Here is a 72,089-nt window from a genome sequence, read left to right as displayed (position 1 = left end):
TGGATGTCCCAGCGCTTTCTTAAACTTAACATGTCTAAGATCGAGCTGATCATCTTCCCTCCCTCCCGCATAACCTCACCTCCTACAATCTCATTATCTATTGATGGCACTACTATCTCCTCTACCCCCCAAGTGCGCTGTCTTGGAGTAATCCTTGACTCCTCCCTCTCCTTCAAACCACACATTCAGCACCTCTTACAAACCTGCCGTTTTCATCTAAAAAATATTTCCAGGATCAGACCCTTTCTGACCCAGGATGCTACTAAGACTCTTATCCACTCACTGGTCATCTCCAGACTGGACTACTGTAATCTCCTCCTGACTGGCATTCCTGACAAATACCTCTCTCCACTCCAATATATCGTCAATGCTGCTGCCCGGCTCATTTTCCTCACCAAATGCACTACGTCCACCTCTTCTCTCTTACTAGTCCTTCCCTGGCTCCCCTTCCCTTTCAGAATCCATTTCAAGCTTCTCACACTTGCTTACAAAGCCCCTAACCACTCCTCTCCCATCTACATCTCTGATCTTATCTCGCTTTACACTCCCACCCGTCCTCTTCGCTCTGCTAATGCACGCCGACTCTCCTGCCTACGGATTACTTCCTCCCACTCCTACCTCCAAGATTTTTCACGTGCTGCACCACTTCTCTGGAATTCCCTACCTCTCCCCCTCAGACTCTCCACCTCTCTACAAAACTTCAAATGGGCTCTCAAGACCCACTTCTTCACCAAACCCAGCCAAATCTCATCCTAAACCTCTGTTCCACGCTCTCTATGTACCCCATCTGTCTCACCCCTGTCTGTCTACCCCTCCCCTTTAGAATGTAAGCTCTCACGAGCAGGGCCCTCTTCCCTCATGTGCTTACTCTTTTCTTACTTTAATAATCTTCAGCTGCACCAAATCCAGCAGTCTTCTGCCACCTGATACTTATTCCAGTGTCATCTGCTGATGTAGCTATGTTTATTTACCCTGTACTTGTCCTATATTGTCATCAACTGTAAGTTGCTGTTTTCCTGTTTGATTATTTGTTTATGTACTCTGTAATTGGGTGCTGCGGAACCCTTGTGGCGCCATATAAATAAAGGATAATAATAATAATAATAATAAATAATATAATATATAGCAGTACGGTACAGTAGGCCACTGCTCTACCTACCTCTGTGTCATCAAGTATACTATCCATCCATACCTGTGGTGCATTTTAGAAAAAAAACATATCTCGGCAGAGCAATCTATAAATCCATCATTTTTCAGACAGCAACAGTGGGTATTGTAATAGTCACCCAATCCATCACTTTTATAGGGTTACATGCATCCACATGCTACAGCCTGTCTCAATAATTTTACTGTCACGGTGTGTGTGTTTGTGTTTTTATTTGGGTATTTTTTTGTTGTTGTAGAACTACAGGTACCAGCGAGCCCGTTATTTCCCCGCCTGCTGGTACTTGAGGTTCTCCAAGTACCAGCAAGTGGGGGATGCTTGCTGGGCCTTGTACTTCCACAACAAAAAAACAATGTTCTTTTTTTACACTTATGGCTATCAGCCCGGCACCCACCACCCAGGGGTGCTGGGGACAGCCTCGGGCTTCACCCCTGGCCCTTGGGTGCCTCGAGGGGAGGAACCTCTTGATTTAAGGGGTCCCCACTCCTCCAGGGAACCCCGGCCAGGGGTGACTAGTTGGAGGGGTAATGCCAGGGCCGCAGGGACCTACATAAAAGTGTCCCCCGGCTGTGGCATTATCTCTCTGGCTAGTGGAGCCCGGTGCTGGTTTTAAAAATATGGGGGACCCCTACATCTTTTGTCCCACGTATTTTTGGAACCAGGACCCGTCTAAGAGCCCGGTGCTGGTTGTCTAAATACGGGGAACCTCTGTCCATTTTTCCCCCCAGTATTTAAATAACCAGGACCGGCTCAAAGAGGCTGGTTATACTAAGGAGGGGGGACCTCACACATTTTTTTTTAACCCATTCAGACCCTTCTCCTTTAAGTTAATGGAAGCCCTGGACAACAAAAGTGCATTCATGTCCTCCTCCCTCACCCTTCCCAGTCCCAAACACTCATTTTTTTTTTCTTTAAAAATTTATAATATATCACAAGAACAATGAGCAGGGCATTGGCGGCATCGGACTGAGATAGAAATTAGTGGTGGAGGGCAGGGTCAGTTGATTGTGGGAGAGTTTGTAAGCCATTGGCGGTGGCAGTGGGTATCGGCTCAGAGGCAGTAGCGGGCATTGGCTAAGGGTCATCGGCAGAATTCAGCGGACATTATGGCTGTAGTGCCTCACTAGCCACTGACCTCACCGCACGCCACTGTGGGACAGATGTAACATGCAGAGAGAGGTAGATTTTGGGAGAAGGAATGTCCTAGCATAACTGTTAATTGCAGTGTAATACTGTAATTCAACTGTGCAGCATTTGTGGCTAAATGTCAAAGAAGCCAGTATTTACCCTGCATGCAAAACAATAAATGTATTTGCACATACCTCCCAACTAACCCAATTTTTGCAGGACAGTCACTTTTTTGGGAATGTCCAGCTAACCCAAACAGCCCCCCCCCCCCCCCAGTGTCCCATAGTCATGGGGAAGGGGGGGGTGGAAGGCTCCCTGTAGCTTGTTGCTCTGCAAATATGCACATTGTGGGTAATTCAGACCTGATCGCTAGGGTGTGTTTTTTGCATCCCTGTGCTCAGGTAGTTGACGCCTACAGCGGAAGGGAAAATTTGCTGTGCAGGTGTGTGATCACATGTGCACAAGAGCTGCACAGCTCAGCACTTACTCAGCCATTGAGGTGACGTCACAAATCCTCCCACAAAACGCCGGGTCCCTCCAGTGTTTTTCCGGACACTCCCTAGAAACATTCAGTTGCCACCCACACAAACACCCTCTTCTTCTCAATCTTCTTGTGATCTCCGGACCGTCGCACCTACGCATTGTGGCGCATACGCATGTGCAGTGCAGACCTGATTGCCCGCTGGGTGAAAATAAATTGAAGCGATCTGGTCTGAATAAGCCACAATGTCTATTCACGGGAGACAGAGGGGCTGGGGCATGGTCAGCAGCTCACAGAGCACCTATAATGACAAAAATGGGAGACATGGCTCATGATCGCGATATACCTGCGAAGGTACGCCCTCTACTGATTGACAGGCAGAGGCATTCGCATTTTCTGCGGGGCACCCGGAGAAAATGTAGGCACATGCACAGGATGGACCCTGCGTATATGCCCCCATCCTCTTCATAGTTTTTGCGGTTGGAACGAGCAGTGTGAAAACATCAATCGATGGGGGTAATTCCAAGTTGATCGCAGCAGGAATTTTGTTAGCAGTTGGGCAAAACCATGTGTACTGCAGGGGAGGCAGATATAACATGTGCTGAAAGAGTTAGATTTGGGTGAGTTAATTTGTTTCTGTGCATGGTAAATACTGACTGCTTTATTTTTACACTGCAAATCAGATTGCAGATTGAACACACCACACCCAAATCTAACTCTGGTGGTCATTCCGAGTTGTTCGCTCGGTAATTTTCTTCGCATCGCAGCGATTTTCCGATTATTGCGCATGCGCAATGTTCGCACTGTGACTGCGCCAAGTAAATTTGCTATACAGTTAGGAATTTTACTCACGGCATTACGAGGTTTTTTCTTCGTTCTGGTGATCGGAGTGTGATTGACAGGAAGTGGGTGTTTCTGGGCGGAAACTGGTCATTTTATGGGCGTGTGGGAAAAAACGCTACCGTTTCTGGGAAAAACGCGGGAGTGGCTGGAGAAACGGAGGAGTGTCTGGGCGAACGCTGGGTGTGTTTGTGACGTCAAACCAGGAACGACAAGCACTGAACTGATCGCACTGGCAGAGTAAGTCTCGAGCTATTCAGAAACTGCACAGAGATGTCTTTTCGCAATATTGCGAATCTTTCTTTCGCAATTTTAAGATGCTAAGATTCACTCCCAGTAGGCGGCGGCTTAGCGTGTGCAATGATGCTAAAAGCAGCTTGCGAGCGATCAACTCGGAATGAGGGCCTCTCTCTGCACATGTTAAATCTGCCTTCCCTGCAGTGCACATGGGGGGTAATTCTGAGTTGATCGCAGCAGGATTTTTGTTAGCAGTTGGGCAAAACCATGTGCACTGCATTTACGAACAGATGATTTTTTATATAAATTTTAAAATGTTAGTAAATGTGTGTTTTTTTCAACCTGGAAGCCCAACATCGATTAAGATCGATCTTAAATAGACCCCTGGGTTTTAAGGATAACCATGGTTGAGTCCAATGGTTAATTCACATTGACCGAAGTTCTAATTAAGTAGTGATGTGCACCGGAAATTTTTCGGGTTTTGTGTTTTGGTTTTGGGTTCGGTTCCGCGGCCGTGTTTTGGGTTCGGACGCGTTTTGGCAAAACCTCACCGAAATTTTTTTGTCGGATTCGGGTGTGTTTTGGATTCGGGTGTTTTTTTCAAAAAACCCTAAAAAACAGCTTAAATCATAGAATTTGGGGGTCATTTTGATCCCATAGTATTATTAACCTCAATAACCATAATTTCCACTCATTTTCAGTCTTTTTTGAACACCTCACACCTCACAATATTATTTTAATTGGTATTTGGTACCGAGGACACAGTACCTCAATCAAGTCTATAGTTGGCTCTGAAATCAGCATTAAACTGGATCCACACTTAGATTATCTGTCCATTTATTTTTTCTAGTTGAAACAAAATTATGCTAATATGTGGCAGCAAATGACAATTGACCATTTGCTCCCAAACACTGGAAAACATCCAAAAATGGTCATTTAGATAAATTGGTTAAATCCATTTCATTTAGCTAATTTATCCAAACTACCTTTATTGTATCTTTGTGGGTGAATGATGTGTGGGTCAGTGTTGAGGGTGGTGGAGGAGATGGGTAATAGGCACAGCAGGGTGTGGACAGTCAAATAGTGTGCTTAGAGGTGCAGATAAATAGGGATATCTAATAATTCACCCACTATTCTATAGAATTATTAGATATCCCTATTTATCTGCATTACTCACCTAACACTCAGCATTTATCTACATGCTGATGCTATTCATAGCACTTAGCTTGCAAGTATTTTACCCATAAGGAGACACATTAGATGTTTCCTCTCTTTTCATTAAAGACGTCCCCAGCAACCATACTGTACTATACTATAACAGGAATAATTACTGTGGGGGATTATACCATTTGATCTGGAATAAAGGGAAAATATTGTGGAAAGAGTGCTGTAAGTGTATGATATGTAGAACTATTGCCAAGTTCTGACATTTGTCAAGTGAATTACTAATATACATTCAACTAATATTACATAGTGTCCAGTAATTCAGTATCAGACTAATTGATATAGTCAATTTGGATCAATAATAAAGACACAACACAGGTAGCGAACCTTGATATTAATAAATGTATTTCCATTTATTATATATGATAATTACATTATACAAACTTATTGTACTTTATTTCGTGTTTAGACAATTTTAACAAATTTATTAAAAGTTAATTTTTAAATCATCATTTGTGCGCCAGCAAAAGAGACATTCTTTTCTCTTCTCCTTTCCTGCATAACATTACTTGTCTCTGGTAGCACCCCCGAACGTCCTACAATTAATATTTAATATAACTGATGGACATTTATTGGGGCCTCTTCATACAAATATTTAGAATTTAATAGCTGGTGCAGAACACATCCCCTTCCCCCCATTACCTGTATATCTGGATTCACCAAGGAAATGCTGATGCTGACTCCAAGAAGAAAGGGAGTCTCTTCCCTATGAAGGTGAAGCCTTGTTTGGCGCCGGCCTAGTTAATTTGATCTCGGCAGCTCCCGCAGGTAAGTCAACCTTCTTGCACTATGTTCCCTCTCAACGGATAAAGACGCATCATTATCTGATGCAGTCATTTCGGCCCAATAGATATGCAAGAAGTTAAGATTCCCCTTTCTTTGCAGGTAGAGGAAGGAGAAGAGGGAAGAGGTCTGTAGCCTCTTCAAGATTGCAGGAGCAGAGATTGTCCTCTGCTTCTGCCAAATCCACTGCATGACGCTAGGGCTTTCTTGCAGGTGCCCGCACCAGTGGGGGCACGTCTAAAACTCTTCAGTCAGTTCTGGATTCATTCGGACCTGGACTCATGGGTTTTACAAATAGTGTCCCAAGGGTACAAACTGGGGTTTCAAGACGTTCCCCCTCACCGATTGTTCAAATCAGCCTTAGTCAGCAGGGAGAAGGTTTTTATTCAAGCCTCTTCGTGGTCCCGAAGCCGGACGGCTCAGTCAGACCAATCTGAAATCTGAAATCCCTCAATTTCTACCTAAAGAAATTCAATTTCAAGATGGAATCTCTCACGGTAGTGATCTCCAGTCCGGAGGAAGGAGATTTCATGGTTTTGGTAAACTTAAAGGATGCCTACTTACATGTTCCCATTTAGCCACTGCATCAAGCTACCTGAGGTTTGCAATTCAGGATTGTCATTACTAATTTCAGACGTTGCCATTTGGTCTGTCCACGGCTCCGAGGATTTTCACCAGGGTGATGGCGGAAATGATGGTTCTCCTTCGCAAACAAGGAGTCACAATTATCCCGTACTTGGATGTTCTCCTGATAAAGGCGAGATCCAGGGACCAGTTGGTGCAAAACATTGCACTCTCCCTGACAGTTCTTCAACAACATGGTTGGCTCCTAAACTTGCCAAAATCGCAGTTGGTCCCAATGACGCGGTTGTTGTTTTTGGGAGTGATACTGGACACAGAAGAGGTTTTCCTCCAGTGGAAAGGCTATGGAGATCCAGAGTCTGGTCAAACAAATTCTGAAACCAGCAAGAGTGTTAATCCATCAATGCATTCGGTTGCTGGGGAAGATGGTTGCGGCCTACGAGGCCATTCAGTTTGGCAGGTTCCATGCCAGAGTGTTCCAGTGGGACCTGTTGGACAAGTGGTCCGGATCCCACCTACACATGCACCGGAGGATAATCCTGTCTTCCAAGACCAGAATCTCACTCCATTGGTGGCTGCACAGTTCTCACCTCCTAGAGGGGCGATGGTTCGGGATCCAGGACTGGATCCTAGGGACCACGGATGCAACCCTTTCGAGGTGGGGAGCAGTCACACAGGGGGAAAACGTCCAAGGAAGATGGTCAAGTCAGGAAAGTTGTCTCCACATAAATATTCTGGAGTTAAGGGCCATTTAATAACAGCAGACACAGTACACACTGGGACGGGTGCCCAGCATCCTCTACGGACTAAGAGAAAAGGATTTACCGGTAGGTATTAAAATTCTAGTTTCTCTAATGTCCTAGAGTATGCTGGGGACTCCGTAAGGACCATGGGGATAGCAGGAGACATGGGCACTTTAAGAAAGACTCTAGTTCTGGGTGTGCACTGGCTCCTCCCTCTATGCCCCTCCTCCATACCTCAGTTTGATACTGTGCCCAGTGGAGACTGGGTGCTTTTCAGGAGCTCTCCTGAGCTTTCTGACAGAAAGTATTTTGTTAAGTTTTTAATTTTCAGGGAGCACTGCTGGCAACAGACTCCCTGCATCGAGGGACTGAGGGGAGAGAAGCAGCCCTACTCTCTGAGTTGCAAGGTCCTGCTTCTTAGGCTTCTGGACACCATTAGCTCCAGAGGGATTGGTACGCAGGATCTCACCCTCGCCGTCCATCCCAGAGCCGCGCCGCCGTCCCCCTCGCAGATTCAGAAGATAGAAGCCGGGTGAGTATGAGAAGAAAAGAAGACTTCAGAGGCGGCAGAAGAGTTCATGATCTTCACTGAGGTAATTCACAGCACTGCAGCTGTGCACCATTGATCCCATACACCTCACATACTCCGGTCACTGTAAGGGTGCAGGGCGCAGGGGGGGCGCCCTGGGCAGCAATATAAACCTCTTTTTGGCAAAAATATAACATATATACAGCTGGGCACTGTATATGTATGAGCCCCTGCCAATTTTACAGTTTAAGCGGGACAGAAGCCCGCAACCGAGGGGGCGGGGCTTCTCCCTCAGCACTCACCAGCGCCATTTTTTCTCCTCAGCACCGCTGAGAGGAAGCTGCCCGGACTCTCCCCTGCTTATACCACGGTAGACAAGAGGGTTGAAAAGAGAGGGGGGGCACATAATTAGGCGCAAATTACATACAGCAGCGCTACTGGACAAACATTAAGTTACTGTGTTATTCCTGGGTTATATAGCGCTGGGGTGTGTGCTGGCATACTCTCTCTCTCTGTCTCTCCAATGGGCCTTGTGGGGAAACTGTCTTCAGAAAAAGCATTCCCTGTGTGTGTGGTGTGTCGGTACACGTGTGTCGACATGTCTGAGGAAGAAGGCTATATTAGAGAGGAGCAGGAGCAAATGAATGTGGTGTCTCCGCCGACACCTGATTGGATGGATATGTGGAATGTTTTAAATGCTAGTGTAAACTCATTGCACAAAAGATTAGACAAGGCTGAAGCTTTGGGACAGTCAGGGTCTCAACCCATGCCTGATCCTATGTCGCAGGGACTGTCAGGGTCTCATAAGCGCCCACTATCCCAGATTGTTGACACAGATACCGACACGGATTCTGACTCCAGTGTCGATTACGTTGATGCAAAGTTACAGCCAAAATTGGCAAAATCCATTCGATATAGGATTATGGCAATAAAAGATGTTTTGCACATCACAGAGGAACCCCCTGTCCCTGACAAGAGGGTACATATGTACAAGGGAAAGAAGCCTGAGGTAACCTTTCCCCCCTCACACGAGCTGAACGAGTTATGTGAAAAAGCTTGGGAATCTCCAGATAAAAGACTGCAGATTTCCAAAAAGATTCTTATGGCGTATCCTTTCCCATCAACGGATAGGTTACGATGGGAATCCTCCCCTAGGATGGACAAAGCATTAACACGCACAGCTACAGCTGGAAAATCAATTTTTTTACCTTATGTTCCCTCACAGCATAAGAAAGCTCCGCATTATCAAATGCAGTCCTTTCGGTCACAAAGAAACAAGAAAGTGCGAGGTGCGTCCTTTCTTGCCAGAGGTAGGGGCAGAGGAAAAAAGCTGCACAACACAGCTAGTTCCCAGGAACAGAAGTCCTCCCCGGCCTCTACAAAATCTACTGCATGTTGCTGGGGCTCCACTGGCGGAGTCCGGCCCATGTGATGTCATGCAGCCGCTCTGACCACGCCTCCTGTTTCTCCGTTGCCGACCCAATATTGAAACCCTGCCCCCGCACCGCTCCATCTCCGACTTGGAAATGGAGTGTTGTTGACCCCCCTCGCCCCCCCCCCCCCCTGCACCGATTGACAGGCAGAGGCGATCGCATTATCTGCAGGCGGATGCGTATGCTCTTAGCAAATTTTGCAGTTGGATTGCTTATTGCGATTGCAATCCAACCTGAATCAGGCCCTATTACCTATCACAACGCACTGCGGGTAGTACAAAATGGGGTTAATATAGGAGAAAAACCCCCAGAGCCCTGCTCCTTAACTGTCCCTGGTGGCTAGTGGAGCAGCTGCCCAGTAATCAGTGTCCACGCCAGTGCGCACACGGCCCGCCCCCTACAGCCACGCTGGATCACGGTATAGTGTGGGCACAGAAGCCCCTTACCACCCTTTCATCAGCGGCCTCGTGATCCCGGAGGGCGGTGTGTGTGTGACTGACCTTAGGAAGAAACCGGAGCCTCCGCTGCAGTGACCCAGCAACCGGGGCACGGGAGTATACTGTGCCGCTGGGAGTGATGGAGCTGCTGTAAATATGTCTATTAGACCTAGCCTGCTGCAGCCCTTGTAGATTCTTATTAAAAAAGTTCTTATTTTCTTGTCAAAACTAATAGCTAAGAATAGGATGCCTGAGGCAGCCCCCTGTTAAGTGGCCTGCTACTGAAGGCACCAACTACAAACTGAGCTCCCTGTTCATGGAAGCGAGGTTATAGAGGAGGGGGCGCTGAGTATCTTGGGAACAGTCAAAAGCTTTGAGCTTGTTGGTGCCTCAGATCAAGATCCTACTCTACACCCCAATGTGAATCCTTGTGGAGTCCAGTGTACCCCACAGAAGAAAAAAATGTGTCACAACCATTGGCAGCAACATTAGAATAGCTGCTGATGGGCACAATTGAGAAAGGAAGGGGAGAAAACATTTGAATCCAGCACATATATGTAATTCGAATATGTAATTTGTACCTTCCTACTTTAAAATGTAATGGATGAACCTCACCCTGTGAGAACTATCTTCATGATCAAGAGATCTCATATGCAAGATAAGTATGTGTTGGGATAGGGCTGTGGAGGGCGGCTGCTCGGGCACACCCCCGTCAAGTTAAGGAGATTCAACTGAGGAAGCACAAGGGAACTCTCATCTGGGGACAACAACTGCAGGGAGAACACATTTTCAGATGAATGTGGGAGGGCAGAAGGCTGCCTAATACTGAAGCACCCCCAAACAACAAACCAAATGCAACAACTAGTGCAAGGAAGGCCTGCAGCAGATGGATCCAGTAACAGCTCCAGAGTTGCTCTACAAGACAAGTAAAAGGGTGTGAGCCCTGCAGCACCACCTGTACTTTGCATACACACATATATAGGACAGCATCTCTTATATGCCCCAGGGTCAATAAAATAGTATCCTTATCTAGGGTATCAATCCCCTCAGATAAGGTATCCGTCCATGCTGCTACAGCACTACACACCCAGGCCGACGCAATTGCCGGTCTGAGTAAGGTACCCGAATGTGTATAAATGGACTTCAGGGTTATCTCCTGTTTGCGGTCAGCAGACTCTTTGAGGGTAGCCGTATCCTGGGACGGGAGGGCTACCTTCTTGGATAAGCGTGTTAATGCTTTGTCCACCCTAGGGGAGGATTCCCATCTTAACCTATCCATTGATGGGAAAGGATACGCCATAAGAATCCTTTTGGAAATCTGCAGTCTTTTATCTGGAGATTCCCAAGCTTTTTCACATAACTCGTTCAGCTCGTGTGAGGGGGGAATGGTTACCTCAGGCTTCTTTCCCTTGTACATATGTACCCTCTTGTCAGGGACAGGGGGTTCCTCTGTGATGTGCAAAACATCTTTTATTGCCATAATCATATATCGAATGGATTTTGCCAATTTTGGCTGTAACTTTGCATCATCGTAATCGACACTGGAGTCAGAATCCGTGTCAGTATCTGTGTCAACAATCTGGGATAGTGGGCGCTTATGAGACCCTGACAGTCCCTGCGACATAGGATCAGGCATGGGTTGAGACCCTGACTGTCCCGAAGCTTCAGCCTTGTCTAATCTTTTGTGCAATGAGTTTACACTAGGGATGTGCACTTGAAATTTTTCAGATTTTGTGTTTTGGTTTTGGGTTCGGTTCCGCGGCCGTGTTTTGGGTTCGAACACGTTTTGGCAAAACCTCACCGAATTTTTTTTGTCGGATTCGGGTGTGTTTTGGATTCGGGTGTTTTTTTCAAAAAACCCTAAAAAACAGCTTAAATCATAGAATTTGGGGGTCATTTTGATCCCAAAGTATTATTAACCTCAAAAACCATAATTTCCACTCATTTTCAGTCTATTCTGAACACCTCACACCTCACAATATTATTTTTAGTCCTAAAATTTGCACCGAGGTCGCTGGATGACAAAGCTAAGCGACCCAAGTGGCCGACACAAACACCTGGCCCATCTAGGAGTGGCACTGCAGTGTCACGCAGGATGGCCCTTCCAAAAAACACTCCCCAAACAGCACATGACGCAAAGAAAAAAAGAGGCGCAATGAGGTAGCTGTGTGACTAAGCTCAATGACCCAAGTGGCCGACACAAACACCTGGCCCATCTAGGAGTGGCACTGCAGTGTCACGCAGGATGGCCCTTCCAAAAAACACCCCCCAAACAGCACATGACGCAAAGAAAAAAAGAGGCGCAATGAGGTAGCTGTGTGAGTAAGCTAAGCGACCCTAGTGGCCGACACAAACACCTGGCCCATCTAGGAGTGGCACTGCAGTGTCACGCAGGCTGGCCCTTCAAAAAACTACTCCCCAAACAGCACATGACGCAAAGAAAAAAAGAGGCGCAATGAGGTAGCTGCGTGAGTAAGCTAAGCGACCCTAGTGGCCGACAAAAACACCTGGCCCATCTAGGAGTGGCACTGCAGTGTCACGCAGGATGGCCCTTCAAAAAACACTCCCCAAACAGCACATGACGCAAAGAAGAAAAAAAAGAGGCGCAATGAGGTAGCTGTGTGAGTAAGCTAAGCGACCCTAGTGGCCGACACAAAAACCTGGCCCATCTAGGAGTGGCACTGCAGTGTCACGCAGGATGGCCCTTCAAAACAATACTCCCCAAACAGCACATGACGCAAAGAAAAATTAAAGAAAAAAGAGGTGCAAGATGGAATTGTCCTTGGGGCCCTCCCACCCACCCTTATGTTGTATAAACAGGACATGCACACTTTAACCAACCCATCATTTCAGTGACAGGGTCTGCCACACGACTGTGACTGAAATGACGGGTTGGTTTGGACCCCCACCAAAAAAGAAGCAATTAATCTCTCCTTGCACAAACTGGCTCTACAGAGGCAAGATGTCCACCTCATCATCATCCTCCGATATATCACCGTGTACATCCCCCTCCTCACAGATTATCAATTCGTCCCCACTGGAATCCACCATCTCAGCTCCCTGTGTACTTTGTGGAGGCAATTGCTGCTGGTCAATGTCTCCATGGAGGAATTGATTATAATTCATTTTAATGAACATCATCTTCTCCACATTTTCTAGATGTAACCTCGTACGCCGATTGCTGACAAGGTGAGCGGCGGCACTAAACACTCTTTCGGAGTACACACTTGTGGGAGGGCAACTTAGGTAGAATAAAGCCAGTTTGTGCAAGGGCCTCCAAATTGCCTCTTTTTCCTGCCAGTATAAGTACGGACCGTCTGACGTACCTACTTGGATGCGGTCACTCATATAATCCTCCACCATTCTTTCAATGGGGAGAGAATCATATGCAGTGCCAGTAGACGACATGTCCGTAATCGTTGGCAGGTCCTTCAGTCCGGACCAGATGTCAGCATCAGCAGTCGCTCCAGACTGCCCTGCATCACCGCCAGCAGGTGGGCTCGGAATTCTGAGCCTTTTCCTCGCACCCCCAGTTGCGGGAGAATGTGAAGGAGGAGATGTTGACAGGTCGCGTTCCGCTTGACTTGACAATTTTCTCACCAGCAGGTCTTTGAACCCCAGCAGACTTGTGTCTGCCGGAAAGAGAGATCCAAGGTAGGTTTTAAATCTAGGATCGAGCACGGTGGCCAAAATGTAGTGCTCTGATTTCAACAGATTGACCACCCGTGAATCCTTGTTAAGCGAATTAAGGGCTCCATCCACAAGTCCCACATGCCTAGTGGAATCGCTCTGTCTTAGCTCCTCCTTCAATGTCTCCAGCTTCTTCTGCAAAAGCCTGATGAGGGGAATGACCTGACTCAGGCTGGCAGTGTCTGAACTGACTTCACGTGTGGCAAGTTCAAAGGGCAGCAGAACCTTGCACAACGTTGAAATCATTCTCCACTGCGCTTGAGACAGGTGCATTCCACCTCCTATATCATGCTCAATTGTATAGGCTTGAATGGCCTTTTGCTGCTCCTCCAACCTCTGAAGCATATAGAGGGTTGAATTCCACCTCGTTACCACTTCTTGCTTCAGATGATGGCAGGGCAGGTTCAGGCGTTTTTGGTGGTGCTCCAGTCTTCTGTACGTGGTGCCTGTACGCCGAAAGTGTCCCGCAATTCTTCTGGCCACCGACAGCATCTCTTGCACGCCCCTGTCGTTTTTTAAATAATTCTGCACCACCAAATTCAAGGTATGTGCAAAACATGGGACGTGCTGGAATTTGCCCAGATTTAATGCACACACAATATTGCTGGCGTTGTCCGATGCCAAAAATCCACAGGAGAGTCCAATTGGGGTAAGCCATTCCGCGATGATCTTCCTCAGTTGCCGTAAGAGGTTTTCAGCTGTGTGCGTATTCTGGAAACCGGTGATACAAAGCGTAGCCTGCCTAGGAAAGAGTTGGCGTTTGCGAGATGCTGCTACTGGTGCCGCCGCTGCTGTTCTTGCGGCGGGAGTCCATACATCTACCCAGTGGGCTGTCACAGTCATATAGTCCTGACCCTGCCCTGCTCCACTTGTCCACATGTCCGTGGTTAAGTGGACATTGGGTACAGCTGCATTTTTTAGGACACTGGTGACTCTTTTTCTGAGGTCTGTGTACATTTTCGGTATCGCCTGCCTAGAGAAATGGAACCTAGATGGTATTTGGTACCGGGGACACAGTACCTCCAACAAGTCTCTAGTTGGCTCTGCAGTAATGATGGATACCGGAACCACGTTTCTCACCACCCAGGATGCCAAGGCCTCAGTTATCCGCTTTGCAGCAGGATGACTGCTGTGATATTTCATCTTCCTCGCAAAGGACTGTTGGACAGTCAATTGCTTGGTGGAAGTAGTAAAAGTGGTCTTACGACTTCCCCTCTGGGATGACCATCGACTCCCAGCAGCAACAACAGCAGCGCCAGCAGCAGTAGGCGTTACACGCAAGGATGCATCGGAGGAATCCCAGGCAGGAGAGGACTCGTCAGAATTGCCAGTGACATGGCCTGCAGGACTATTGGCATTCCTGGGGAAGGAGGAAATTGACACTGAGGGAGTTGGTGGGGTGGTTTGCGTGAGCTTGGTTACAAGAGGAAGGGATTTACTGGTCAGTGGACTGCTTCCGCTGTCGCCCAAAGTTTTTGAACTTGTCACTGACTTATTATGAATGCGCTGCAGGTGACGTATAAGGGAGGATGTTCCGAGGTGGTTAACGTCCTTACCCCTACTTATTACAGCTTGACAAAGGCAACACACGGCTTGACAAATGTTGTCCGCATTTCTGTTGAAATACTTCCACACCGAAGAGCTGATTTTTTGGGTATTTTCACCAGGCATGTCAATGGCCATATTCCTCCCATGGACAACAGGTGTCTCCCCTGGTGCCTGACTTAAACAAACCACCTCACCATCAGAATCCTCCTTGTCAATTTCCTCCCCAGCGCCAGCAACACCCATATCCTCCTCATCCTGGTGTACTTCAACACTGACATCTTCAATCTGACTATCAGGAACTGGACTGCGGGTGCTCCTTCCAGCACTTGCAGGGGGCGTGCAAATGGTGGAAGGCACATGCTCTTCACGTCCAGTGTTGGGAAGGTCAGGCATCGCAACCGACACAATTGGACTCTCCTTGTGGATTTGGGATTTCGAAGAACGCACAGTTCTTTGCTGTGCTTTTGCCAGCTTGAGTCTTTTAATTTTTCTAGCGAGAGGCTGAGTGCTTCCATCCTCATGTGAAGCTGAACCACTAGCCATGAACATAGGCCAGGGCCTCAGCCGTTCCTTGCCACTCCGTGTGGTAAATGGCATATTGGCAAGTTTACGCTTCTCCTCCGACAATTTTATTTTAGATTTTTGAGTCCTTTTTTTACTGATATTTGGTGTTTTGGATTTTACATGCTCTGTACTATGACATTGGGCATCGGCCTTGGCAGACGACGTCGATGGAATTTCATCGTCTCGGCCATGACTAGTGGCAGCAGCTTCAGCACGAGGTGGAAGTCGATCTTGATCTTTCCCTATTTTTGGAACCTCAACATTTTTGTTCTCCATATTTTAATAGGCACAACTAAAAGGCACCTCAGGTAAACAATGGAGATGGATGGATACTAGTATACTTATGGATGACGAGCGACTGCCGACACAGAGGTAGCTACAGCCGTGGACTACCGTACTGTGTCTGCTGCTAATATAGACTGGATGATAATGAGATAAAATTAAAATATATATATATATATCAGACTAGTACTGCAGCCGGACAGGTATATATTATGTAATGACGGACCTGCTGGACACTGTCTGTCAGCACTGCAGACTCCTAAAGTAAGCTACTAGTATCAAGAAGATAGGAAAAAAAAAAACCACGGGTAGGTGGTATACAATTATGGATGGACGAGCGACTGCCGACACAGAGGTAGCTACAGCCGTGGACTACCGTACTGTGTCTGCTGCTAATATAGACTGGATGATAATGAGATAAAATTAAAATATATATATATATATATCACACTAGTACTGCAGCCGGACAGGTATATATTATGTAATGACGGACCTGCTGGACACTGTCTGTCAGCACTGCAGACTCCTAAAGTAAGCTACTAGTATCAAGAAGATAGAAAAAAAAAACCACGGGTAGGTGGTATACAATTATGGATGGACGAGCGACTGCCGACACAGAGGTAGCTACAGCCGTGGACTACCGTACTGTGTCTGCTGCTAATATAGACTGGATGATAATGAGATAAAATTAATATATATATATATATATATCACACTAGTACTGCAGCCGGACAGGTATATATTATGTAATGACGGACCTGCTGGACACTGTCTGCAGAATGCGTTTATAAAAACACCACACGACGAGTGTTTAACTTTTTCAGGCAGACAATCACAATATACTGGTGGTCAGCAGACAATCACAATATACTGGTGGTCAGTGGTCACTGGTCAGTCACACTGGCAGTGGCACTCTGGCAGCAAAAGTGTGCACTGTACTTAAAATATGTACTCCTGCTATAACTTCTCGCCAGTCTCCCCCACAATTAAGCTGTGTGAGCAGTGAGCACTCAGCACAGTCAGATAATGATATACAGTATTACATATGATGCAGCACACTGGGCTGAGCACAGATATGGTATGTGACTGTGTCACACTGTGTATCGTTTTTTTTCAGGCAGAGAACGGATTAATTAAACTGGTGGTGGTCACTGGTCACTGGTCACACTATCAGCAAGTAGTACTCCGTCCTAAGCAGGCAATCACAATATACTGGTGGTCAGTGTGGTCACTGGTCAGTCACACTGGCAGTGTGGCACTCTGGCAGCAAAAGTGTGCACTGTACTTAAAATATATTATTTATGTACTCCTGCTCTAACTGCTCCCCAGTCTCCCCCACAATTAAGCTGTGTGAGCAGTGAGCACTCAGCACAGTCAGATATACAGTACAGGTTGAGTATCCCATATCCATATATTCCGAAATACGGAATATTCCGAAATACGGACTTTTTTGAGTGAGACTGAGATAGTGAAATCTTTGTTTTTTGATGGCTCAATGTACACAAACTTTGTTTAATACACAAAGTTATTAATAATATTGTATTAAATGACCTTCAGGCTGTGTATATAAGGTGTATATGAAACATAAATGAATTGTGTGTATGTACACACACTTTGTTTAATGCACAAAGTTATAAAAAATATTGGCTAAAATTACCTTCAGGCTGTTTGTATAAGGTGTATATGATACATAAATGCATTCTGTGCTTAGATTTAGGTCCCATCACCATGATATCTCATTATGGTATCTAATTATTCCAAAATACGGAAAAATCCGATATCCAAAATACCTCTGGTCCCAAGCATTTTGGATAAGGGATACTCAACCTGTATTACATATGATGATGCAGCACACTGAGGCTGAGCACAGATATGGTATGTGACTGTGTCACACTGTGTATCGTTTTTTTTCAGGCAGAGAACGGATTAATTAAACTGGTGGTCAATGGTCACTGGTCACACTATCAGCAAGTAGTAGTACTCCAGTCCTAATATGCTCCCCAAAATTAGTAAATACTAAATAGTGTCTCTAACTCTCTACTCTCTTCTCTATAAACGGAGAGGACGCCAGCCACGTCCTCTCCCTATCAATCTCAATGCACGTGAGAAAATGGCGGCGACGTGCGGCTCCTTATATAGAATCCGAGTCTCGCGATAGAATCCGAGGCTCGCGAGAATCCGACAGCGGGATGATGACGTTCGGGCGCGCTCGGGTTAACCGAGCAAGGCGGGAGGATCCGAGCCTGCTCGGCCCCGTGTAAAAAAAGCTGAAGTTCGGCGGGTTCGGATTCCGAGAAACCGAACCCGCTCATCACTAGTTTACACTAGCATTTAAAACATTCCACATATCCATCCAATCAGCTGTCGGCGGAGACACCACATTAATTTGCTCCCGCTCCTATCTAATATAGCCTTCTTCCTCAGACATGTCGACACACGTGTACCGACACACCACACACACAGGGAATGCTTTTTCTGAAGACAGTTTCCCCACAAGGCCCTTTGGAGAGACAGAGAGAGAGAGTATGCCAGCACATGAGCACACACCCCAGCGCTATATAACCCAGGAATAACACAGTAACTTAATGTTTGCTCAGTGGTGCTGCTGTATGTAATTTGCGCCGAATTATGTGCCCCCCCCCTCTTTTCAACCCTCTTGTCTACCGTGGTTTCAGCAGGGGAGAGTCTGGGGAGCTTCCTCAGCGGTACTGTGGAGAAAAAATGGCGCTGGTGAGTACTGAGGGAGAAGCCCCGCCCCCTCGGCGGCGGGCTTCTGTCCCGCTTAAACTGTAAAATTGGCGGGGGCTCATACATATATACAGTGCCCAGCTGTATATGTGTTATATTTTTGGCAAAAAGAGGTTTATATTGCTGCCCAGGGCGCCCCCCCTGCGCCCTGCACCCTTACAGTGACCAGAGTATATGAGGTGTATGGGAGCAATGGCGCACAGCTGCAGTGCTGTGCGTTACTTCAGTGAAGATCATGAAATCTTCTGCCGCCGCTGAAGTCTTTCTTTTCTTCTCATACTCACCCGGCTTCTATCTTCCGGCTCTGCGAGGGGGACGGCGGCGCGGCTCTGGGACGGACGGCGAGGGTGAGATCCTGCGTACCAATCCCTCTGGAGCTAATGGTGTCCAGTAGCCTAAGAAGCAGGACCTTGCAACTCAGAGAGTAGGGCTGCTTCTCTCCCCTCAGTCCCTTGATGCAGGGAGTCTGTTGCCAGCAGTGCTCCCTGAAAATTAAAAACCTAACAAAATACTTTCTGTCAGAAAGCTCAGGAGAGCTCCTGAAAAGCACCCAGTTTCCACTGGGCACAGTATCAAACTGAGGTATGGAGAAGGGGCATAGAGGGAGGAGCCACTGCACACCCAGAACTAAAGTCTTTCTTAAAGTGCCCATGTCTCCTGCGGAGCCCGTCTATCCCCATGGTCCTTACGGAGTCCCCAGCATCCTCTAGGACGTTAGAGAAAATAGGATTTTAATACCTACCGGTAAATCCTTTTCTCTTAGTCCGTAGAAGATGCTGGGCACCCGTCCCAGTGCGTACTGTGTCTGCAGTTGTTAAATGGCCCTTAACTCCAGAACATTTATGTGAAGACAACTTTCCCGACTTGACATTCTTCCTTGGATGTTTTCCCCCTTTGTGACTGCTCCCCAGCCTCGGAGGGTTGCATCCGTGGTCCCTAGGATCCAGTCCTGGATCCCGAACCATCGCCCCTCTAGGAGGTGAGAACTGTGCAGCCGCCAATGGAGTGATATTCTGGTCTTGGAAGACAGGATTATCCTCCGGTGCATGTGTAGGTGGGATCCGGACCACTTGTCCAACAGGTTCCACTGGAACACTCTAGCATGGAACCTGCCAAACTGAATGGCCTCGTAGGCCGCAACCATCTTCCCCAGCAACCGAATGCATTGATGGATTAACACTCTTGCTGGTTTCAGAATTTGTTTGACCAGACTCTGGATCTCCATAGCCTTTCCACTGGAAGAAAACCTCTTCTGTGTCCAGTATCACTCCCAAAAACAACAACCGCGTCATTGGGACCAACTGCGATTTTGGCAAGTTTAGGAGCCAACCATGTTGTTGAAGAACTGTCAGGGAGAGTGCAATGTTTTGCAACAACTGGTCCCTGGATCTCGCCTTTATCAAGAGATCATCCAAGTACGGGATAAATGTGACTCCTTGCTTGCGAAGGAGAACCATCATTTCCGCCATCACCCTGGTGAAAATCCTCGGAGCCGTGGACAGACCAAACAGCAACGTCTGAAATTGGTAATGACAATCCTGAATTGCAAACCTCAGGTAGCTTGATGCAGTGGCTAAACGGGAACATGTAAGTAGGCATCCTTATGTTTACCAAAACCATGAAATCTCCTTCCTCCGGACTGGAGATCCCTACCCTGAGAGATTCCATCTTGAAATTGAATTTCTTTAGGTAGAAATTGAGGGATTTCAGATTTAAGATTGGTCTGACTGAGCCGTCCGGCTTCGGGACCGCGAAGAGGCTTGAATAAAAGCCTTCTCCCTGCTGACTAAGGCCGATTTGAACAATCGGTGAGGGGGAACGTCTTGAAACCCCAGTTTGTACCCTTGGGACACTATTTGTAAAACCCACGAGTCCAGGTCCAAATTAATCCAGAACTGACTGAAGTGTTTTAGACGTGCCCCCACTGGTGCGGGCTCCTGCAAGAGAGCCCCAGCGTCATGCAGTGGATTTGGCAGAAGCAGAGGACGATCTCTGCTCCTGCGATCTTGAAGAGGCTACAGACCTCTTCCCTCTTCTCCTTCCTCTACCTGCAAAGAAAGGAGAATCTTAACTTCTTGCATATCTATTGGGCCAAAATGACTGCGTTAGATAATGATGCGTCTTCATCCGTTGAGAGGGAACATAGGGCAAGAAGGTTGACTTACCTGCGGGAGCTGCCGAGATCAAATTAACTAGGCCGTCGCCAAACAAGGCTTCACCTTCATAGGGAAGAGACTCCCTTTCTTCTTGGAGTCAGCATCAGCATTCCCTTGGTGAATCCACAATGCCCTCCTATCCGAGACTGCCATGAAATTGGCCCGTGAACTCAAGAGTCCTATATCCCTTGCAGTCGTAAGTATGCTGCAGTGTCCTTGATATGATCCAACGTAAGGAGCATCCCATGTCTCCAGGATATCTATATCGGATGACAAGGTATTCGACCAATTCTTGAATACTACTACTCACCCATGCGCATGTAATGGCAGGTCTAAGTAATGTACCCGTGGTTACATAACTAGAAATAATGTAGCTTCCTGCATACGATCCGCTGGATTTGTGACAGGGCCCCGTGCAGAACAGGGGGTGACTCCCACTTTATTCTGTCCGCGGCAGGAAATGAATAAACAACCGGAAACCTTTTGGGGATTTGAAACCATCTTGTCGAGCTGGCCCAGACTTTCTCAAACAGAGATGGAGGAACGTTACATCAGCTTTCATTATATATCTATATATACATACATATAGACCCCTTTGTCAGGAACAGCAGGGTCCTCGGTGATGTTAATATGTCCTTAATATCCACAATCATGTACTGAATGCTCCTTGCCAATATTGGATCTAATCAGGAAATATTATGGTCGACATAGGAATCAGTATCCGAGTCAGTATCAGTGTGTAGTAACTGGGCAAAATAACATTTTTGCTGGGCCTGAGGGAAAAGAAGCATAGCCATGAACATCACATCTTTTCTCTACGTCTGTGTCTGGGACACAGATTTATCCAACCTCACTCTGATATTACTGAAACTTTCACCCAGTCAGTTATTGGTGGTGCCAACAGGGCCACCATCATATGTCTGCATTCCTAATATAGTTTCCTCTTGGGAAAAACATTCAGCCACCGACATGTTGACACACATGTACCAAGTACCCACAGACACATAGGCTTATGGGGGATAGACCTACAGTAAATCTGTCAGAGGGACAAATGGGATTTTTCAGCTCACAACCCAGCGTCAAAAGTACACAGTCTGGGAAATAATAAACTCTATAGTGATAGACTTGTAACGCTCTATAGATGTGCTGGTGAGGTGAGGAAGAAGCCCCGCCGCTGTAATGGCACGCTTCTGTCCCGCTCAGAAACAAATAATTAATTACGCTGGTGGGGTAAGGACAGTGCTCAGGTACTAATGTCCACTTTTGCCAGCCTTTTGTGAGGAATTTATGCTGCCCAGGGTGCCCCCCCCCCCACGCCCTGCACCCTGCAGTGCCTGTGTTTGTGTGGGAGCATGGCGCACAGCATTCCGCTCGCTGCGTGGTACCTCAGAATGCCATCTGTTCTTCTGCTACTCGCCTGTCTTCTGACTTCTGGCTCTGTAAGGGGGTGACGGCAGGCTACGGGAGTGGGCATCTAGGCGTACCCAGCGATCAGCACCCTCAGGAGCTAATGGTGTCCTGTCAGCCAGAAGTAGAGCCATTGAACTCACTAGAAGTTGGTCATACTTCTCTCCCCTAAGTCCCACGAAGCAGGGAGACTGTTGCCAGCAGCCTCCCTGAAAATAAGAAAAACTAACATAAGTCTTTTCAGAGAAACTCAGTAGAGCTCCCCTGTAGTGCATCCAGTCTCACTGGGCACAATTCTAAAACTGGAGTCTGGAGGAGGGGCATAGAGGGAGGAGACAGTTCACACCCTTTGAAAGTCTTAAAGTGCCCATGTCTCCTGCGGATCCCGTCTATACCCCATGGTTCTTAATGTGATCCCAGCATCCTCTAGGACGTATGAGAAAACAAATAACGCACACACGAGGAGGAGAGAACAAAGGAAGCAATAAGGAGGGGAGGGGAGGGGGGGGGAGGTAAGGTAAGGTAGTAAAGGCATATTGGATAAACTACAACCTTATACATATTCATTAATGGCCCTCATTCCGAGTTGATCGCTCGCAAGGCGATTTTAGCAGAGTTACACACGCTAAGCCGCCGCCTACTGGGAGTGAATCTTAGCTTCTTAAAATTGCGAACGATGTATTCGCAATATTGCGATTACAAACTACTTAGCAGTTTCAGAGTAGCTTCAGACTTACTCGGCATCTGCGATCAGTTCAGTGCTTGTCGTTCCTGGTTTGACGTCACAAACACACCCAGCGTTCGCCCAGACACTCCCCCGTTTCTCCGGCCACTCCTGCGTTTTTTCCGGAAATGGTAGCGTTTTGATCCACACGCCCATAAAACGCTGTGTTTCCGCCCAGTAACACCCATTTCCTGTCAATCACACTACGATCGCCGGAGCGAAGAAAAAGCCGTGAGTAAAAATACTATCTTCATTGTTAAATTACTTGGCGCAGTCGCAGTGCGAATATTGCGCATGCGTACTAAGCGGAATTTCACTGCGATGCGATGAAAATTACCGAGCGATCAACTCGGAATGAGGGCCAATGTACCAGTAGTTAGAAGTAGAAGAGCTCTAACAGAAACCACAAAGCTTATCTAAAGCCACACCACACTGGATATGCCCAATCTCATTTGATCTTTGAAGCAAAGCAGTATTGGACTTTGTTACTACCAAGCAGTCTCCCATCCATGTATTATCAGATTCTTTAGGTGTTTTTAAACTACCAACACCCTTTTCTTGGTACATTTAATTTTTACACGTATTCTTTTATGTACCAGAAGTTAGAAGTAGAAAAGCTCTAACAGAAACCACCAGCTCATCTACAGCCACAGCACACTGGATTTGCCCAATCTCTCCTGATCATGGAAGCTGAGCAGTATTGGTCCTGGTTTTAGTACTTGGATGGGAGACCACCAGGAAATACCAGGAGCTGTGTGTATTTTTACAATACCAACACCGTTCTCTTGATGCATTCCATTTTGAAACATTGGGGCAGATCTATTAAGCCTGGTGAACTGATAAAGTGCAAGGTGATAAAGTACCAGCCAGTCAGCTCCTAACTGTCATTTTTCAAACCCAGCCTGTGACATGGCAATTAGGAGCTGATTGGCTGGTACTTTATCACCATGCAAATTATAATTTCACCGGGTTTAATAAATCGGCCGCTTATTCATTTATGTACTAGTAGTTAGAAGTAGAAGAACTCTAACAGAAACCACTAAGCTCATCTACAGCCACACCACACTGTATATGCCCAATATCACCTGATCTTAGGCCTGGTTTGTTCTTGGATGTGAGACCACCTGGGAATACCAGGTGCTGTAGGTAGTTTTATACTACCAACACCGTTCTCTTGATGCATTCTATTTTGAAACTTATTCATTGATGTAGAAGTTAGAAACAGCAAAAATCATCTACAGCCGCATCACAATGGATATGTCCAATCTCATCTGATGTTGGAAGCTAAGCAGTGTTGTGCCTGGTTAGTTTTTGGATTTCAGGTCCTGCCTTCTGGTTTGGCCACGGCACCTCAGAAATTCACCAAGGTCATGGCCGTGATGACGACCCTTCACCATCGGTGGACCAGGGAGGAATCTCTCCTCCCGATAAACATTCTGGAATTGTGGGCAGTGTTCAATTCATTGATACTGGCCCTGCCTCTAGTACAGAACAGGCCTGTTCAAGTACAATCGGACAACGCCACCACGGTAGTGTACACAAATCATCAAGTCGGCACTCGAAACTGCATGGCAAAGCTGGAAGTATCAAAAATCCTCAGTTGGGTAGAACGTCATCTGCCAGCAATATCGGCAGTGTTCATTCCCGGAGTCCTCAACTGGGAAGCGGATTTCCTCAGTCGTCAGGACGTTCACGCTGGAGAGTGGAGAGGCTGCAGCAGAAATATCTGCACTGGTGTCAGTAGGTGACTGAGGCAGGGATGACTGGGAGATAGTGGGTGACTGAAGCATGTATGAGTGGGAGATAGTGGGTGACTGAAGCCGGGGTGACTGGGAGATAGTGGGTGACTGATGCAGGGGTGACAGTGATAGTGGTTGACTGAGGCAGGGGTGACAGGGAGATAGTGGGTTACTGAGGGAGGGGTGATAGGAAGGGGTTGGGTAAGTATGGGAAGAAAGTGGGTGACAGGGATAATAAATGAATAAGGCAGGGATGATAGGGAGATAGTGGATGACTGTGGCAGGGGTGACAGGGACAGTAAGAGACTGAGGCAGGGTTGACAGGGATAGTGGGTGACTGAAGCAGGGGTGATAGGGTGACAGTGGGTGACTGAGGCAGGGGTGACAGGGATAGTGGGTGACTGAGGCAGGGGTCGCAGGTATAGTGGTTGACTGAGGCAGCGGTGACTGGGAGATAGTGGGTAACTGAGGCAGGGGTGACAGGGAAAGTGTGTGACTCAGGCAGGGGTGATAGGGAGATAGTGGGCAGCATATCTCTGCCTCACTGCAGCAGCACATTCCTGCTTCACTGACAGCAGCACATCCCTGCAACGTTGACAGCAACACATCCCTGCAACATTGACGGCAGCACATCCCTGCCTCATTGACGGCAGCACATCCCTGCCTCACTTATAGCAGCACATCCCTGCCTCGCTGACAGCAGCACATCACTGCCTCGCTGACAGCAGCACATTACTGCTTCACTGACATCAGCACATCACTGCTTCACTGACAGCTGTATATAGGGCCTAATTAAGACCTGATCCCTGCTGTGCATATTCACACAACAGGAGATCAGGTCTGAAGTGCGTGTGTGCTGGTGCCACAGTGCACCGGCACATGCCAGGATGCGATCAGCATCTCTGCCCTGTGAGCGCCTCTGCCTGATTGACAGGCAGAGGCGGTCACTGGACAGGAGGAGTCGGGCCAGCGGCGTTGTGCCGCCATTTTGGGGGCACAGTCAGGACAACGCAGACATGACCGGACCGTATGGGGGCGGGGCGTGACGGCTGTGTGACCCGGACAGCAACGGGCCTTATTTACTAAAATCTCAGATAAATTTTATGGCATTTATGTGCAGTCTAGTTTGCACAGTTGATAGAGTGTTGATCTTGCACTATCAATGTAAGCCTCACATAGGTTTGATACACATGTAAGTTTGTTTTTATTTTACTACATTGTGGTTTGTGGCTCTATACCATGTAATACATGTCTTTTAACAGTAGTCAAGTCTTCCAATGTGCTTGTTAGTGAAACCCAATACATAGCTTTATTTTATTTTGTTTCTTCAAATATTGAATGCATATGTCTTATAACTTTTTTTTTCAATATATAAACATTTTTATTATAAGATTTTCAATGACACAAGTACATCCAAGTTGCAGATTATGGGTTGTGAAGGACAAATCAACCATATAAACAATTTAAGCAATTTAAATTGCATGCAGGTAGTAGAATATCAAACTCCTTGGATGAGAGTTGGTCGTAATAAACTAGGATAGAAAAGAATAAAGTAGAAAATAAGATTTTAAACCTACGGTAAATCTTTTTCTCGTAGTCCGTAGAGGGTGCTGGGGACTCCGTAAGGACCATGGGGATAGACGGGCTCCGCAGGAGACATGGGCACTTTAAGAAAGACTTTAGTTCTGGGTGTGCACTGGCTCCTCCCTCTATGCGCCTCTATGCCACAGTTAGAGAAACTGTGCCCAGAGGAGACTGACAGTATGAGGAAAGGATTTTGTTAATCCAGGGCAAGATTCATACCAGCCACACCAATCACACCGTATAACTTGTGATAAACTACCCAGTTATAAGTACGAAAAAACAACATACTGCAGCATCAGTGCAGGACCGATGCAACTATAACATAACCCTTATTGAAGCAATAACTATATACAAGTATTGCAGAAGTAGTCCGCAGTTGGGACGGGCGCCCAGCATCCTCTACGGACTACGAGAAAAAGATTTACCGGTAGGTTTAAAATCTTATTTTCTCTAACGTCCTAGAGGATGCTGGGGACTCCGTAAGGAACATGGGGATTATACCAAAGCTCCAAAACGGGCGGGAGAGTGCGGATGACTCTGCAGCACCGATTGAGCAAACATGAGTTCCTCCTCAGCCAGGGTATCAAACTTATAGTATTTTGAAAAGGTGTTTGAACCTGACCAAGTAGCAGCTTGACACAGCTGTAGTGCCGAGACCCCTCGGGCAGCCGCCCAAGAAGAGCCCACTTTCCTCGTGGAATGGGCCTAGACCGATTTCGGTAACTGCAATCCAGCCATAGAATGCGCTTGCTGAATCGTGTTACAAATCCAGCGAGCAATAGCCTGCTTTGAAGCAGGGGCACCAATCTTGTTGGTTGCATACAGGACAAACAGCGCTTCAGTTTTCCTGACTCTAGCCGTCCTGGCCACGTAAATTTTCAAAGCCCTGACCACATCAAGTAACTCGGAATCCTCCAAGTCACGCGTAGCCAAAGGCACCACAATAGGTTGGTTCATATGAAAAGATGAGACCACTTTTGGTAGGAATTGAGGATGGGTCCGCAATTCCGCTCTATCCACATGGAACACCAAATATGGGCTTTTATGTGACAAAGCCGCTAATTCCGACACTCGCCTAGCCGAAGCCAAGGCTAATAACATGACCACCTTCCACGTGAGATATGTTAACTCCACCGTTTTAAGGCTGCTAAAAACTGCTAGCGAGCAATCAACTCAGAATGACCCCCATAGTGTATTGCAAGAAAATATCTGTAAATCCAATGGTACCGTAAGTGCGGTATATACTCGCACTTCTTTGCGGGGCGAGAACATCTCCCCTAAGTGAAGTCAGCCCTATGAATAGAGTTTGTGTGATCCCTGTGCAGCAGTCACAGAAAGGGTTCATCTCTGCAGTTTGTCACTCAAATTACATTGTTGCATTTTTTCTAGAAGTGGATCTGAGAGCTGTTACCCGCAGACCAGCTACAATAATTATCCTGGGATAGTGCACAAGGGCATAGAAGGGAGCGGCTCAAGAAAAGAGAAGTGGAAACAGACAGCAAACTAGGCTGGAGAGAGACCTGAGACAAAGAGATCTGAATTATACGAGAGCCGACCAGGGGAAACACAAATTATGCAGTCAAGTTTCCCACATTTGGGGAAATCGCAAGAGCAGCACACCCAGAGTGCAATGGGTGAGCCTTGCCCTGGGAGAAGCACCTTCATGATCATAGTATCTCACCTGGCAGGTAAGTAGGAGTTGGGCTAGAGCTGGGTAGGGTCGCTGCTCGGGCACTTCCCTGTCAAGTGAAGGAGATCCAACTGAGTCAGCACAAGGGAACTCTCGAAAGAAGAACAAGGCTAGAGGAAGATCTGAGACAAATAAATCTGACTTTTACCAGAGCTGACCAGAGGAAAGCACAAACACAGTCCCCCACTACCACAAATAATGAAGTCGAGTTTCCCACATTTGGGGAAATCACAGGGGTCAGCATACCCAGAATGCAATGAATGAACCTCACCCTGGGATAACAGTCTTCATTACCATGATATCTCCTATGCAAAATAAGTATGATTTGGGATAGGGCTAGGGAGGGCCGCTGCTCAGGCACATCTCTGTCAAGTAAAGAAGATTCAACTGAGGCAGCACAAGGGAACTCTCATCTGGGGACAACAACTGCAGGGAGAACACATATTTTCAGATGAACATGGGAGGGCAGAAGGCTGCCTAATACTGAAGCACCCCCAAACAACAAACCAAATGCAACAACTAGTGCAAGCATTCCTGGGGGAAGGCCTGCAGCAGATGGATTTGCATATGGTGATGTAATCCAAGCAGTGGGTCAAAGTTGGCTTCAACCCTCGTCTGCATATGAAAAGAGAAAAGGGGCATGCAGGGCATGGCGGCCTTTTGTGGCGCTTGGATGACCCCTAGTTCGCATTAAACACCTCCACCCTCCTTCGGTGTGGGGCTCATGTTGGCTATGCCCCAGCCCCTGAAGCATTCAAGCTGATTTCTTGCAGAAGCTGGGCACTGTAACAGCTCCAGAGCTGCTCTGTGTGGCAAGTAAAAGGGTGTGGGCCCTGCAGCACTACCTGTAGTTCGCATTGTGCGTTGGAAGGCACAAAGTAAGCAGATGGGAGAAGTCAGGATAGTGCGCAAGGGCATAGAAGGGAGCGGCTCAAGAAAAGAGAAGTGGAAACAGACAGCAAACTAGGCTGGAGAGCTCTTCTGTCTATATTTTGCAAACCTGCTCTTGTCCTCTCCAGCTGCTCCATGTAGATTTGACGTCTGGAAAGGTGCATAACCCACTGACAAGCAGGCACACTCCTGCATGAGTTTTCTCTCTCACTAGCTGGATGATACACAATCATTTGCATGTGCTCCACCTCCGACACACCACCCACCCAACCACCCAGTGACCAGAGCCACCCACAAGCCAACTGGCTCCGTGATTTAATTTGCACAGTGTAGTCATCCAGGCAACATGTCCTTCTCAATGGAATACAATAATACAACAGTTAATAAGGCTATGGGTGTGGAGTGTAAGAGGGTGAGGGAATCACAAGCCCGAAGCTTTATTGAAAGACAGACACATATAAAGGGAGGATTAATAAATACAAAGATATCCTTTACTATAGAATGTAGTCAAATCCGGTCTTTCAACTCTTCCACAACTTAAAAACGGATAGTGTTCCCAAGCCTTCCATCCTGGAATATCTTCAGTCTCTCGCCAATGAAGAAAACAATCCCTCCAGCAGACTCTTCAACCACGATACAAGATCACAGCCAAAAGGGCGAGAAGCAACTACACTTGCGTTTAACCAAAATAGCTAAAACTTAGTGGAGGAAAGTGCAGTGCACCAAAACATAAGCTGACACAATCATGGAGAATGCGCCAGCATATATGCTCTTCTATCTATATTTTGCAAACCTGCTCTTGTCCCCTCCAGCTGCTCCATGTAGATTTGACGTCTGGCAAGGTGCATAACCCACTGACAAGCAGGCACACTCCTGCATGAGTTTTCACTCTCACTAGCTGGATGATACACATTCATTTGCATGTGCTCCACCTCCGACACACCGCCCACCCAACCACCCAGTCACCAGAGCCACCCACAAGCCAACTGGCTCCGTGACTTAATTTGCACAGTGCAGTCATCCAGGCAGCATGTCCTTCTCAATGGAATAATCTCTGGTTCCATGGAATCTTCCGCATTGGAATGCTGCGGAACAAAAAGGATTTAAACATTCAGCTTGCTAGCATTCAATGTACCTGCGGCTTGGCTCTAGCACATGGGTCTTCATCCTGTGGCCCTCCAGCTGCTGTGAAACTACACATCCCAGCATGCCCTGCCACAGTTTTGCTATTAAGGTATGCTAAAACTGAGGCAGGGCATGCTGGGATGTGTAGTTCCACAGCAGCTGGAGGGTCGCAGGTTGAAGACCCATGTTCTAGCATGCCTGTTCTATGATGCATGTTCCGTGATGTCACAATCAGCTTGGAATGGGGTATCTAGCAGGCATTTGCTGACAGTCACTTGAGGTAGACACACATCAGGAGATGCAGCATATCGGAGGTCTTCGATGCCTTTCCAGCAAATGCACACCACCTGCTGCTGGTCTGGACACAAAACAATGCCCACAATCGAAGTCCCAAAATGCCCAACTACAGGATTCATGTAAGTAGTGAATTTAGGAATGAATTTAGAAGTAGGAAATTAAGTTAGTTCACAAGTACATTCAAATTCAGATCTAAAGTCTAGGTAGGCCTCACGTCCTGGCAGACCCCAGCATTTAAAAATGCCTTGATTAGAGGTAGGGAATTAAATGTAGATAAGAAGTAGACGCAAAATAAGACTCCACAGAGCAGTTATCAGGTGTCTTTATCAATTGTTGCATTTAAAAAATCAAGCAATTAGGGAACACAATGTTGCAACAATTTAACCCTATTTGCAAAATAGTACTAAATAAGTTTGTCGATGTAAGACATTTGCAAAGGCGCAAACAAAACACGCTGGAAAATCTGATCACAAGGTCAATTACGTCCCTGGGTGGGATTGAACCACCAACCTTTTGGTTAATAGCCGAACACACTAACCGATTGCGCCACAGAGACACTTTGCAAAAAGTACATACTGACAAAGGCTAATAAGCATTTATCTAGAACGTTTCCTAGAAAAACTTTAAAAAGTCAATAATCTGGAGAGTTTTTGTAAGATGTTTCTTCCATCAACCAACGAAGAAACACATTGGTACTTTTCCATGATGAGTGAGTGCTTCAGGTTCTCTTGCACTTACATGTGCAGCAGAGTACTGCAATGGAAGCATGCTGGGCCCATAACCCAGAGGTAGGCAGATTGAAACTATCCTCTGCTATATGCATTTTTTTTTTGTTAATTAAAGTAATCCAAAACTGGGATTGATATTTTGGTTCTTTTATTTTTACTTAAAGTACAATAACTTTTACCATTTTAATTTGTTTTAATAGTATATTGACAGTATTGTTTTCTTTCAAAAATCCACTTAATTTTCTTTACCCTATTATTAAAATGGTAATTGACAAAAACAAACTACATTGTCACCAGAAGAGCAATACAAAATGTACAAGTGATATATTAAAATCATCTTTCCAGCTTGAATTTCAATGATGCATTGGGGCAACGATTTTGTGAGAAACATCTTCACCCTTAAATAAAGATTTTCTTAATTCCTTACCTGTGTGCTAATTAGATATCACCTTGTTTTCACATTAAACAGACTTCCACATGAGAAAGCAGCAAGGATACAGTGGCGTTAATGTTTCCTGGTGTCAACCTGTATTATTTCAGTAGACATTGAAATGAGGATGCATCTTGCTGCCTTTCCAATGAAGCAAGTTTAATTTAGTAATAGGTGAAAAACCATCCCTACAAAGGTGTTAATCAGAGACTTGGCTTTGTGGACACTTTTCAGAGAACAAATTTGTTAGCATAAAAATAAAGCCAGAAAATGAAGAGCTGTTTAATCACTCAATTGGATTTTTTTTGCCAGCATATTTCTTTTTCTCTGCAACCCACTGCTAAATTGTGCTTCCTAGCTGTTTTTATAAAATCACTGAATCAATTCTAACTCTGATTACATCAGAGAAGACCAGGTACCCTACATCATAACAGGGGGTTTGAAATTTTGACTTGTCTACTTAAAGATCACCAAAATCTGATAAGGTCAATTACGTCCCTGGTTGGGATTGAACCACCAACCTTTTGGTTAGTAGCCGGACACACTAACCGATTGCGCCACAGAGACACTTCGCAAAAAGTACATACTGACAAAGGCTAATAAGCATACATCTAGAACGTTTCCTAGAAAAACTTTAAAAAGTCAATAATCTGGAGAGTTTTTGTAAAATGTTTCTTCCATCAACCAACGAAGAAACACATTGGTACTTTCCCATGATGAGTGAGTGCTTCAGGATCTCTTGCACTTACATGTGCAGCAGAGTACTGCAATGGAAGCATGCTGGGCCCATAACCCAGAGGTAGGCAGATTGAAACTATCCTTTGCTATATGCATTTTTTTTGTTAATTTAAGTAATCAAAACTGGGATTGATATTTTTGCTCTTTTATTTTTACTTGAAGTACAATAACTTTTACCATTTTAATTTGTTTGAATAGTATATTGACAGTATAGTTTTCTTTAAAAAAATCCACTTAATTTTCTTTACCCTATTATTAAAAGGGTAATTGACAAAAACAAACTACATTGTCACCAGAAGAGCAATACAAAATGTACAAGTGATATATTAAAATCATCTTTCCAGCTTGAATCTCAATGATGCATTGGGGCAACGATTTTGTGAGAAACATCTTCACCCTTAAATAAAGATTTTCTTAATTCCTTACCTGTGTGCTAATTAGATATCACCTTGTTTTCACATTAAACAGACTTCTACATGAGAAAGCAGCAAGGATGCAGTGGCGTTAATGTTTCCTGGTGTCAACCTGTATTATTTCAGTAGACATTGAAATGAGGATGCATCTTGCTGCCTTTCCAATGAAGCAAGTTTAATTTAGTAATAGGTGAAAAACCATCCCTACAAAGGTGTTAATCAGAGACTTGGCTTTGTGGACACTTTTCAGAGAACAAATTTGTTAGCATAAAAATAAAGCCAGAAAATGAAGAGCTTTTTAATCACTCAATTGGATTTTTTTTGCCAGCATATTTCTTTTTCTCTGCAACCCACTGCTAAATTGTGCTTCCTAGCTGTTTTTATAAAATCACTGAATCAATTCTAACTCTGATTACATCAGAGAAGGCCAGGTACCCTACATCATAACAGGGGGTTTGAAATTTTGACTTGTCTACTTAAAGATCAAGCTGCTGGGAGTCGATCGTCATCCCAGAGGGGAAGTCGGAAGACCACTTGTACTACTTCCAGTAGGCAATTGACTGTCCAACAGTCCTTTGCGAGGAAGATGAAATATCACAGCAGTCATCCTGCTGCAAAGCGGATAACTCAGGTCTTGTCAGCCTGGGTGGTGAGAAACGTGGTTCCGGTATCCATCGTTAATTCAGAGGCAACTAGAGACTTGATTGAGGTACTGTGTCCCCGGTACCAAATGCCATCTAGGTTCCATTTCTCTAGGCAGGCGATACCGAAAATGTACACAGACCTCAGAAAAAGAGTCACCAGTGTCCTAAAAAATGCAGTTGTACCCAAGGTGCACTAGTCCACATGTCCGTGGTTAAGTGGAGCAGGGCAGACTCAGGACTATATGACTGTGACAGCCCACTGGGTAGATGTATTGCCTCCCGCAGCAAGAACAGCAGCGGCGGCACCAGTAGCAGCATCTCGCAAATGCCAACTCGTTCCTAGGCAGACTACGCTTTGTATCACCGCTTTCCATAAGAGGCACACAGCTGACAACCTCTTACGGAAACTGAGGAACATCATCGCAGAATGGCTTACCCCAATTGGACTCTCCTGGGGATTTGTGACATCGGACAATGCCACCAATATTGTGCGTGCATTACATCTGGGCAAATTCCAGCACGTCCCATGTTTTGCACATACATTGAATTTGGTGGTGCAGAATTATTTAAAAAAACGACAGGGGCGTGCAAGAGATGCTGTCGGTGGCCCGAAGAATTGCGGGCCACTTTCTGCATTCAGCCACCGCGTGCCGAAGACTGGAGCACCACCAAACATTCCTGCACCTGCCCTGCCATCCTCTGAAGCAAGAGGTGGTAACGAGGTGGAATTCAACCCTCTATATGCTTCAGAGGATGGAGGAGCAGCAAAAGGCCATTCAAGCCTATACATCTACCCACGATATAGACAAAGGAGGGGGAATGCACCTGACTCAAGCGCAGTGGAGAATGATTTCAACGTTGTGTAAGGTTCTGCAACCCTTTGAACTTGCCACACGTGAAGTCAGTTCAGACACTGCCAGCCTGAGTCAGGTCATTCCCCTCATCAGGCTTTTGCAGAAGAAGCTGGAGACATTGAAGGAGGAGCTAAAACAGAGCGATTCCGCTAGGCATGTGGGACTTGTGGATGGAGCCCTTAATTCGCTTAACCAGGATTCAATCTGTTGAAATCAGAGCAATACATTTTGGCCACCGTGCTCGATCCTAGATTTAAAACCTACATTGTATCTCTCTTTCCGGCAGACACAAGTCTGCAGAGGTTCAAAGACCTGCTGGTGAGAAAATTGTCAAGTCAAGCGGAACGTGACCCGTCAACAGCTCCTCCTTCACATTCTCCCGCAACTGGGGGTGCAAGGAAAAGGCTAAGAATTCCGAGCCCACCCGCTGGCGGTGATGCAGGGCAGTTTGGAGTGAGTGCTGACATCTGGTCCGGACTGAAGGACCTGGCAACGATTACTGACATGTCGTCTACTGTCACTACATATGATTCTGTCACCTTTGAAAGAATGGTGGAGGATTATATGAGTGACCGCATCCAGGTAGGCACGTCAGACAGTCCGTATGTATACTGGCAGGAAAAAGAGGCAATTTGGAGGCCCTTGCACAAACTGGCTTTATTCTACCTAAGTTGCCCTCCCTCCAGTGTGTACTCCAAAAGAGTGTTTAGTGCAGCCGCTCACCTTGTCAGCAATCGGCGTACGAGGTTACTTCCAGAAAATGTGGAGAAGATGATGATCATCAAAATGAATTATAATCAATTCCTCCGTGGAGACATTTACCAGCAATTGCCTCCAGAAAGTACACAGGGATCTGAGATGGTGGATTCCAGTGGGGACGAATTAATAATATGTGAGGGGGGCGATGTACACAGTGAAAGGGGTGAGGAATCGTAGGATGATGAGGTGGACATCTTGCCTCTGTAGAGCCAGTTTGTGCAAGGAGAGATTGATTGCTTCTTTTTTGGTGGGGGCCCAAACCAACCAGTCATTTCAGTCAGCCGTGTGGCAGACCCTGTTGCTGAAATGATGGGTTCGTCAATGTTTTTCTTTTCAATCTAAGCCCCTGCAGTTTTCTGTAAGAATCTGCTTCGCTATGATGATCAACAAGTCACAAGGGCAAACACTCAGGGCTGGAGGCGTAGATCTTAGGACCAGCTGCTACAAGCATGGCAAAGGTGTCACTATCATTGGTGACACCCAGAGAGGCAGCGAGGGAGATTGTAATGCAGTGCGCACAGATAAGCAGCGCAATGGTAAAAAGAGGCATGGTCTCATAGGTAGGGGTGTGGCCTGTTTTCCTGAATCTCCATTTTGTTGCTCCGGGTATCCCGGGGGTTGAGTGCTGCACCCGGGGACTAGTGTGTGAGTTTTGCTGGCTCCTGCACAGTGACAGAAACTGGGTGTTGCACGTAATGTTACAGTGAAACACCCATATTCTGTCACTGAAGAGGAGCTGGCACTTTGGTGTCACCCCCCTTGGCGGGTGACACTCGGGTGTGGGCCGCAACCCCGTTGTGATGCCACTGACCCATGGGAAGCTTTACGTGGCTTACCCATGTGTTAGTAGCCCCAAGCATCTTTTGTGTTAGTCCCTGAAGAAAAACTTCAAATATTTACAAATACATTTTGTAATCAATGGGCCTAATTCAGTAAGGATTGCAAATTCTGCTAAGTAACAGAATTTGCAATCCTTTGGTTCGCATGCTGGGGCCACCCAGCATGCCGCCTCCCTTCTTGACCACGCTGAAATTGCAGTCTCAGTGCAGTTCAGCGTGATCATAAAAAATGGGTTAGCCTCCTGTTGGTGCAGACTGCATGTGTGCGCAGGAAGCCGCCACCATTTTTGTGATCGCAGCTGTTGCATGTGATGTCATGCAGCAGCTCTGACCACGCCTCCTGTTTCTCCGTTGCCGACCCCATTTTGTAGCCCTGCCCATGCACCGCTCCATCTCCGACTTGGAAATGGATTGTTGCTGACCCCCCCCCCCGAGCACCAATTGACAGTCAGAAGCGATCGCATTATCTGCGGGGTGCCGCAGAAAATGCAGGCGCATGCGTATGCTCTTAGCAATTTTTGCAGTTGGATTGCTTATTGCGATTGCAATACAACCTGAATCAGGCTCTATTACCTATCACAATGCACAGCGGGTAGTACAAAATGGGGTTAATATAAGAGAAAACCCCCCCAGAGCTGTGCTCCTTAACTGTCCCTGGTGGCTAGTGGAGCGGCTGCCCAGTAATCAGTGTCCACGCCAGTGCGCACATGGCCCACCCCCTACAGCCACGCTGGATCTCGGTATACTGTGGGCACAGAAGTCCCTTACCTCCCTTTCATCAGCGGCCTCGTGATCCCGGAGGGCGGTGTGTGTGTGACTGACCTTAGGAAGAAACCGGAGCCTCCACTGCAGTGACCCAGCAACCAGGGCACGGGAGTATACTGCGCCGCTGGGAGTGATGGAGCTGCAGTAAAGATGTCTATTAGACCTAACCTGCTGCAGCCCTTGTAGATTCTTATAAAAAAAGTTCTTCTTTTCTTGTCAAAATTAATAGCTAAGAATAGGCTGCCTGAGGCAGCCCCCTGTTAAGTGGCCTGCTACTGAAGGCACCAACTACAAACTGAGCTCCCTGTTCATGGAAGCGAGGTTATAGAGCAGGGGGCGCTGAGCATCTTGGGAACAGTCAAAAGCTTTGAGCCTGTTGGTGCCTCAGATAAAGATCCTACTCTACACCCCAATGTGAATCCTTGTGGAGTCCAGTGTACCCCACAGAAGAAATGAATGTGTCACACCCATTGGCAGCAACATTAGAATAGCTGCTGATGGGCACAATTGAGAAAGGAAGGGGGGAAAACATTTGAATCCAGCACATATATGTAATTTGAATATGTAATTTGTACCTTCCTACTTTAAAATGTAATGGATGAACCTCACCCTGTGAGAACTATCTTCATGATCAAGAGATCTCATACGCAAGAAAAGCATGTGTTGGGATAGGGCTGTGGAGGGCGGCTGCTCGAGCACACCCCCGTCAAGTTAAGGAGATTCAACTGAGGAAGCACAAGGGAACTCTTGTCTGGGGACAACAACTGCAGGGAGACCACATCTTTTCAGATGAAAATGAGAGGGCGGAAGGCTGCCTAATACTGAAGCACCCTCAAACATCAAACCATATGCAACAACTAGTACAAGCATTCCTGGGGAAAGGTCTGCAGCAGACGGATTTGCATACGGTGATGTCATCCAAGCAGTGGGCCAAAGTTGGCTGGAACCCTCATCTGCATATGAAAAAAGAAAAGGGGCGCTTGGATGACCCCTAGTTCGCATTGAACACCCCCCACCCTCCTTTGGTGTGGGGCTCATGTTGGCCATGCCCCAGCCCCTGAAGCATTCAAGCTGATTTCTTGCAGCAGCTGGGCACTGTAACAGCTCCAGAGCTGCTCTGTAAGGCAAATAAAAGGGTGTGGGCCCTGCAACACCACCTGTAGTTCGCATTGTGCGTTGGAAGGCACAAAGTAAGCAGACGGGAGAAGTCAGGATAGTGCGCAAGGGCATAGAAGGGAGGGGCTCAAGAAAAGAGAAGTGGAAACAGACAGCAAACTAGGCTGGAGAGAGACCTGAGACAATGAGATCTAAATTATACCAGAGCCAACCAGGGGAAAGCACAAATGCAGCCCCCCCCCCTACCACAAATTATGCAGTCGAGATTCCCACATTTGGGGAAATCACAGAGGTCAGCATACCCAGAATGCAATGAATGAACCTCACCCTGGGAAAACAATCTTCATGACCATGGTATCACCTAAGCAAAATAAGTATGATTTGAGAAAGGGCTGGGGAGGGCCGCTGCTCAGGCACACCTCCGTCAAGTAAAGGAGATTCAACTGAGGCAGCACAAGGGAACTCTCATCTGGGGACAACAACTGCAGGGAGAACACATTTTCAGACGAATGTGTGAGGGCAGAAGGCTGCCTAATACTGAAGCACCCCCCAAACAACAAACCAAATGCAACAACTAGTGCAAGCATTCCTGGGGGAAGGCCTGCAGCAGATGGATTCGCATATGGTGATGTCATCCAAGCAATGGGTATAGTTGGCTGCAACCCTCGTCTGCATATGAAAAGAGAAAATGGTCGCGCAGGGCATGGCGGCCTTTGTGGGGTTGCGCTTGGATGACCCCTAGATCGCTTTATACACCCCCATCAGTGTGGGGCTCATGTTGGCCATGCCCCAGCCCCTGAAGCATTCAAGCTGATTTCTTGCAGCAGCTGGACCCAGTAACAGCTCCAGAGTTGCTCTACAAGACAAGTAAAAGGGTGTGAGCCATGCAGCACCACCTGTAGTTTGCATACACACATATATAGGACAGCATCTCTTATATGCCCCAGGGGCAATAAAATAGTATCCTTATCTAGGGTATCCGTCCATGCCGCTACAGCACTACACATACACACCCAGGCCGACGCAATTGCCGGTCTGAGTAAGGTACCTGAATGTGTATAAATGGACTTCAGGGTAATCTCCTGTTTGCGGTCAGCAGACTCTTTGAGGGTAGCCGTATCCTGGGACGGGAGGGCTAACTTCTTGGATAAGCGTGTTAATGCTTTGTCCACCCAAGGGGAGGATTCCCATCGTAACCTATCCGTTGATGGGAAAGGATACGCCATAAGAATCCTTTTGGAAATCTGCAGGAGATTCCCAAGCTTTTTCACATAACTCGTTCAGCTCGTGTGAGGGGAAAAGGTTACCTCAGGCTTCTTTCCCTTGTACATATGTACCCTCTTGTCAGGGATAGGGGGCTCCTCTGTGATGTGCAAAACATCTTTTATTGCCATAATCATATATCAAATGTATTTTGCCAATTTTGGCTGTAACTTTGCATCATCGTAATCGACACTGGAGTCAGAATCCGTGTCGGTATCTGTGTCAACAATCTGGATAGTGGGCACTTATGAGACCCTGACAGTCCCTGCGACATAGGATCAGGCATGGGTTGAGACCCTGACTGTCCCAAAGCTTCAGCCTTGTCTAATCTTTTGTGCAATGAGTTTACACTAGCATTTAAAACATTCCACATATCCATCCAATCAGGTGTCGGCGGAGACACCACATTCATTTGCTCCCGCTCCTCTCTAATATAGCCTTCTTCCTCAGACATGTCGACACACGCGTACCGACACACCACACACACAGGGAATGCTTTTACTGAAGACATTTCCCCCACAAGGCCCTTTGGCAGAACTGGCCCTAATCAATATGATGCCCTAGGCAAAATTTTGCCTGGTGCCCCCTAGCACCACCGCTGGTTCCGCCTCTGACCTTGCACCTCTTTCCCAGCACCATCAACCCTCACCCATAACAGTACTTATTTTGGTGTTTGTACCCCCTATATTTTAAACAGGAACAGTTCGCACATTTGGCGCACAGTCCAAAAAGGGGTGTGTTTTTGCTGGCAATGGGCATGTCCACACAATAGTACCCCCAATTAAAATTCTGCCACACAGTACTGCAATTTTATTCACATTTGATCACGCGATAGTGTCCATAATTCACATTACATCCCACAGTAGTATCACTTTACCTTATAAACGTTACTTCTCACAGTAGTGCTCCTTATTCACATTACATCACACTGAATTGCTCCTTATTTACATTACACCACACCCTATTGCTCTTTATTCACATTAGACGACACAGTAAATGCCCTTTCTATACACAACGCTACATATTAGAGCACCTTATACACATAATGCCACACATTAGTAATGCATTTATACACATAATTCCACACAGTAATGCCCCTTACACATATGAGACACATCATTAATGTCCTTATAAACATAATGCGTCTTACACATTATGACAACCTTTATTAATGCCCTTTTACACATAATGGCCCTCATTCCGAGTTGTTAGCTCGCAAGCTGCTTTTAGCAGCATTGCACACGCTAAGCCGCCGCCTACTGGGAGTGAATCTTAGCTTATCAAAATTGCGAACGAAAGATTAGCAGAATTGCGAATAGACACTTCTTAGCAGTTTCTGAGTAGCTCCAGACTTACTCGACAACTGTGATCAGTTCAGTCAGTTTCGTTCCTGGTTTGACGTCACAAACACACCCAGCGTTCGCCCAGACACTCCCCCGTTTCTTCAGACACTCCCGCGTTTTACCCAGAAACGGCAGCGTTTTTTCACACACACCCATAAAACGGCCAGTTTCCGCCCAGAAACACCCACTTCCTGTCAATCACACTACGATCAGCAGAACAAAGAAAAAACCTCGTAATGCCGTGAGTAAAATACCTAACTGCATAGCAAATTTACTTTGCGCAGTCGCAGAGCGAACATTGCGCATGCGCAATTAGCGGAAAATCGCTGCGATGCGAAGAAAATTACAGAGCGAACAACTCGGAATGACCACCCTTGCGCATGCGCAATTAGCGGAAAATCGCTGCGATGCGAAGAAAATTACCGAGCGAACAACTCGGAATGACCACCAATGTCCCTTACACATATGCCGCACATTATTAATGCCCTTATACACATAATGACACACATAGTGCCCCTTACACATATGTTGCACATTATTAATGCATTTTTACATGACACACATAATGCTCCTTACTCATATTCCGAACACTACTGCACAATCAACCCACTCACATGCACACAGCACTCACACTGCCACTAACACTGTGACCTCTGCCTCTGCTTGGATACAGATGTGTCCTCATAAATCTTGCCTCAATGCTAACGTTGGGGCACCTTTTTTTTATTAAAATGCATCTTATTTGCATTGCTATGTTGTTAGGATGCACACGCAGCTTCTGCCGATTAAAATGATATGCAGCACGCCTATATACTGTGTGAGACTGTGGCTGTATCTGCATATGAAATGCTACACACAGAATATAGGCATGCCGCATATCATTTTAATCAGCAGAAGTTGCTGATGCCCCTAGGCATATCAAATGCCCTAGGCAATTGTCTAGTTTGCCAATGCCTATGGCCGGCTCTGCCCTTTGGAGAGACAGAGAGAGAGTATGCCAGCACATACCCCAGCGCTATATAACCCAGGAATAGCACAGTAACTTAATGTTTGCACAGTAGCGCTGCTGTATGTAATTTGCGCCAAATTATGTGCCCCCCCCCCTCTCTTTTCAACCCTCTTGTCTACCGTGGTATAAGCAGGGGAGAGTCCGGGGAGCTTCCTCTCAGCGGTGCTGTGGAGAAAAAATGGCGCTGGTGAGTGCTGAGGGAGAAGCCCCGCCCCCTCGGCGGCGGGCTTCTGTCCCGCTTAAACTGTACAATTGGCGGGGGCTCATACATATATACAGTGCCCAGCTGTATATATATGTTATATTTCTGCCAAAAAGAGGTTTATATTGCAGCCCAGGGCGCCCCCCCTGCGCCCTGCACCCTTACAGTGACCGGAGTATGTGAGGTGTATGGGAGCAATGGCGCACAGCTGCAGTGCTGTGCGTTACCTCAATGAAGATCATGAAGTCCTCTGCCGCCTCTGAAGTCTTCTTTTCTTCTCATACTCACCCGGCTTCTATCTTCCGGCTCTGCGAGGGGGACGGCGGTGCGGCTCTGGGACGGACGGCGAGGGTGAGATCCTGCGTACCAATCCCTTTGGAGCTAATCCCTTTGGAGCTAATGGTGTCCAGTAGCTTAAGAAGCAGGACCTTGCAACTTGGAGAGTAGGGCTGCTTCTCTCCCCTCGATGCAGGGAGTCTGTTGCCAGCAGTGCTCCCTGAAAATTAAAAACCTAACAAAATACTTTCTGTCAGAAAGCTCAGGAGAGCTCCTGAAAAGCACCCAGTCTCCACTGGGCACAGTATCAAACTGAGGTATGGAGGAGGGGCATAGAGGGAGGAGCCAGTGCACACCCAGAACTAAAGTCTTTCTTAAAGTGCCCATGTCTCCTGCGGAGCCGTCTATCCCCATGGTCCTTACGGAGTCCCCAGCATCCTCTAGGACGTTAGAGAAAATAGGATTTTAATACCTACCGGTAAATCCTTTTCTCTTAGTCCGTAGAGGATGCTGGGCACCCGTCCCAGTGCGTACTGTGTCTGCAGTTATTAAATGGCCCTTAACTCCAGAACATTTATGTGGAGACAACTTTCCCGACTTGACCATCTTCCTTGGACATTTTCCCCCTGTGTGACTGCTCCCCAGCCTCGGAGGGTTGCATCCATGGTCCCTAGGATCCAGTCCTGGATCCCGAACCTTCGCCCCTCTAGGAGGTGAGAACTGTGCAGCCACCAATGGAGTGAGATTCTGGTCTTGGAAGACAGGATTATCCTCCGGTGCGTGTGTAGGTGGTATCCGGACCACTTGTCCAACAGGTCCCACTGGAACACTCTGGCATGGAACCAGCCAAACTGAATGGGCTCGTAGGCCGCAACCATCTTACCCAGCAACCAAATGCATTGATGGATTAACACTCTTGCTGGTTTCAGAATTTGTTTGACCAGACTCTGGATCTCCAGAGCCTTTCCACTGGAAGAAAACCTCTTCTGTGTCCAGTATCACTCCCAAAAACAACAACCGCGTCATTGGGACCAACTGCGATTTTGGCAAGTTTAGGAGCCAACTATGTTGTTGAAGAACTGTCAGGGAGAGTGCAATGTTTTGCACTAACTGGTCCCTGGATTTCGCCTTTATCAAAAGATCATCCAAGTACGGGATAATTGTTACTCCTTGCTTGCGATCACCCTGGTGAAAATCCTCAGAGCCGTGGACAGACCAAACGGCAATGTCTGAAATTGGTAATGACAATACTGAATTGCAAACCTCAGGTAGCTTGATGCAGAGGCTAAATGGGAACATGTAAGTAGGCATCCTTTATGTCTACCAAAACCATGAAATCTCCTTCCTCCGGACTGGAGATCACTGCACTGAGAGATTCCATCTTGAAATTTAATTTCCTTAGGTAGAAATTGAGGGATTTCAGATTTCAGATTGGTCTGACCGAGCTGTCCGGCTTAGGGACCTCGAAGAGGCTTGAATAAAAACCTTCTCCCTGCCGACTAAAGCCGATTTGAACAATCGGTGAGGGGGAACGTCTTGAAACCCCAGTTTGTACCCTTGGGACACTATTTGTAAAACACACGAGTCCATGTCCGAATGAATCCAGAACTGACTGAAGAGTTTTAGACGTGCCCCCACTGGTGCGGGCTCCTGCAAGAGAGCCCCAGCGTCATGCGGTGGATTTGGCAGAAGCAGAGGATGATCTCTGCTCCTGCGATCTTGAAGAGGATGCAGACCTCTTCCCTCTTCTCCTTCCTCTACCTGCAAAGAAAGGGGAATCTTAACTTCTTGCATATCTATTGGGCCGAAATGACTGCATCAGATAATGATGCGTCTTCATCCGTTGGGAGGGAACATAGGGCAAGAAGGTTGACTTACCTGCGGGAGCTGCCGAGATCAAATTAACTAGGCAGTCACCAAACAACGCTTCACCTTCATAGGGAAGAGACTCCCTTTCTTCTTGGAGTCAGCATCAGCATTCTCTTGGTGAATCCACAATGCCCTCCTATCCGAGACTGCCATGAAATTGGCCCGTGAACTCAAGAGTCCTATATCCCTTGCAGTCTCACGTAAGTATGCTGCAGTGTCCTTGATATGATACAACGTAAGGAGTATCCCATCTCTCCAAGGTATCTATATCGGATGACAAGGTATTCGACCAATTCTTGAATACTACTACTCACCCATGCACATGTAATGGCAGGTCTAAGTAATGTACCCTTGGTTACATAACTAGAAATAATGTAGCTTCCTGCATACGATCCGCTGGATTTGTGACAGGGCCCCGTGCAGAACAGGGGGTGACTCCCACTTTATTCTGTCCGCGGCGGGAAATGAATAAACAACCAGAATCCTTTTGGGGATTTGAAACCATCTTGTCGAGCTGGCCCAGACTTTCTCAAACAGAGATGGAGGAACGTTACATCAGCTTTCATTATATATCTATATATACATACATATAGACCCCTTTGTCAGGAACAGCAGGGCCTTCAGTGATTTTAATATGTCCTTAATATCCACAATCATGTACTGAATGCTCCTTGCCAATATTGGATCTAATCAGGAAACATTATGGTCGACATAGGAATCAGTATCCGTGTCAGTATCAGTGTGTAGTAACTGGGCAAAATAACATTTTTGCGACCCCGCGGGGCCTGAGGGAAAAGAAACATAGCCATGAACATCACATCTATTCTCTACGTCTGTGTCTGGGACACAGATTTATCCAACCTTACTCTGATATTACTGAAACTTTTATCCAGTCAGTTATTGGTGGTGCCAACAGGGCCACCATCATATGTCTGCATTCCTAATATAGTTTCCTCTTGGAAAAAACATTCAGCCACCGACATGTTGACACACATGTACCAAGTACCCACAGACACATCGGCTTATGGGGGACAGACCGTCAGTAAATCTGTCAGAGGGACACAGAGGATTTTTCAGCTCACAATCCAGCGCCAAAAGTACACAGTCTGGGAAATAATAAACTCTATAGTGATAGACTTGTAATGCTCTAAAGATGTTCTGGTGAGGTGAGGAAGAAGCCCCGCTACTGTAATGGCGCGTATCTGTCCCGCTCAGAAATAATTAATTACGCTAGCGGGGTAAGGACAGTGCCCAGGCACTAATGTCCACTTTTTCCAGCCTTTTGTGAGGAATTTATGCTGCCCAGGGTGCCCCCCCCCCCCCCGTGCCCTGCACCCTGCAGTGCCTGCGTTTGTGTGGGAGCATGGCGCGCAGCGTTCCGCTCGCTGCTCGGTACCTCAGAATGCCATCACTGGAGAAGAAGTCTTCTGTTCTTCTGCTACTCACCTGTTTTCTGGCTCTGTAAGGGGGTGACGGCAGGCTGCGGGAGTGTGCATCTAGGCGTACCCAGCGATCAGCACCCTCAGGAGCTAATGGTGTCCTGTCAGCCTGAAGCAGAGCCATTGAACTCACTAGAAGTTGGTCATACTTCTCTCCCCTAAGTCCCACGAAGCAGGGAGACTGTTGCCAGCAGCCTCCCTGAAAATAAAAAAAACTAACAAGTCTTTTCAGAGAAACTCAGTAGAGCTCCCCTGTAGTGCATCCAGTATCACTGTGCACAATACTAAAACTGGAGTCTGGAGGAGGGGCATAGAGGGAGGAGACAGTTCACACCCTTTGAAAGTCTTAAAGTGCCCATGTCTCCTGCGGATCCCGTCTATACCCCATGGTTCTTAATGTGACCCCAGCATCATCTAGGACGTATGAGAAAACAAATAACGCACACATGAGGAGGAGAGAACTAAGGAAGCTATAAGGAGAAGAGGGGAGGGAGGGGGGGTTGAAAGGTAAGGTAGTAAAGGCATATTGGATAAACTACAACCTTATACATATTCATTAATGTACCAGTAGTTAGAAGTAGAAGAGCTCTAACAGAAACCACAAAGCTTATCTAAAGCCACACCACACTGGATATGCCCAATCTCATTTGATTTTTGAAGCAAAGCAGTATTGGACTTTGTTAATACATGGATGGGAGACTGCTTGGTAGTATCAGATTCTTTAGGTGTTTTTAAACTACCAACACCATTTTCTTGGTAGATTTAATTTTTACATGTATTCTTTTATGTACCAGAAGTTAGAAGTAGAAGAGCTGTAATAAAAACCACCAGCTCATCTACAGCCACAGCACACTGGATTTGCCCAATCTCTCCTGATCATGGAAGCTGAGCAGTGTTGGTCCTGGTTTTAGTACTTGGATGGGAGACCACCAGGAAATACCAGGAGCTGTGTGTATTTTTACAATACTAACACCGTTCTCTTGATGCATTCCATTTTGAAACATTGGGGCAGATCTATTAAGCCTGGTGAACTGATAAAGTGCAAGGTGATAAAGTACCAGCCAGTCAGCTCCTAACTGTCATTTTTCAAACCCAGCCTGTGACATGGCAATTAGGAGCTGATTGGCTGGTACTTTATCACCATGCAAATTATCATTTCACCAGGTTTAATAAATCGTCCGCTTACTCATTTATGTACGAGTAGTTAGAAGTAGAAGAACTCTAACAGAAACCACTAAGCTCATCTACAGCCACACCACACTGTATATGCCCAATATCACCTGATTTTAGGCCTGGTTTGTTCTTGGATGTGAGACCACCTGGGAATACCAGGTGCTGTAGGTAGTTTTATACTACCAACACCGTTCTCTTGATGCATTCTATTTTGAAACTTATTAATTGATGTACCAGTAGTTAGAAGTAGAAGTTAGAAACAGCAAAAATCATCTACAGCCGCATCACACTGGATATGTCCAATCTCATCTGATGTTGGAGGCTAAGCAGTGTTGTGCCTGGTTAGTTTTTCGATTTCAGGTCCTGCCTTCTGGTTTGGCCACGGCACCTCGGAAATTCACCAAGGTCATGGCCGTGATGACGACCCTTCACCATCGGTGGACCAGGGAGGAATCTCTCCTCCCGATAAACATTCTGGAATTGCAGGCAGTGTTCAATTCATTGACACTGGCCCTGCCTCTAGTACAGAACAGGCCTGTTCAAGTACAATCGGACAACGCCACCACGGTAGTGTACACAAATCATCAAGGCGGCACTCGAAATTGCATAGCAAAGCTGGAAGTATCAAAAATCCTCAGTTGGGTAGAACGTCATCTGCCAGCAATATCGGCAGTGTTCATTCCCGGAGTCCTCAACTGGGAAGCGGATTTCCTCAGTCGTCAGGACGTTCACGCTGGAGAGTGGAGAGGCCGCAGCAGAAATGTCTGCACTGGTGTCAGTAGGTGACTGAGGCAGGGATGACTGGGAGATAGTGGGTGACTGAAGCATGTATGAGTGGGAGATAGTGGGTGACTGAGGCCGGGGTGACTGGGAGATAGTCAGTGACTAAGGCAGGGGTGATAGGGATATAGTGGATGACTGTGGCAGGGGTGACAGGGACAGTAGGAGACTGAGGCAGGGGTGACAGGGATAGTGGGTGACTGAGGCAGGGGTGATATGGAGATAGTGGTTGACTGAGGCAGGGGTGACAGATAGTGGGTGACTAAAGCAGGGGTGACTGGTATAGTGGGTGACTGAGGCAGGGGTCGCAGGTATAGTGGTTAACTGAGGCAGCGGTGACTGGGAGATAGTGGGTAACTGGGGCAGGGGTGACAGGGAAAGTGTGTGACTCAGGCAGGGGTGATAGGGAGATAGTGGGCAGCAGATCACTGCCTTGCTGACAGCAGCACATCCCTGCTTCACTGACAGCAGCACATCCCTGCCTCATTGACAGCAGCACATACCTGCCTCACTTATAGCAGCACATCCCTGCCTTACTGACAGCAGCAGATCACTGCCTCACTGACAGCAGCAGATCACTGCTTCACTGACAGCAGCACATCCCTGCCTCACTGGCAGCAGCAGATCCCTGCCTCACTGGCAGCAGCAGATCCCTGCCTCACTGGCAGCAGCAGATCCCTGCCTTACTGACAGCTGTATATAGGGTCTAATTCAGACCTGATCTCTGCTGTGCATATTCACACAACAGGAGATCAGGTCTGAAGTGTGTGTGTGTGCTGGTGCCGCAGTGCACCGGCACATGCCAGAGATGCGATCAGCATCTCTGCCCAGTGAGCGCCTCTGCCAACACATACTTATCTTGCATATGAGATCTCTTGATCATAAAGATAGTTCTCACAGGGTGAGGTTCATCCATTACATTTTAAAGTAGGAAGGTACAAATTACATATTCAAATTACATATATGTGCTGGATTCAAATGTTTTCCCCCCTTCCTTTCTCAATTGTGCCCATCAGCAGCTATTCTAATGTTGCTGCCAATGGGTGTGACACATTCATTTCTTCTGTGGGGTACACTGGACTCCACAAGGATTCACATTGGGGTGTAGAGTAGGATCTTGATCTGAGGCACCAACAGGCTCAAAGCTTTTGACTGTTCCCAAGATGCTCAGCGCCCCCTCCTCTATAACCTCGCTTCCATGAACAGGGAGCTCAGTTTGTAGTTGGTGCCTTCAGTAGCAGGCCACTTAACAGGGGGCTGCCTCAGGCAGCCTATTCTTAGCTATTAATTTTGACAAGAAAAGAAGAACTTTTTTTATAAGAATCTACAAGGGCTGCAGCAGGCTAGGTCTAATAGACATCTTTACTGCAGCTCCATCACTCCCAGCGGCGCAGTATACTCCCGTGCCCTGGTTGCTGGGTCACTGCAGCGGAGGCTCCGGTTTCTTCCTAAGGTCAGTCACACACACACCGCCCTCCGGGATCACGAGGCCGCTGATGAAAGGGAGGTAAGGGGCTTCTGTGCCCACACTATACCGAGATCCAGCGTGGCTGTAGGGGGCGGGCCGTGTGCGCACTGGCGTGGACACTGATTACTGGGCAGCCGCTCCACTAGCCACCAGGGACAGTTAAGGAGCACAGCTCTGGGGGTTTTTCTCCTATATTAACCCCATTTTGTACTACCTGCAGTGCATTGTGATAGGTAATAGAGCCTGATTCAGGTTGGATTGTAATCGCAATAAGCAATCCAACTGCAAAAATTGCTAAGAGCATACGCATGCGCCTGCATTTTCTGTGGCACCCCGCAGATAATGCGATCACCTCTGACTGTCAATCGGTGCGGGGGGGGGGGGGGGGGGGGTCAGCAACAATCCATTTCAAAGTCGGAGATGGAGCGGTGCAGGGCTACAAAATGGGGTCGGCAACGGAGAAACATGAGGCATGGTCAGAGCGGCTGCATGACATCACATGCAGCCGCTGCGATCACAAAAATGGTGGCGGCTTCCTGCGCACACGTACAGTCTGCACCAACAGGAGGCTAACCCATTTTTTATGATCACGCTGAACTGCACTGAGACTGCAATTTCAGCGTGGTCAAGAAGGGAGGCGGCATGCTGGGTGGCCATGCCCTGTGATGGGTGGCCCCAGCATGCGAACCAAAGGATTGCAAATTCTGTTACTTAGCAGAATTTGCAATCCTTACTGAATTAGGCCCATTGATTACAAAATTGTAAACAATATTTGAAGTTTTTCTTCAGGGACTAACACAAAAGATGCTTGGGGCTACTAACACATGGGTAAGCCACGTAAAGCTTCCCATGGGTCAGTGGCATCACAACAGGGTTGCGGCACACACCCGAGTGTCACCCGCCAAGGGGGGTGACACCAAAGTGCCGGCTCTTCTTCAGTGACAGAATATGGGTGTTTCACTGTGACATTACGTGCAACACCCAGTTTCTGTCACTGTGCAGGAGCCAGCACCACTCACACACTAGTCCCCGGGTGCAGCCCCCAACCCCCGGGATACCCGGAGCAACAAAATGGTGATTCAGGCCACGCCCCTACCTATGAGACCATGCCTCCTTTTTACCATTGCGCTGCTTATCTGCGCGCACTGCATTACAATCTCCTTCGCCACCTCTCTGGGTGTCACCAGTGATAGTGACACCTCTGCCATGCTTGTAGCAGCTGGTCCTAAGATCTACGCCTCCAGCCCTGAGTGTTTGCCCATGTGACTTGTTGATCATCATAGCGAAGCAGATGCTTACAGAAAACTGCAGGGGCTTAGATTGAAAAGAAAAACATTGATGAACCCATCATTTCAGCGACAGGGTCTGCCACACGACTGACTGAAATGACTGGTTGGTTTGTGCCCCCACCAAAAAAGAATCAATCAATCAATCTCTCCTTGCACAAACTGGCTCTACAGAGGCAAGATGTCCACCTCATCATCCTCCGATTCCTCACCCCTTTCACTGTGTACATCCCCCTCCTCACAGATTATTAATTCGTCCCCACTGGAATCCACCATCTCAGATCCCTGTGTACTTTCTGGAGGCAATTGCTGGTGAATGTCTCCACGGAGGAATTGATTATAATTCATTTTGATGATCATCATCTTCTCCACATTTTCTGGAAGTAACCTCGTACGCCGATTGCTGACAAGGTGAGCGGCTGCACTAAACACTCTTTTGGAGTACACACTGGAGGGAGGGCAACTTAGGTAGAATAAAGCCAGTTTGTGCAAGGGCCTCCAAATTGCCTCTTTTTCCTGCCAGTATACATACTGACGTGCCTACCTGGATGCAGTCGCTCATATAATTCTCCACCATTCTTTCAAAGGTGACAGAATCATATGCAGTGACAGTAGACGACATGTCAGTAATCGTTGCCAGGTCCTTCAGTCCGGACCAGATGTCAGCACTCACTCCAGACTGCCCTGCATCACCGCCAGCGGGTGGGCTCGGAATTCTTAGCCTTTTCCTCGCACCCCCAGTTGCGGGAGAATGTGAAGGAGGAGCTGTTGACGGGTCACGTTCCGCTTGACTTTACAATTTTCTCACCAGCAGGTCTTTGAACCTCTGCAGACTTGTGTCTGCCGGAAAGAGATACAATGTAGGTTTTAAATCTAGGATCGAGCACGGTGGCCAAAATGTAGTGCTCTGATTTCAACAGATTGAATCCTGGTTAAGCGAATTAAGGGCTCCATCCACAAGTCCCACATGCCTAGTGGAATCGCTCTGTTTTAGCTCCTCCTTCAATGTCTCCAGCTTCTTCTGCAAAAGCCTGATGAGGGGAATGAACTGACTCAGGCTGGCAGTGTCTGAACTGACTTCACGTGTGGCAAGTTCAAAGGGTTGCAGAACCTTGCACAACGTTGAAATCATTCTCCACTGCGCTTGAGTCAGGTGCATTCCCCCTCCTTTGCCTATTTCGTGGGCAGATGTATAGGCTTGAATGGCCTTTTGCTGCTCCTCCATCCTCTGAAGCATATAGAGGGTTGAATTCCACCTCGTTACCACCTCTTGCTTCAGATGATGGCAGGACAGGTTCAGGAATGTTTGGTGGTGCTCCAGTCTTCGACATGCGGTGGCTGAAGGCAGAAAGTGGCCCGCAATTCTTCGGGCCACCGACAGCATCTCTTGCACGCCCCTGTCGTTTTTTAAATAATTCTGCACCACCAAATTAAATGTATGTGCAAAACATGGGACGTGCTGGAATTTGCCCAGATGTAATGCACGCACAATATTGGTGGCGTTGTCCGATGTCACAAATCCCCAGGAGAGTCCAATTGGGGTAAGCCATTCTGCGATGATGTTCCTCAGTTTCCGTAAGAGGTTGTCAGCTGTGTGCCTCTTATGGAAAGCGGTGATACAAAGCGTAGCCTGCCTAGGAACGAGTTGGCAATTGCGAGATGCTGCTACTGGTGCCGCCGCTGCTGTTCTTGCTGCGGGGGGCAATACATCTACCCAGTGGGCTGTCACAGTCATATAGTCCTGAGTCTGCCCTGCTCCACTTAACCACAGACAAGTGGACATTGGGTACAACTGCATTTTTTAGGACACTGGTGACTCTTTTTCTGAGGTCTGTGTACATTTTCGGTATCGCCTGCCTAGAGAAATGGAACCTAGAGGGTATTTGGTACCGGGGACACAGTACCTCAATCAAGTCTCTAGTTGCCTGTAAATTAACGATGGATACCGGAACCACGTTTCTCACCACCCAGGCTGACAAGACCTGAGTTATCCGCTTTGCAGCAGGATGACTGCTGTGATATTTCATCTTCCTCGCAAAGGACTGTTGGACAGTCAATTGCTTACTGGAAGTAGTACAAGTGGTCTTCCGACTTCCCCTCTGGGATGACGATCGACTCCCAGCAGCAACAACAGCAGCGCCAGCAGCAGTAGGCGTTACACTCAAGGATGCATCGGAGGAATCCCAGGCAGGAGAGGACTCGTCAGACTTGCCAGTGACATGGCCTGCAGGACTATTGGCTCTCCTGTCTAAGGAGGAAATTGACACTGAGGGAGTTGGTGGTGTGGTTTGCAGGAGCTTGGTTACAAGAGGAAGGGATTTAGTTGTCAGTGGACTGCTTCCGCTGTCATCCAAAGTTTTTGAACTTGTCACTGACTTATGATGAATGCGCTGCAGGTGTCGTATAAGGGAGGATGTTCCGAGGTGGTTAACGTCCTTATCCCTACTTATTACAGCTTGACAAAGGCAACACACGGCTTGACACCTGTTGTCCGCATTTGTGTACAGGATGCATACCTTCATGTCCCCATTTATCCACCTCATCAGGCGTACCTCAGATTTGCGGTACAGGACTGTCATTGCCAATTTCAGACGTTGCTGTTTGGTCTCTCCATGGCCCTGAGAATTTTCACCAAGGTAATGGCAGAAATGATGGTGCTCCTGTGCAAGCAAGGTGTCACAATTATCCCGTACTTGGGCGATCTCATAAAAGCGAGATCAAGAGAGCAGTTGCTGAACAGCGTATCACTTTCACTGAAAGTGTTACAGCAACACGACTGGATTCTCAATATCCCGAAGTCGCAGTTGATTCCTACTACTCGTCTGTCTTTCTTGGGCATGATTCTGGACACGGACCAGAAGAGGGTTTATCTCCTGATAGAAAAGGCCCAGGAACTCATGACTCTTGTCAGGAACCTATTGAAACCAAAACTTGTGTCAGTGCATCACTGCACTCGAGTCCTGGGAAAGATGGTGGCATCATACGAGGCCATTCCATTCGGCAGGTTCCATGCGAGGACTTTCCAATGGGACCTACTGGACAAGTGGTCCGGGTCACATTTACAGATGCATTGGTTGATCACCCTGTCCCCCAGGGTCAGGGTATCACTCCTGTGGTGGCTGCAGAGTGCTCACCTTCTCGAGGGACGCAGATTCAGCATTCAGGGCTGGATCCTGGTGACCACAGACGCAAGCCTCCAAGGTTGGGGAGCAGTCACACAGGGAAGAAATTTCCAAGGTCTTTGGTCAAGTCAAGAGACTTGTCTTCACATCAACATATACAATGCCCTACGTCAAGCGGAGACCTTACTTTGCGACCAATCGGTTCTGATCCAGTCAGACAACGTCACCGCAGTGGCTCATGTAAACCGCCAAGGCGGCACAAGGAGCAGAGTGGCGATGGCACAAGCCACCAGAATTCTTCGCTGGGTGGAGAATCACGCAAGCGCACTGTCAGCAGTGTTCATTCCGGGAGTGGACAACTAGGAAGCAGACTTCCTCAGCAGACACGACCTACATCCGGGAGAGTGGGGACTTCATCAGGAAGTCTTTGCACAGATTACAAGTCGGTGGGAACTGCCACAGATAGACATGATGCCGTCCCGGCTCAACAAAAAGCTACAGAGGTATTGCGCAAGGTCAAGAGACCCTCAGGCAGTAGCTGTAGACGCCCTAGTGACACCGTGGGTGTTCCGGTCGGTCTATGTATTTCCTCCTCTTCCTCTCATACCAAAGGTGTTGAGGATAATAAGACAAAGAAAAGTGAGAACAATCCTCATTGTCCACGGAGGACCTGGTATCCGGATCTGCAGGAAATGCTCACAGAAGATCTGTGGCCTCTCCCTCTAAGACAGGACCTATTGCATCAGGGGCCCTGTCTGTTCCAAGACTTACCGCGGCTGCGTTTGACGGCATGGCGGTTGAATGCCGGATCCTAGCATTCCGGTTGAGGTCATCCCTACGCTGATAAAGGCTAGGAAGGATGTAACGTTAAAACATTACACCGTATATGGCGAAATTATGTTTCTTGGTGTGAGGCCAGGAATGCTCCTACGGAAGAATTCCATCTGGGCCGTTTCCTTCACTTCCTACAAACTGGAGTGAATTTGGGCCTACAATTAGGCTCTATTAAGGTCCAGATTTCGGCCTTATCCATTTTCTTTCAAAAAGAATTGGCTTCTCCTCCAGAAGTTCAGACTTTTGTAAAAGGAGTGCTGCATATTCAGCCTCCTTTTGTGCCTCCGGTGGCACCTTGGGACCTTAACGTGGTGTTAAGTTTTCTAAAATCACACTGGTTTGAACCACTTAAAACAGTGGAGTTAAATTATCTCACGTGGAAGGTGGTCATGTTATTAACCTTGGCTTCGGCTAGGCAAGTGTCGGAATTAGCGGCTTTGTCACATAAAAGCCCATATTTGGTATTCCATGTGGATAGAGCGGAATTGCGGACCCGTCCTCAATTCCTACCAAAAGTGGTTTAATCTTTTCATATGAACCAACCTATTGTGGTGCCTGTGGCTACGCGTGACTTGGAGGATTCCGAGTTACTTGATGTGGTCAGGGCTTTGAAAATTTACGTGGCCAGGACGGCTAGAGTCAGGAAAACTGAAGCGCTGTTTGTCCTGTATGCAACCAACAAGATTGGTGCCCCTGCTTCAAAGCAGGCTATTGCTCGCCGGATTTGTAACACGATTCAGCAAGCGCATTCTATGGCTGGATTGCAGTTACTGAAATCGGTCAAGGCCCATTCCACGAGGAAAGTGGGCTCTTCTTGGGCGGCTGCCCGAGGGGTCTCGGCACTACAGCTGTGTCAAGCTGCTACTTGGTCGGGTTCAAACACCTTTGCAAAATACTATAAGTTTGATACCCTGGCTGAGGAGGAACTCATGTTTGCTCAATCGGTGCTGCAGAGTCATCCGCACTCTCCCGCCCGTTTTGGAGCATTGGTATAATCCCCATGGTCCTTACGGAGTCCCCAGCATCCTCTAGGACGTTAGAGAAAATAAGATTTTAAACCTACCGGTAAATCTTTTTCTCGTAGTCCGTAGAGGATGCTGGGCGCCCGTCCCAAGTGCGGACTACTTCTGCAATACTTGTATATAGTTATTGCTTCAATAAGGGCTATGTTATAGTTGCATCGGTCCTGCACTGATGCTATGTTGTTTTTTCATACTGATAACTGGGTAGTTTATCACAAGTTATACGGTGTGATTGGTGTGGCTGGTATGAATCTTGCCCTGGATTAACAAAATCCTTTCCTCATACTGTCCGTCTCCTCTGGGCACAGTTTCTCTAACTGTGGCATAGAGGGAGGAGCCAGTGCACACCCAGAACTAAAGTCTTCCTTAAAGTGCCCATGTCTCCTGTGGAGCCCGTCTATCCCCATGGTCCTTACGGAGTCCCCAGCATCCTCTACGGACTACGAGAAAAAGATTTACCGGTAGGTTTAAAATCTTATTTTCTACTGTATTCTTTTCTATCCTAGTTTATTACGACCAACTCTCATCCAAGGAGTTTGATATTCTACTACCTGCATGCAATTTAAATTGCTTAAATTGTTTATATGGTTGATTTGTCCTTCACAATCCATAATCTGCAACTTGGATGGTTTTGTGTCATTGAAAATCTTATAATAAAAATGTATATATATATATTAAAAAAAAAAAAGTTATAAGACATATGCATTCAATATTTGAAGAAACAAAATAAAATAAAGCTATCTATTGGGTTTCACTAACAAGCACATTGGAAGACTTGACTACTGTTAAAAGACATGCATTACATGGTATAGAGCCACAAACCACAATGTAGTAAAATAAAAACAAACTTACATGTGTATCAAACCTATGTGAGGCTTACATTGATAGTGCAAGATCAACACTCTATCAACTGTGCAAACTAGACTGCACATAAATGCCATAAAATTTATCTGAGATTTTAGTAAATAAGGCCCGTTGCTGTCCGGGTCACGCAGCCGTCACGGCCCGCCCCCATACGGTCCGGCCATGTCTGCGTTGTCCGGACTGTGCCCCCAAAATGGCGGCACAACGCCGCTGGCCCGACTCCTCCTGCCCAGTGACCGCCTATGCCTGTCAATCAGGCAGAGGCGCTCACTGGGCAGAGATGCTGATCGCATCTCTGGCATGTGCCGGTGCACTGCGGCACCAGCACACACGCACTTCAGACCTGATCTCCTGTTGTGTGAATATGCACAGCAGGGATCAGGTCTGAATTAGGCCCTATATACAGCTGTCAGTAAGGCAGGGATGTGCTGCTGCCAGTGAGGCAGGGATGTGCTGCTGGTAGTGAAGCAGTGATGTGCTGCTGTCAGCGAAGCAGTGCTGTGCTGCTGTCAGCGAGGCAGAAATGTGCTGCTGTCATCGAGGCAGGGATGTGCTGCTGTCAGCGAGGCAGGGATGTGCTGCTGTCAGCGAGGCAGGGATGTGCTGCTGTCAGCGAGGCAGGGATGTGCTGCTGTCAGCGAGGCAGGGATGTGCTGCTGTCATTGAAGCAGGAATGTGCTGCTGCAGTGAGGCAGAGATATGCTGCCCACTATCTCCCTGTCACCCCTGCCTGAGTCACACACTTTCCCTGTCACCCCTGCCTCAGTTACCCACTATCTCCCAGTCACCGCTGCCTCAGTCAACCACAATACCTGCGATCCCTGCCTCAGTCACCCACTATACCAGTCACCCCTGCTTTAGTCACCCACTGTCACCCCTGCTTCAGTCACCCACTATCCCTATCAACCCTGCCTCAGTCACCCACTATCTCCCAGTCACCCCTGCCTCAGTCAGCCACTATCCCTGTCACCCCTGCCTCAGTCTCTTACTGTCCCTGTCACCCCTGCCACAATCATCCACTATCTCCCTATCACCCCTGCCTTAGTCATTTATTATCCCTGTCACCCACTTTCTTCCCATACTTACCCAACCCCTTCCTATCACCCCTCCCTCAGTAACCCACTATCTCCCAGTCACCCCGGCCTCAGTCACCCACTATCTCCCACTCATACATGCTTCAGTCACCCACTATCTCCCAGTCATCCCTGCCTCAGTCACCTAATGACACCAGTGCAGACATTTCTGCTGCGGCCTCTCCACTCTCCAGCGTGAACGTCCTGACGACTGAGGAAATCCGCTTCCCAGTTGAGGACTCCGGGAATGAACACTGCCGATATTGCTGTCAGATGACATTCTACCCAATGGAGGATTTTTGATACTTCCAGCTTTGCCATGCAGTTTCGAGTGCCGCCAAGTTTCGAGTGCCGCCTTGATGATTTGTGTACACTACCGTGGTGGCGTTGTCAGATTGTACTTGAACAGGCCTGTTCTGTACTAGAGGCAGGGCCAGTGTCAATTAATTGAACACTGCCTGCAATTCCAGAATGTATATCAGGAGGAGAGATTCCTCCCTGGTTCACCGACCCTGGAGAAAGTGTTGCTCCAACACCGTGGCCCAGCCCAAAAGACTGGCATCCATTGTCAGGAGGACACAGCTGGAGATCCAGAAGGGATGGCTCCTGCTCAACTGTTGGTCCTGTAGCCACCAGCTCAGTGTCAGACGAACCTCCGGAGTCAAGGAGATCATTTGAGACATTATCCAATGAGGCAGGCCGTCCCACTTGGAGAGGATTAACCTCTGCAGAGGGCGGTAATGAAATTGAGCGTACTCTACCATATCGAAAGCCGACACCATGAGGTCTAGTACTTGCATCGCCATGTGTATCAACACTCTTGGGCGAGAGAGAAAGATACTGTCCTGAATTTTCAGGACTTTCTCTGGAGACAGAAACAATTGTTGGCTGTGTGTGTCCAGCAGTGCCCCTAGGTGCACCATGTTCCGAGCAGGGACCAGCAAGGACTTTTTTCAGTTGATGAGCCACCCGTGGACTTGTAGGAATTGGACCGCCAGTTCCAGATAACTGTGGAGAACCTCTTGGGAGTTCACCAGGATCAGCAAGTCGTCCAGATTTGGCAGGATCCTGATTCTCTGATGGTGAAGGGTCGTCATCACGGCCATGACCTTGGTAAATATCCGAGGTGCCGTGGCCAAACTAGAAGGCAGGACTTGAAATCCAAAAACAAACCAGGCACAACACTGCTTAGCTTCCATCATCAGATGAGATTGGACATATCCAGTGTGATGCGGCTGTAGATGATTTTTGCTGTTTCTAACTTCAACATCAATGAATAAGTTTCAAAATAGAATGCATCAAGAGAACGGTGTTGGTAGTATAAAACTACCTACAGCACCTGGTATTCCCAGGTGGTCTCACATCCAAGAACAAACCAGGCCTAAAATCAGGTGATATTGGGCATATACAGTGTGGTGTGGCTGTAGATGAGCTTAGTGGTTTCTGTTAGAGTTCTTCTACTTCTAACTACTCGTACATAAATGAATAAGCGGACGATTTATTAAACCTGGTGAAATGATAATTTGCATGGTGATAAAGTACCAGCCAATCAGCTCCTAATTGCCATGTCACAGGCTGGGTTTGAAAAATGACAGTTAGGAGCAGACTGGCTTGTACTTTATCACCTTGCACTTTATCAGTTCACTGAACTAATCTCCTCTTGCGCTATAAATAGTATGATATGGCTCAAAGTTCAATAAAAACAAATAAATAATTTCATATATTCTATATTTTTTATTACATATATATATATATATACACTTTACAATAAACTATTAGACCGGTCAAATAAAATCACTAACAATATATTTGCATAGCTATAGGAGGTGGATCTTAGATAAACTCTGTGCACAGAGAAATTTTCAAAAATAAAAATCAGTCCATATATTGGATTAAAAAATCAATTTACCAGCTGTAATTCGCACCCATGTAGTAGATAACATATTTATAAGTTGTTATATATTGGAATTCCTCAATATGCTGCCACTTGGCAAAGGAGATGATATTGTGCAAAATAACCGCTCCACACTGGAGCCTTACGTGTAGCTTGCACCAGTTGTTATAACACGGGAGAGTCATTGGACCCTTATACCAGCCTTATTTGCACCCCCAAAATATACCATCATCTAGCGGTAATATCCGTGGACTAAACGGAGATCGGGAGAACACAACCGTGATTGTGGTGTCTGCATACGGCACTTGGAGGCGTGGACTCATAAAGCTTGGAAGTCGGGTAATTATTCAGCACAGCAGGCGCCAGTGAAGCGCCGTTCCCGCAGCCCGAGACCGTCTCTTCTGTCATTGGACTCTCCCGTGTTATAACAACTGGTGCAAGCTACACGTAAGGCTCCAGTGTGAAGCGGTTATTTTGCACAATATCATCTCCTTTGCCAAGTGGCAGCATATTGAGGAATTCCAATATATAACAACTTATAAATATGTTATCTACTACATGGGTGCGAATTACAGCTGGTAAATTGATTTTTTAATCCAATATATGGACTGATTTTTATTTTTGAAAATTTCTCTGTGCACAGAGATCTAAGATCCACCTCCTATAGCTATGCAAATATATTGTTAGTGATTTTATTTGACCGGTCTAATAGTTTATTGTAAAGTATATATATATATATATAGATATATATATTTATATGTAATAAAAAATATAGAATATATGAAATTATTTATTTGTTTTTATTGAACTTTGAGCCATATCATACTATTTATAGCGCAAGAGGAGATTAGTTCAGTGTTCCAGTGTTACCGGAGACTTTAAAGTGCCGGTTCTTTTTTTACTTGATTTACCCCAAGTCAAGCTCTCTCCTGCAGCTTAAGTATACATTAATTGCAGTATTATTTGTACATAATTTTTAATACCAGTAATTTGATCACCAGAATATGGTGATGATGTATTAGCGCCTGGTTATATTCTTTTGTATTTTTTTACTTTATCAGTTCACCAGGCTTAATAGATCTGCCCCAATGTTTCAAAATGGAATGCATCAAGAGAACGGTGTTGGTATTGTAAAAATACACACAGCTCCTGGTATTTCCTGGTGGTCTCCCATCCAAGTACTAAAACCAGGACCAACACTGCTCAGCTTCCATGATCAGGAGAGATTGGGCAAATCCAGTGTGCTGTGGCTGTAGATGAGCTTGTGGTTTCTGTTAGAGCTCTTCTACTTCTAACTTCTGGTACATAAAAGAATATGTGTAAAAATTAAATGTACAGTACCAAGAAAAGGGTGTTGGTAGTTTAAAAACACCTAAATAATCTGATAATACATGGATGGGAGACTGCTTGGTATTAACAAAGTCCAATACTGCTTTGCTTCAAAGATCAAATGAGATTGGGCATATCCAGTGTGGTGTGGCTTTAGATAAGCTTTGTGGTTTCTGTTAGAGCTCTTCTACTTCTAACTACTGGTACATTAATGAATATGTATAAGGTTGTAGTTTATCCAATATCCCTTTACTACTGTACCTTACCTTCCCCCCCCCCCTCCCCTCCCCTCCTTATAGCTTCCTTTGTTCTCTCCTCCTCGTGTGTGCGTTATTTGTTTTCTCATACGTCCTAGAGGATGCTGGGATCACATTAAGAACCATGGGGTATAGACGGGATCCGCAGGAGACATGGGCACTTTAAGACTTTCAAAGGGTGTGAACTGTCTCCTCCCTCTATGCCCCTCCTCAGGGCCGAAACTAGGACTACCGGCACCCGGGGCAAGACAGAAATTTTGCGCCCCCCCCCCCAAAAATAAATAAATAAATAAATATATATATATATATATATATATATATATAATAAAATAGAAAAATAAAAAAAATAAGAAACAAACAAATTCAACACAGATATCCCTCAGACCAGCAGACACCAGTAATACACACATGATAGATATATATATATATATATACACACACACACACACACACACACACACACACACGCGTGTATATATGTACACAGCCACATACATATATTATATATCTATATATATATATTTATATCTATATCTATCTATCTATATATATATATATATATATATATATTATATATTTTATATATATATATATATATATATATATATATTATAAGGTCACGGTCGTGCCCTTATATTAAGGCTGAATCGAACAAACGGAATTCTCCCATAGGGAACTTCTGAGATGGGGGCATGGTGTTTGAGGGGCTACACCTCAAAACTGGTTGGACGTACTGAGCTGAAATTTGCCATGGGAGCGTAGAATCGTCACACGGTGCTGCATGCCAAATTTCAGGGCAAAATAATAAAAAATGAGGAATTGGGAGTAACCTAAAGTTCCAACTGTCAGTTTTTTTCTGCCACTCCCTCTGTGGCTTTTTGACACCGTATTCCCATAGAGTGAATGAGGATTTTTTTGGGAAGGCATAACTCAGGATAGAGGACGAATTAAGACTTGGGGTTTGTTTTACTAGATAGAGTATGTCCCAGTGTAGTGCCTTTTGGGGTTAAGGTTTTTCAGGAAGTTACAGTTTTTTTTTAATTAAGTAAAATATGCCCCATTATAAAGATAGGGCTTTTCAATTTGTTGCGGCTGCGCAGTGGCCGCCAGCAGGGGGTGTACAGAGAGTAGCTCTGGCAGTTGGGCACGAAGAGACAGAGTGGGAAGGAGTCACGTGGAGCTGCAGGAGGACAGCCAGCGGTTCCCGGCGCGTGAGTTCACTGAGGTCCATGAAGCGGGAGGAGCTCGCCGGAGCTGCGTAGCACTGGGTGAGTTCTGTCAGGCAGCCCACCGCTGTGTACCCAGCTTCCACTTCTCCCCCGCTTGTCCGCCCTCCCTCCCGCTGTGTGCCCGGCCGCCCGCCGGACCTTCCCTGGTTGCTGCCTGCGTCTCCTCCCCGCGTCTGTGGTGCGGCTGGCAGTAGGAGCCGTCTCGGGCAGCTGTGTCCGGCCACTCCTCCCTCCTTCTCCTCCTGCTGTGTCCGGCCCTCCCTCCCTGCAGTATGCGATATTTATCAAGGTCTCTATGGTCACCAGTCCTCCCCTCCCTCCCTGCTGTGTGTCCGTCGTCCCCCACCCCCTCGCCCTCCCTGCTGTGTGTCCGTCTCCCCCCCCCTCGCCCTCCCTGCAGTGTCCCCCCCCCCGCCCTGCAGTGTGTCGTCCCTCCCTGCAGTGTGTCAGGTGTGTCCCCCCCCTGCAGTGTGTCCGTTAGTCCCCCCCTCCCTGCTGTGTGTCCGTCCGCCCCCCCCTGCCCTCCCTGCTATGTGTCTGTCCGCCCTGCTGTTTGTCCTTCCATACCCCCCGCCCTCCCTGCTGTGTGTCCCCCCCCGCCGCCCTCCCTGCTGTGTGTCCGTCCCCCCGCCCTCCCTGCTGTGTGTCCAGCCACCCTCCCCTCCCGTGCTGTGTGTTCGGCCAACCCCCCTCCTCCCGCTGTGTCCGGCCACCCCCTCCCCTCCCTGCTTTGTGTCCGCCCCCCCCCCCTGCTGTGTGTCCGGCCACACCTCCTCCTCCCTTCCGTGTGTCCGGTCACCCTCCTCCTCCCTTCCGTGTGTCCGGTCACCCTCCCCTCCCTGCTGTGTGTCCAGCCACCCCCCCCCGCCGTGTGTCCAGCCCCCCCCCCGCCGTGTGTCCAGCCACCCTCCCCTCCCCTGCTGCGTGTCCGGCCACCACCCCCTCCTCCCTGCTGTGTCCGGCCACCCCCTCCCCTCCCTGCCATGTGTCCCGTCACCCCCCCCCCCCTGCTGTGTGTCCAGCCACCCCCCCTCCTTGCTGTGTGTCCGGCCACCCTCCCCTCCCCTGCTGTGTGTCCGGCCACCCCCCCTCCTCTTGCTGTGTCCGGCCACCCCCTACCCCCATCCCTCCCTGCCGTGTGTCCGGTCACCCTCCCCTCCCTGCTGTGTGTCCAGCCACCCCCCCCTCCTCCTCCTCCTCCCTGCTGTGTGTCCGCCCCCCCCTTCCCCCCTGCTGTGTGTACGGCCACCCCCCCCCCCCCCCGCTGTGTGTCCGGCCACCCCCCCTCCCTGCTGTGTGTCCGGCCACCCCCCTCCCTGCTGTGTGTCCGGCCACCTTCCCCAGACACGCAGCGCCTGACACACACAGACATGCAGCGCCTGACACACGCACATGCAGCGCCTGACACACGCATATGCAGCGCCTGACACACACGCACACACGCAGCACCTGACACACACGCAGCACCTGACACACACACACAGACGCAGCACCTGACACTCAAACGGACCTGACACACACGCACACACTCACACACAGCACCTGACACACACACAGACACGCAGCGCCTGACACACACAGACACGCAGCGCCTGACACACACAGACACGCAGCGCCTGACACACACAGACACGCAGCGCCTGACACACACAGACACGCAGCGCCTGACACACACACACTCACGCACCTGACACACACACACTCACGCACCTGACACACACACACTCACGCACCTGACACACACACACACTCACGCACCTGACGCACACGCACACTCACGCACCTGACACACACGCACACTTACGCACCTGACACACACGCACACTTACGCACCTGACACACACGCACACGCAGCATCTGACACACACGCAGCACCTCACGCACACGCAGCACCTGACACACACGCACACGCAGCACCTGACACACACACTCACACGCACCTGACACTCATACTCATGCACCTGACACACGCACTCACACGCAGCATCTGACATACACGCAGACACGCAGCACCTGACACACACACAGCACCTGACACACAAACACGCAGACATGCAGCACCTGACACACACACGAAGACACGCAGCACCTGACACACACACACACACACGCAGACACGCAGCACCTGACACACGCAGACACGCAGCACCTGACACACACGCAGCACCTGACACACACACACACACACAGCACCTGACACACACACACACACAGCACCTGACACACACACACACACACACACACAGCACCTGACACACAGACATGCAGCACCTGACACACACACACGCACACACACACACGCAGCACCTGACACACACGCAGACAGGCAGCACCTGACACACACACACACGCAGCTCCTGACACACACACGTAGACACGCAGCACCTGACACACACACACGCAGCACCCGACACACACACACACACGCAGCACCTGAAACACACACACACACAGCACCTGACACACACACACACACACGCAGCACCTGACAGACATGCAGTGCCTGACACACACACACGCAGCACCTGACACACACACGCAGACACGCAGCACCTGACACACACACGCAGCACCTGACACACACACGCAGACACGCAGCACCTGACACACACACGCAGCACCTGACACACACACACATACGCAGCACCTGACACACACACACACACACAGCACCTGACACACACACACACACACACACGCAGCACCTGACACACAGACATGCAGCGCCTGACACACACACGCAGACATGCAGCACCTGACACACACATGCAGCACCTGACAGACACACACACACACGCAGCACCTGAGACACCCACACACACAGACATGCAGCACCTGACACACCCACACACACACACAGCACCTGACACACATACATACATGTGGCATTTAACGCACACATGCACAGCACCTGACACACAATCATATACACTCAGAGCACCTAACACACACATACACTCGCAGCACCTCACAAACACTCGTATACACACGCAGCACCTGCCACTCACACATATATACACATGCAGCACCTGACACACACATACACGCGCAGCACCTGACAGTCACACACATACAGATGCGACACAAACACATACACGCTCAACACCTGACACCCACGTGGCAGCTGACGCATACAAATGCAGCACCTGAGATACACACATATACACGTGCAGCACCTGAGACACACACATACACGTACAGCACCTGACACACACACATGTATGTACACGCGCGGCTCCAGGCACACACATACGTACATACACACGCGGCATTTAACACACACACACATACACGTGCGGCACCTGACACACACGTACGTACACGTGTGGCACCTGACACACACACGTATGCACACGCATGGCTCCTGACACACACACACACAAGCACGCGTGGCTCCTGACACACACACATGTACGAACACGCGCTGCTCCTGACACACACACACACACGTATGTACGTATATGCTCGGCACCTGACACCTACACGTATGTACGTATACGCACGGCTCCTGACACCCACACACATGTACACGCGCGGCTCCTGGCACACACACACACACACACACACACGTACACGCGCGGCACCTGACACACGCGTGTACGTACACACATGCACAGCACCTGACATACACACATGTAGGTACGCGCCACCTGACACACACACACACATACACGCACGACACCTGACACACACGTACGTACACGCAAGGCACTGACACGTACGTACGCGCACGGCACCTGACACACACGTACATACTAGTGATGAGTGGGTTCGGTTCGTCGGAATCCGAACCCCCCGAACTTCACCCATTTTACACGGGTCCGAGGCAGGTTCGAACCTTCCCGCCTTGCTCGGCTAGCCCGAGCGCGCACGAACGTCATCATCCCGCTGTCGGATTCTCGCGAGATTCGGATGTCTGCATTCGTGGAAAGGGGTCCCATGTGTAAACATGGGACCCCTTTCAGTCCGTCTGGTCCGGGTGTTCGGTTTGTTGTTTTGCCAAGTACGTGGATTTAATCTGGAACCTGGATCAGGTGAGTATAATTATCTTATTTTCAGGTACCCGTGGATTCTACTTGGAGAAGAGGACCGACTGCTTCATGTCAACATAGGTAAGTATGTGTGTGTCGGCAGGTGTGAAATAAAGTTATACTTTCACGGTGCCTGTGTCCTGTTTTTATTTGGGTATTTTTTTCCCAGTAGAACTACAGGTACCAGCGGGCCCGTTTTTCTCCTGCATGCTGGTACTTGTGGTTCTCCAAGTACCAGCTTGCGGGGGAGGCTTGCTGGGACTTATAGTACTACTAGAAAAAACAATATTCTTTAAATTTTCTCAAGGCTATCAGCCTCCCATCCGCAGCCCTTGGATGGGGGGGGACAGCCTCGGGCTTCACCCCTGACCCTTGGGTGGCTGGGGGGGGACCCCTTGATTGAAGGGGTCCCCACTCCCCCAGGGTACCCCGGCCAGGGGTGACTAGTTGGATATTAAATGCCACGGCCGCAGGGCACTGTATAAAAGTGACCCCCGGCTGTGGCATTATCTGTCCAGCTAGTGGAGCCCGATGCTGGTGTAAAAAATACGGGGGATCCCTACTCTTTTTGTCCCCCGTATTTTTTGCACCAGCACCAGGCGCAGAGCCCGGTGCTGGTTTTAAAAATACGGGGGATCCCCTGTCCGTTTCCCCCCCGGATTTTTAGAACCAGGACCGGCTCGAAGAGCCCGAGGCTGGTTATGCTTTGGAGGGGGGACCCACACAATTTTTTTTCTGGGTTTTTCACATTCCATTTAAAAAATAAATAATATTTTAAAAAATATATAAATAATACTTGTGCCTCCAAAAAAGACAAACCAAGTACCTAATCCCATCTAATATAAATAGATATGCTATTACCAAAAAAAAAAAAAAACAGCAAAAAAAAACATGTTTTTAAATTTTTTTAATTAGATTCCGCCAGCAAAGTGTTGCAGATTGAGAATGACGAATTTACTGTTTAAAAGCACTGTTGTCGAATTTACAAACTTCAATTGAATATACTTTTGTCGAATTGCCGCATTTGTACCATTGCAGAAAAGTCGAATTTGTCAAATGTCGAATTTTAAAGTCGAATTTTGAAAGCCTGTAAGAATAGGCCCCGCCCCCTTCTTCACATCAGCCGTCCCCTTCTACCCCTGTACCTTGCTCTCTCCTGTCTGTGCTCTCTCCCGTCTGTAGGACTAGGCCCCGCCCCCTTCTTACCCTCCTGTGACTGCTCTCTCCTGACAAGTGGACCAGGCCTGCCCCCTACACGCTGCTGGTGTCTTCATTGTTACTTGGTCTGGAGCTCCGTTGGGGAGAGAACTCACGTGAGCTCATTAAGAATTAGGAACTGGGATGTTTTAATTTTATTGTGAGTAGTGTAGTGTGGTGATGTAGTATGTTGTATGGGGGGTATAGTGTAATTATGAAGTGCAGCATATGGGAGGGCTGTAGCATAGTGATGTAGTGTGGCATATGGGGGGTGGTAGCGCATAGGCGTGCGTACAGGGGGTGCCTGGTGCGCACAGGCACTCCCTAATGTCCAGCACCGCTGCACGCCACGCTTGCTGTAGCACAGTGATCGCTGAGTGTGTGATCGGTGGAGCCTAGCCTGCAGCTCATTTCCGTACCTCCCACCACCGCTGCACCCGCCCCCCCTCTGCCTGCTGCTAATACTATGCTGAGTGCATTCGTCGGCAGCCTCACTGGGGGGACTGGTGTCACCTTGCAAATATGACGTGGTGATGTCCGCCCATGCTCTCCTCCCGCCCACCTGTGCTTTCCTCCTGCTGCGGTCTCTCAGTCCTAGTGTGCCGCGGCCGCCACACCACTGGCAGTGTTCCTCTAGGAGGGACTGGGAGCTGCTGGCAGACACATTCTGCTGAGACTTACTTGTCAGTGTGGGTTCCGGACGGCAGGCGGCGGGTGGGAGGGCAGACGGGGAGCAGGTGTCACAAGGAGTGTGTGGGTAACTAATTCACAATACTTCCGCTCAACGTGGCACTGCTGGTCCTTCATCTCCCATGTCTCTTCACCAGGTGGCGGGCGGCCCGGAAATTAAGTGATGTGTTGTGCAGCAGTCAGTGTGAAGTGACTGTGAGTAACACTGGTGGTGCTGATGATGATGCTGCAGAATCGGGAAGCAATTAATTCATAAATATAATGTACTCTATCAGTGTATTATACATACATAAACATGTACATACGTGTATTTGTGTATACATGTATATGCATGTATATACATGAGTGTGTGTGCATATATATATATATATATATATATGAAAAAAAGGGGAATAGGGGTACCAGCGACTTACAGTGTCTATCAAATTAAAGTAACTATGAAGAATATAGCAGGATACGGTTTTAGAAAAAGGGTAACAATATATTTATTTATGCAATTTATAATATAATGATGGGATAAAAAAGTAGGTAAAAATTTTTTTTTTGATATGCAGTAAAAAAAAAAGATTTTAAAAACATAAACAGGTAAAAATAGAGTATATAATTTAGCTAGAATCCAAAATCATGTAAAATCAGTAAAAACAATTTCATACTGATAAAAAATATTTCAGGATGATAAAAATGATGCTTATCTTTTTGAAGATGGAGAGTCAGTGGAGGTACACCCAACGCGTTTCGTCCTTAGACTTCATCAAGGGGTGATGAAGTCTAAGGACGAAACGCGTTGGGTGTACCTCCACTGACTCTCCATCTTCAAAAAGATAAGCATCATTTTCTCTGACGTCCTAAGTGGATGCTGGGGACTCCGTCAGGACCATGGGGGATTAGCGGCTCCGCAGGAGACAGGGCACAAAAGTAAAAGCTTTAGGACTAGGTGGTGTGCACTGGCTCCTCCCCCTATGACCCTCCTCCAAGCCTCAGTTAGGTTTTTGTGCCCGGCTGAGAAGGGTGCAATCTAGGTAGCTCTCCTGAGCTGCTTAGAATAAAAGTATAGACTTAGGTTTTTTTATTTTCAGTGAGTCCTGCTGGCAACAGGCTCACTGCATCGAGGGACTAAGGGGAGAAGAAGCGAACTCACCTGCGTGCAGAGTGGATTGGGCTTCTTGGCTACTGGACATTAGCTCCAGAGGGACGATCACAGGCCCAGCCATGGATGGGTCCCGGAGCCGCGCCGCCGGCCCCCTTACAGAGCCAGAAGAGTGAAGAGGTCCAGAAATCGGCGGCAGAAGGCATCTTGTCTTCAAGAAAGGTAGCGCACAGCACTGCAGCTGTGCGCCATTGCTCTCAGCACACTTCACACTCCGGTCACTGAGGGTGCAGGGCGCTGGGGGGGGCGCCCTGAGACGCAATGAAAACACTATTTATGGTAAAAAATACATCACATATAGCTCCTGGGCTATATGGATGTATTTAACCCCTGCCATTTTACCTCATAAAAAGCGGGAGAAAGGCCGCCGTGAAGGGGGCGGAGCCTATCTCCTCAGCACACAAGCGCCATTTTCCCTCACAGCTCCGCTGGAAGGACGTCTCCCTGACTCTCCCCTGCAGTCCTGCACTACAGAAACAGGGTAAAAAAGAGAGGGGGGGGCACTAATTTGGCATATAAAAACATATATAGCAGCTATAAGGGAGAAACACTTATTTATAAGGTTGTCCCTATATATATATAGCGCTCTGGTGTGTGCTGGCAAACTCTCCCTCTGTCTCCCCAAAGGGCTAGTGGGGTCCTGTCCTCTATCAGAGCATTCCCTGTGTGTGTCCTGTGTGTCGGTACGCGTGTGTCGACATGTATGAGGAGGAAAATGGTGTGGAGGCGGAGCAATTGCCTGTAGTAGTGATATTACCCGATAAGGAGTCGACACCTGACTGGATGGTCTTATTTAAGGAATTATGTGATAGTGTCAGCACTTTACAAAAAACTGTTGACGACATGAGACAGCCGGCAAGTCAGTTAGTGCCTGTCCAGGCGTCTCAAACACCGTCAGGGGCTCTAAAGCGCCCATTACCTCAGTCGGTCGACACAGACACGGACACTGACTCCAGTGTCGACGGTGAAGAAACAAACGTATTTTCCAGTAGGGCCACACGTTACATGATCACGGCAATGAAGGAGGCTTTGCATATTTCTGATACTACAAGTACCACAAAAAAGGGTATTATGTGGGGTGTGAAAAAACTACCCGTAGTTTTTCCTGAATCAGAAGAATTAAATGAAGTGTGTGATGATGCGTGGGTCTCCCCCGATAAAAAATTGCTGATATCTAAGAAATTATTGGCATTATACCCTTTCCCGCCAGAAGTTAGGGCGCGTTGGGAAACACCCCCTAGGGTGGATAAGGCACTCACACGCTTATCAAAACAAGTGGCGTTACCGTCTCCTGATACGGCCGCCCTCAAGGAGCCAGTTGATAGGAAGCTGGAAAATGTCCTAAAAAGTATATACACACATACTGGTGTTATACTGCGACCAGCGATTGCCTCAGCCTGGATGTGCAGCGCTGGGGTGGCGTGGTCGGAGTCCCTGACTGAAAATATTGATACCCTGGACAGGGACAGTATTTTATTGACTATAGAGCGTTTAAAAGATGCGTTTCTATATATGCGTGATGCACAGAGGGATATTTGCACCCTGGCATCAAGAGTAAGTGCGATGTCCATTTCTACCAGAAGATGTTTATGGACACGACAGTGGTCAGGTGATGCGGATTCCAAACGGCATATGGAAGTATTGCCGTATAAAGGGGAGGAGTTATTTGGGGTCGGTCTTTCGGACCTGGTGGCCACGGCAACAGCTGGAAAATCCACCTTTTTACCCCAACTCACCTCTCAGCAGAAAAAGACACCGTCTTTTCAGCCTCAGTCCTTTCGTCCCCATAAGGGCAAGCGGGCAAAAGGCCAGTCATATCTGCCCCGGGGTAGAGGAAAGGGAAAAAGACTGCAGCAGACAGCCTCTTCCCAGGAACAGAAGCCCTCCACCGCTTCTGCCAAGTCCTCAGCATGACGCTGGGGCCTTACAAGCGGACTCAGGTGCGGTGGGGGGTCGTCTCAAGAGTTTCAGCGCGCAGTGGGCTCACTCGCAAGTGGACCCCTGGATCCTACAGGTAGTATCCCAGGGGTACAGATTGGAATTCGAGACGTCTCCCCCTCGCAGGTTCCTGAAGTCTGCTTTACCAACGTCTCCCTCCGACAGGGAGGCAGTATTGGAAGCAATTCACAAGCTGTATTCCCAGCAGGTGATAATCAAAGTACCCCTCCTACAACAGGGAAAGGGGTATTATTCCACACTATTTGTGGTACCGAAGCCAGACGGCTCGGTGAGACCTATTCTAAATCTGAAATCTTTGAACACTTACATACAAAGGTTCAAATTCAAGATGGAGTCACTCAGAGCAGTGATAGCGAACCTGGAAGAAGGGGACTATATGGTGTCCCTGGACATCAAGGATGCTTACCTTCATGTCCCAAATTGCCCTTCTCACCAAGGGTACCTCAGGTTCGTAGTACAGAACTGTCATTATCAGTTTCAGACGCTGCCGTTTGGATTGTCCACGGCCCCCCGGGTCTTTACCAAGGTAATGGCCGAAATGATGATTCTTCTTCGAAGAAAAGGCGTCTTAATTATCCCTTACTTGGACGATCTCCTGATAAGGGCAAAGTCCAGGGAACAGTTGGAGGTCAGAGTAGCACTATCTCGGGTACTGCTACAACAGCACGGGTGGATTCTAAATATTCCAAAATCGCAGCTGATCCCGACGACACGTCTGCTGTTCCTAGGGATGATTCTGGACACAGTCCAGAAAAAGGTGTTTCTCCCGGAGGAGAAAGCCAGGGAGTTATCCGAGCTAGTCAGGAACCTCCTAAAACCAGGAAAAGTGTCAGTGCATCATTGCACAAGGGTCCTGGGAAAAATGGTGGCTTCTTACGAAGCGATTCCATTCAGCAGATTTCACGCAAGAACTTTTCAGTGGGATCTGCTGGACAAATGGTCCGGATCGCATCTTCAGATGCATCAGCGGATAACCATGTCTCCGAGGACAAGGGTGTCTCTTCTGTGGTGGCTGCAGAGTGCTCATCTACTAGTGGGCCGCAGATTCGGCATTCAGGATTGGATCCTGGTGACCACGGATGCCAGCCTGAGAGGCTGGGGAGCAGTCACACAGGGAAGAAATTTCCAGGGAACGTGGTCAAGTCTAGAGACTTCTCTCCACATAAATATACTGGAGCTAAGGGCAATTTACAATGCTCTATGCCTAGCAAGACCTCTGCTTCAAGGTCAGCCGGTGCTGATCCAGTCGGACAACATCACGGCAGTCGCCCACGTAAACAGACAGGGCGGCACAAGAAGCAGGAGGGCAATGGCAGAAGCTGCAAGGATTCTTCGCTGGGCGGAAAATCATGTGATAGCACTGTCAGCAGTGTTCATTCCGGGAGTGGACAACTGGGAAGCAGACTTCCTCAGCAGGCACGACCTCCACCCGGGAGAGTGGGGACTTCACACGGAAGTCTTCCACATGATTGTGAACCATTGGGAAAAACCAAAATGTGGACATGATGGCGTCCCGCCTCAACAAAAAACTGGACAGGTATTGCGCCAGGTCAAGGGACCCTCAGGCAATAGCTGTGGACGCTCTGGTAACACCGTGGGTGTACCAGTCAGTGTATGTGTTCCCTCCTCTTCCTCTCATACCCAAGGTACTGAGAATTTTAAGACGGAGAGGAGTAAGAACTATACTCGTGGCTCCGGATTGGCCAAGGAGGACTTGGTACCCGGAACTTCAAGAGATGCTCACAGAGGACCCATGGCCTCTGCCGTTAAGAAGGGACTTGCTTCAGCAAGGACCCTGTCTGTTCCAAGACTTACCGCGGCTGCGTTTGACGGCATGGCGGTTGAACGCCGGATCCTAAGGGAAAAAGGCATTCCGGAAGAGGTCATACCTACCCTGGTCAAAGCCAGGAAGGAGGTGACCGCACAACATTATCACCGCATTTGGCGAAAATATGTTGCGTGGTGTGAGGCCAGGAAGGCCCCCACGGAGGAATTTCAACTCGGTCGATTCCTGCATTTC

General features: G+C 47.8%; 3 non-coding genes across 3 annotated transcripts; all 3 read right to left on the bottom strand.

Moving 5' to 3' along the window:
- Positions 1-27,557: 27,557 nt before the first annotated feature.
- On the bottom strand, positions 27,558-27,720 carry LOC134899288 (U1 spliceosomal RNA). The gene has a single exon (XR_010172968.1). It is a non-coding gene; the product is annotated as a U1 spliceosomal RNA (small nuclear RNA).
- Positions 27,721-27,872: 152 nt separating this feature from the next.
- On the bottom strand, positions 27,873-28,036 carry LOC134899172 (U1 spliceosomal RNA). Its single transcript, XR_010172854.1, has one exon. It is a non-coding gene; the product is annotated as a U1 spliceosomal RNA (small nuclear RNA).
- Positions 28,037-37,525: 9,489 nt separating this feature from the next.
- LOC134898948 (U1 spliceosomal RNA) lies at positions 37,526-37,691 on the bottom strand. Its single transcript, XR_010172636.1, has one exon. It is a non-coding gene; the product is annotated as a U1 spliceosomal RNA (small nuclear RNA).
- Between the last annotated feature and the right edge of the window lie 34,398 nt (positions 37,692-72,089).

Source organism: Pseudophryne corroboree, chromosome 3 (genome assembly GCF_028390025.1).
Source record: "Pseudophryne corroboree isolate aPseCor3 chromosome 3, aPseCor3.hap2, whole genome shotgun sequence".
NCBI classification, from domain to species: domain Eukaryota; kingdom Metazoa; phylum Chordata; class Amphibia; order Anura; family Myobatrachidae; genus Pseudophryne; species Pseudophryne corroboree.
The sequence above is the reverse complement of the archived record's forward strand: the minus strand, read 5'-3'. Positions and strand labels throughout refer to the sequence as shown.